The 72,089-nt window shown below is 40.6% G+C and overlaps 3 protein-coding genes across 4 annotated transcripts in view; 1 reads left to right on the forward strand and 2 right to left on the reverse strand.

The window, feature by feature from the left end:
* Positions 1 to 2,502: 2,502 nt before the first annotated feature.
* LOC308096937 (glucose-6-phosphate 1-dehydrogenase) lies at positions 2,503 to 32,394 on the forward strand. The gene is made up of 13 exons (XM_080444462.1): positions 2,503 to 2,702; positions 6,068 to 6,189; positions 14,128 to 14,165; positions 15,372 to 15,480; positions 17,438 to 17,655; positions 18,986 to 19,144; positions 19,925 to 20,050; positions 21,538 to 21,631; positions 23,253 to 23,439; positions 24,586 to 24,821; positions 26,622 to 26,698; positions 28,401 to 28,493; positions 29,174 to 32,394. Exons 2-13 carry the CDS (start codon positions 6,073 to 6,075, stop codon positions 29,268 to 29,270), a joined length of 1,551 nt encoding a protein of 516 aa, XP_080300588.1. The 5' UTR covers positions 2,503 to 2,702; positions 6,068 to 6,072; the 3' UTR covers positions 29,271 to 32,394.
* Positions 32,395 to 35,233: 2,839 nt separating this feature from the next.
* On the reverse strand, positions 35,234 to 56,344 carry LOC308097114 (glycerol-3-phosphate dehydrogenase [NAD(+)], cytoplasmic). 2 transcript variants are annotated; one of them, XM_080444711.1, is made up of 9 exons: positions 56,240 to 56,344; positions 52,138 to 52,315; positions 49,118 to 49,258; positions 48,316 to 48,454; positions 43,514 to 43,626; positions 42,565 to 42,801; positions 38,577 to 38,683; positions 35,873 to 35,994; positions 35,234 to 35,812 (listed from the first exon to the last, which is right to left on the reverse strand). In XM_080444711.1, exons 1-8 carry the CDS (start codon positions 56,281 to 56,283, stop codon positions 35,898 to 35,900), a joined length of 1,056 nt encoding a protein of 351 aa, XP_080300837.1. In that variant the 5' UTR covers positions 56,284 to 56,344; the 3' UTR covers positions 35,234 to 35,812; positions 35,873 to 35,897. The 2 variants fall into 2 exon arrangements, with proteins under 2 accessions (XP_080300837.1, XP_080300836.1); XM_080444710.1 differs by having other exon boundaries at positions 35,234 to 35,994.
* Positions 56,345 to 71,135: 14,791 nt separating this feature from the next.
* Positions 71,136 to 72,089, reverse strand: part of LOC308097423 (acid-sensing ion channel 1-like) — a gene marked incomplete at its 5' end in the record, with an annotated part of 152,127 nt that continues 151,173 nt past the window's right edge. Inside the window, one exon of the mRNA XM_080445183.1 lies at positions 71,136 to 71,263. Within this exon, the coding sequence (XP_080301309.1) occupies positions 71,147 to 71,263 (117 nt within the window). The 3' untranslated portion in view covers positions 71,136 to 71,146. The remainder of the gene's footprint in view (positions 71,264 to 72,089) is intronic.

The following is a 72,089-nucleotide window of genomic DNA, read 5'->3' on the forward strand; positions in this document are numbered from 1 at the left end:
AGACACATATACAATAATATGCAAAACATCATATAAACAGTTTGAAAACAGAAAGAACTAGAAAAAGTGCTCCTCGGAGCACAGGTCTCCGCCAGGTCAGGTTGGTTAGTGTGGTCCAGCAATGTTCGGAATTCGCCAATCACTTGACTAAAGAGATCATTTGTACTGATTTGCGTGATGTTTGGACAACATTTGAGTAATATTAAAAAAATTATAATAATCGGCCTCTGGCGCTATAATAGGGCAATGTTGAAAGGGTGGCATTTGTTCCTCAACGTAGTGCGAATGTGCGTGCAAAGTTTCACCGCAATCGGACGCTGCGTTCATGATTTGCAACATTTTGTTCAAAACGGGCCACTCCTGCAAACTTTAGATGTCAATCTTAGCCAATGAGGATGGAATATGAAAAATCTAACAGATCCGTCTTGAACACATGACTATAGAGATCATGTGTACCAATGTGCGTGAAATTTGGATAAAATCTGAAGGAGTAATATCCAAAAATGTGTTTTATATAAGTCGGCCTCCTGGTGGCGCTATAAAAGGCAGATGTGAAAAATGCAGGGCAAAGGTTTTTCCTTGGCCTCTAGGGAGTGAGCATACAAAGTTGTGCACAGATCGGTGCAGTTATAGGTAAAAACACGAATCGGCCTGTTATAGCGCCACCATGAGGCTGATTTGAACATTTTCAAGTGGCATGTCTTCCTTCCTCTGCCTAGTGAGAATGTGCATCGTGCAAAATTTCACGGAAATTGCAAGCTGTGTTCATAATTTGAGGCATTTTGTTCAAAACGGAGCACTCCTGCAAACTTTGGAAGCCATTTTTAGCCAATCAGGATGGAATATGAAAAATCTGAAAAACCTGTTTCGTTTAATGACTTTAGAGATACTGTGTACCGATTCAAGTGACGTTTGGACAAAATCTATAGGAGTACTGTCAAAAAATGTGTTTAGCAAAAAGCGGCCTCCTGGTGGCGCTATAACAGGCCCATGTGAAGAATCTGGGGCAGAGGTTCTGAATTGGCATCCAGGGAGTGTGTGTGCACAGTTTCGCTGCGATCAAGCCAACAGAGCCAGAGATTAGCTGGTCACAGACGGAAGGACAGACAGACGGACGGACAGACAGACGGACGGACAGACGGACGGACAGGGTGCAAAACATACTCTCTCGCCATGCCTTACGGCCTGGCGGAGACAAAAATACGTATAGTTAACAGTTCAAGGTGGGTGGCTTTTTCCACAATGTATATCTGATGGACACATCAGTCTGTCAACTGTTGCTGACAAAATACACTATAGTCCAGGGGTCTTCAACGTTTTCAGGCCAGGGACCCGGCTCCTACCTCGTAGGGTGGGGGGGGGCTACAACATTATATTGTATAATTATGCATAACATTTATGCACAACAACATACCATGTTGTTGTGCATTCAATACAGCTATTAAAATAAATAATAGACAGATTATATATTCATGCTTTTATTTTAAACATACATGTACAAGGTGCAGGGTGTAGGGTGGCCATGCCACTGCCATTTATTAACATACCTTGTCAATACTAATATCAACAATCTGTCAATTGCACAATAATCGTATATACAAGCTATTCAAAATGGACAGAATCAAGATTTATTTGAAACATAAATGTGGACAATGTTTACAAAATATTAAAAAATAAATCTTATTAAAAAATATTAATAATTGTCTAATCAAGCAACAATTTTGCGGATCCCCTAGGGGTCGCGGACCCTCCGTTGAAGACCTCTGCGCTAGTATGTTATATAGGCCCTGACCCCGCCCACACACGTTGTGAAGTAACCATGGTTCTCACATGACGCTCGTCTGTCACAAGCGTCATGGCGCTACTTGTTCCTGATTTTTGACATTTCTACATTTACAACCCGTACATCTACATTAACGTTCACATTTCAAATATAAAGTGCTGACCCCACGACCACAAATGTAATAAGTTAAAGCGCTTTGGTCTAAATACCCTTATTTTCCATTATTGTTCAATAAAAAGCATTTTCATTTGATTGGTGGCCATTTTCTCAGAATTTTCTCCATAAGCTTTCAACTACGTGACCCTATCGGTTGGAATATGTACTGCACTTTGATAGATTATAACTATGAAAAAATGGCCGCCGATAGAAGTAAAATGATTTTTATTGAACAATACGGAAGATACGGGTACTTAGACCCAGGCGTTTTAACTTGGTACATCCATGGTCGTGGGGTAAGCACTTTATATTTGAAATTTGAACGTTTATGTAGATGTACGGGTTGTAAAATGTAGAAATTTTGAAAACCAGGAACAAGTAGCGACTGTCATGATATGACAGTCATGTTTCAGGGCAGAGGAGCCCGCCCCGCCACTCCTGCTACTCTCTCCAGTGACGTCATGTTCCGGGGCTGACACAGAGAGATGGGGAGTGGAGCTAGCAGCACTGATGGTGAGTTGTTCTGTCTCTAAACCAATAAAAACGGGTTACATTCCGCCTTGTCACATTTCAACACCAGACCCGAAGGGAAAGGAGGAAGCGACCAGGCTTTATATGTTTCGTCGCAACTCAGACACAAACGACAGTCGTTTTGGGTTGTCGTTTGTGTTGTGAAGTCTTTGTGTGGCTCGGTCAGCTTAAAGATAAAGACGCATACTATCGACAGGCTAAAAGCGCTCGAGCGGTCGCACACGAAGACAATGTAAGTATACTGTATACACAGCTCCACGTTCCGGCTCTATTTGTTCCCCCGGCTCCATCTGCGTCAAGGCTGCTGGCGCGAGCTAAAGAAACATGACTGATCTACAATCTATCAACGCGTCGCTTCGCCACGGCTTGTAGATTATGTGCTACCTACTGTACCTGCTGTGCTGTGGGTGGCTCATTGACCGGTGGATTATTATGTGCTCGTCAGGTTCAGTGGTGGTGTAAAGTAACTAAGTACATGTACTCAAGTAGCTGTACTCAAGTACTGTATTTAAGTACAAATTTGAGGTATTTTTACTTTTACAATTTTCAGTACTATTACTTCTACTCCACTACATCTCAGAGGCAAATGTTGTACTTTTTACTCCACTACGATTATTTAAAAACTTCAGTTACTTTGTAGATTTTGATTATTATTACAAAACATACATTAACCACTTCAGCCCTACATTTCGGCCATTTACAAATAGCAGATCTACAAGCTCTAGATCTGCTATTTTAAAAAGATTTTTTTTAAACTTAAAATGGCACATCTTTTACTTAAGTACTCATTGGTGTCATAACAGCATTTAAAGAGGATTGTTGAACAGTATTAACCTGGTTAATGACGTATTAAGAGTTCTGTATCATAACAGTGCAATAATATAATATAGTGCAGAACTGACAAGAATATTTGTGTAAATATATATAAAACTATCGACATAACTAGCCTGGCATAGCATAGTAATGTATGTACTCAATATTTATTGTCAGTCTTTATTGATGTACAGTAAGTATACAAACAGTGATGATGTCTATTATTGCCTTGAACTGCGTAAAAATAAATGCAAATAAACGTAGGAACAAAAAAAATGACTACAAATGGTATAATAATAATAATAATTATTATAAAAACTTTAAATAGCACTTCTCAAAACAAAAGTTTACAAAGTGCTGCATGTACATAAAAAATGACAATATATATTTACATTTTACAGCACTTTTGTGTTTGCTATCCTTAGGTGAAATATTTCACTTAGTGGGTATTCTCAACACATTTGCAGGGTATTTGTGCATGATGTCACCCTATGTTTACAATGTTAATTCGTTGTGCTTGTCAAACATTATAACTTGCAGCCGTGGTTCTTAAAGTGGGTCCAGGGGTCCTTGGGGGGGGGGGGGGTTCCAGGGGGTCCATAGCAAAGTTAGTTTATAGCAATCATTTTAACCATAATTTATATTTTGGCTATTCAAAAATAGCAAATATACAAGATCATAGCGCGTTACTTTGTGCCGCACTTCGGCGCACTATGATCTTGTAGATCTGCTATTTTTGAAACATTTTGAAAATTCGTGCAAATCTTTCAATACATTGAATACACAAACATTTTTAACTAAAATCTTTGCTTCTGGAGGTTCCCTGACACAACATATTTTTGAGATGGGGGGGCGTCCGCAGCCAAATGCATATCAATTAGAGAACCACTGACTTCCAAGCAGCTCTGGCAAGCTTCAGCAGAGGATTGTGCTAATAACATTATGGTTTGTTTGTCCGGTATTATATGTGCTGCTGCTGCTCAGCTATTCCTGGTCCTGCAGTAGTAGCATAGTAAATACAGTACTAAGTACAGTACTGTGGCCTTCTGACAGACAGGTGCACATACACGTGTGTAATCTGGAGCCAGATTATTGAACCATTTTTGGATTGCTGCCTGTCACTACTTGGTGCTGTCTGCACTTTTGACCCGAGGTTTTGACCCGGGTCAAGTGACTTAACCCTGTTATAACCCTGTCTCGCGCTAGTGAGCAGTGTATTTGTTAAACAAAACCTTTAATATCGTTGCTGCTGTCGGGAAGAAAGCTGTGTCTCCGTATTTAAGCTTTCTATGTTTTAAAAAAATAAAATTAATGACTGTCCTACATCATACAAGAGTATCACAAAACAGTATTGAAAATGCTATTTAAAAAAGAAAAATTGCTATTTAAAATATTTCGCTGTTTTTAGAATAAAAATAATAAAGGAACAGATTTGGACATACAACCTTTCCACCCGACCGCAACGATTTGTAAAACAAAACCTTGATATCAGATGCAACAATGGCCCTTATTTATTGAATTATGATATAACTCTTTAGAAGGTCAAGGTACGCCCGTACAGAGTCTAAGATCAGAAAGCTTTTGTCACATAATTATCCAAACACAAAAAGAGTAATGATTAAATAAATAATGGGATATTTCACAAAGCACAAGTATGCAGTTAGTTTCCTGGTTTTCACATTAACAACTGAGTTATAAGGAAGTACTAGAGCTGTTGCAATGCAAACCTGAGTTGGTCAACTAACTCTCTCAAACAGGCTGCATGGCATTGGCACTGGTTATTACCATGTCCTGTCTGTGTTTCCCTTAATATGAAAAGTGTGTTTCCCTTAATATGAAAAGTTATGTTAACTTAACAGTGGTGGATAAAGTACTCCCATGTTTTACTTAAGTAAAAGTATCACTACTGCAATCTAGAAATACTCTGTTACAAGTAAACGTCTGGAATTAAAATTTTACTTGAGTAGAAGTACAAAAGTATTGGTATCAAAATGTACTTAAAGTACCAAAAGTAGAAAGTACTCATTATTATGCAGAATGTCCCATTTCACAACTTTTCAAATGTATAAAAATCTTTTGAAAATAGCAGATCTACAAGCTCACAATGCATCACATCGTGATTTATTGTGAGTTTGTAGATCTCCAGTAGAGTAAAAAATACCCCCAAAAAGTACAGTACTTGAGTAAATGTATGTGTGTGTGTGTGTGTGTGATGCTGACTGGTATGCAGAAATGGTACCAGTTGCATACCAGCGTTGCATTTCACAAATTGCTTCTACAGTGCACATCCACACGTATTGTAATGTCAGACTACAGCCATTGTAATGTCAGACTACAGCCATTGTACTACTAACTTACAGTATGTTTTGATTGATTGAATACTTTATTAGCAGTTTGCAAAAAAAAGTACAGTTCAATACAAGGTCAGCTAAGAGGATTTTAAACCCAAGAAAGCCTATGGCTGGTTTCTATTGGGGTCCTTTGTACTCAATTCATAGAGACATTTAATGACAGAATAATATACACTACTATGCAAAACATCATATAAACAACAACGTTAACCACTTAGGGGAGTAGTGCACTCAAGAAAATACTTATTTTCTATCAATTAGATACACATCCCATGAATTCATGGAGATTTTTTTAGTTTTTGTCACATTCCTAAACCAATAATTTGATGACTGTCTCCATGCAGAGAAGATGAACAACATGCCCCCCCCTCTCTCTCTCTCTAATATCTACAACCAGTGTACTGACCTACTGTCCATTTTGCTCTCCATGCAGAGAAGATGAACAACGTGCCCCTCTCTCGATCGGAGGTGTTTGGGGAGCTGAGGAAGGATCTCCTTGAGGACACGGCCTTCCATGGATCCGATGCTCACGTCTTCATCATCATGGGGGCGTCGGTAAGACAACACGGTACTATACTGCCCAAAGCCAAAGTGCAGTAACTACTTTTTTGGACACACCAACTTATTTGTGTATCCCAAAGGTCAAATTAGCCTTTGTGATTTTGGGGGATAAACAATTACCACAAGAACAGATAAACAATTGGTGTAATATCACTTATAAATGGTGCATTTATATAGCGCTTTTATCCAAAGTGCTTTACATAGATTGTGCATTACATTCACCCATTCACACACACATTCATACACCGATGGCGGAGGAAACCATGCAAGGCACCAACCTGCTCATCGGGAGCAATTAGGGGTTCAGCGTCTTGCCCAAGGACACTTCGACACTAACTCTGGGGGAGCCCGGGATCGAACTGAGAACCTCACGGTTCCCATCCGGCCGCTCTACCGGCCACTCTACCCCTGAGCCACTGCTGCCCCCTTATACTATGATATGTCATTTGGCTGACCAGTTGAAACACTTTTAAACCCATTTATCAGTTAATATTTTTTCCGGAGTCACTGCACTTTGGCTTTGTAGGGCAGCTGCACCATTATGACCAAAATGATTATTACGATAGTATTTTATCAATACTTTATCAATGCTACGATTATTTATCATGATTATTCATTGAGTTTAGTGACAAAAGCATTTTTATTGTCGCATAAATGTAACGCTGCTTTTCATTTTCTTTTAAAAGGAAATAAATTGGTCCTCCTTATTCACCTAGTGTGAATTCTGTGCATCTCAGAATGAATACCAAAACTTTTAACACTAAATTACAGTAAATCAACAGAGCACATTCCAGCTAATCAAAATGTTTAATAATTAGAGTAATTGTGCTGCACTTTAGAGGAAGTGTTTATTTTTGTGTGAAAGCGTAACCCTAGTCAGTAGGCCAACTTGTGAAAGAAGAAATGCATACCAAAAAAAAGTGAAGTGCTGTTGCTGCATAAGCTTATGAAACGCCTTGCTAAATGATCAGGGTCAATTGAAGAGGCTCTGGATCACACTCAAACATTGTTTTATTAACTCTGTGATTAGTCACTTGGCAACCATTAGTTGCCAACTAATTAATTAGGATAAAACGAATAGAGCAGTGCCCCCCCACCCCCCCATTATTCTTCAATTGACACAGAGTATAGTCAAAGGCCAGTGTTTATGTTCACCCATTAAAACCGGGAACGCATCTGTGTATCACTTTAACCATTATTTTATACTTTGGCTATTCAAAAATAGCGCCATGAGCTTGTACATCTGCTATGTTTGAAAGATCTTGAAGATTTGTGCAAATCTTTATACTGTATATATTTTTTAAAGCCAAAATGTTTAACTCAAATCTTTGCTTCTGGGGGGTCCCTGGAACAACATATTTTGAGATGGGGGGGGTCTGCGGCCAAATACATACCATTTTGGGGGTCCTTGACATGAAAAAGTTACCACTGATATTATAGCAACATAAGTTTTTTCCCCCAAAAACTGTTTGGGATTTAGAAGACATTTGTAGATTTAGAAGCAAAGATTTGAGTTTAAAATGTTCGCTTTCAAAATATATATATTCAAAGAGAAAATCTCGATTTTTTTTCAAAAAATAATAATGGCAGATCTACAAGCTCATTGCCGCGCTATGAGCTTGTAGATCTGCTATTTTGGAATAGCCAAAGTATGAAATAATGGTTACAGTGGTTAAAATCTAAAATGACTTCTTGCTTTCCTCGGTCTCAATGGGTTAATTTGATTTCTAAAGAGGCTTCTGTTGAAATATCAAACGACAAAAGAATGCAGTAGTTGCACATTAAGTGGTCGGAAGAAAAAAGAAAATGTGGTAACATTGATTTCACAGAGATTGTGTAAATAATAACACAATACACACTGAACGCAACCACACAATCAGCTGTGTTTCCTTGAACATGGTGATATCAGGGTTCCCCTTTGCTTGGCCACAGTTGCTGATGAGCACAGAGTGTCTATTGGCCAATCTTAAAGGTTCGATGACATTCATTTTCACTTTTTTAATTTGTTATGTTTTTTTGGGGGTTTTATGACCTCAATTACACCCAAAAAATCAGAACTTTGAACATTCAGTGGATTTTCTGTGGTCTGGGGTTTTCTGAATAATTAGGCTGAAAAGTAATCTGAGCTTGGCCCTTCGACAGTGAGGTCACAGTCGATTAATCCCGCCCACTCTCCTCCTCGCCCCTCCCCTCCCCTATCCTTTCCTTTGGGGGGGGCGGAGCAGAGGCGATGATTGACAGGCAAAATCCCTCACCAGCGACACCCGCAGGCAAAGATTTCTTTTTTCATTGCAGTTGAAAAGGCTTTAGAAATGTGAGACAAAAACACCTACAGTGAATCACTGGAGTGGAATTTTCTGTTAGAACTTTTTGTACACGTTTGAAGGACCAGGACAAAGACTCTGAATGTGGTGTAAACATGAATGTCATGATACCTTTAACCACTCCAACCCTTAGTGTCCCTATTCTTGGTCATGTCATTATAGACAGGACAATTCAGCAGAAATTGCAGATCTGTACAAGCTCTGTTGTGAGCTTATACCCCTGGGGTACATCGGTCAACAAAGTGCTTTATATAGGGTTTAACCCATTCAATCCGGGAACGCATCTCTGTCATTTGCAGGTTCAACTCCCAATATTTGAGGAGGATGCCTGAGGCATGATGTAAGACCAACATGTCATGAATTAGATCAGGTGTTGGAAACCTTTTTGACATGGTGCCATGTTTTTATTTTCTTGATAGTCAGTGTGCCACAGCAACGATACATTTAATGATGACGCCACATTATTTCCAACAGATATTGATTTCAATATACATAATAACATTATTTGTTTTTTCTTCCTTTGACATATTTTCTTTCACGTCAGGACATTGGAATGATCATTAGACTCAGAGCAATAACCCCACCTACTGTGTCACCCTGACCCAGACTCCCTCCCAAGTCAGAGTTCAGAGTTTGAATGAATGTAGAATTATGTGCAGAATGTAATTTGCATACAGATGGGAGGGGGGACTTTATATGTATCTCTATCTCTCTATCTCTCTCTATCTCTGTTTATCTCTATCTCTGGCCAGTGATCACCCTCCCCTGTGCCAATGTTGGCACCCGTGCCTAAGGTGGGCCCTGGATTGGATAATTAAATATTGAGAGCTTCTTTTTCAGTGTGCAGATATATATTGCTTCCCTTTGCACTCGTACTGTACATGGCATATTGTTTTTGGGAACGGCTAACAAGCTAATGCAGGGGGTTTTGTGGTCCAGGGTTTCTCCCAGAGACTCAGTATTGCTTGAACAAGAATGCTGTGAGAAAGCTGCCCGTCTCCCTTCTCTCAGCGTACGGTTTCCTCATGCTGTAGACAAAACTTAAACAAGAATGCTGTAGTGAGAAAGATGCCCTTCACCCTCCTCTCAGCGTACGGTTTCCTCATGCTGTAGACAAAACTTAAACAAGAATGCTGTAGTGAGAAAGATGCCCTTCACCCTCCTCTCAGCTTACTGTTTCCTCATGCTGTAGACAAACTGGTTACTTCATCTACAGTGTAGATTAAGTAACAGCTAACCAGTCCTGTAAGTCATTCCAGTTTTGTTCCTTGTGAAGAATTCTTCCTCCCTCGCTACCTGGAAGTATATTTTTTGTTACTACTTCCTCTTGGCTACCAGGGCCTGTGAATATACTGTATGTAGAGCACAGTCTGTGTGGAACATGGCCCACTAACACATTTTCTAACTAATACAAAGAGCAAGTTCTTTAATCTGCTAAATTGACTAATTAATTGGTTCTGTCCAGTTGTTTTATCTTGTTAAGTAGTGGCATGGTGACTGGCAATTCTGCAGTGTCACTGACTGTCAGCATGTTCCAGTCAGTGTAAGTTACAGAGCGGAGGGGAAGGGCTCTGTCTGCACAGGCCTGCTCTGTAAGTTACACAGGCAGAGAGCAGAGAGCGGAGGGGAAGGGCTCTGCACCTCTGTTGCCAGGTTTTGGAGAGAAATGAGCAACCAGGTCTATGAAAACAAGCCCAAAAGAAGCAACTATAGGCCACATGAGCACTTTAAACATTATACATTGGCTAGTTGAAATTATCAGATCTGCAACGCGTTGTGAGCTTGTAGATCTGCTATTTTCAAAAGAAAATCTTGAAAAAAAAAGTGAAACTTTTTGAATATTTTTAAGACATTTTAACAATACAAATCTGGTATGGGGGTCCTTGACATAAAATATTTTCAGAGGGGGGGGGGGGGTCGTGTCTGTGGACAAATGCATATTATTTTGACAACCACTGGTTTAAACAACATTACGCAGCAAGCGCAAAATAAGCAACTACACTGTAGAAACAAGCCCAAAAAAACGCAACTCGCAACTACCAATATTTACAAGCAATTTAACAGAAAAACTACTTAACCAGAAAAACTGCTTATTATAAGCAGACATGGAAACACTGGTCTGCACAGGCCAGCTCTGTCCTTGCTCGCTCCTAGATGCATGAGCACTGCTGTTCACCAGTGTTGCCAAATCTGCCTATTATAAGCGACTTTGGGCTTGTATTGGTGGTTGCAGGTTTGTGTGGGGCTTGTTTCAAAAGTATAGTTGCTTATTTGGGCTTATTTCCTAATGTTGTTTAAATTGGTGGTTCTCAAACATTTTCATGTCAAGGACCCCCAAATGAATATGTCGTCCGTGGACCCCCGTCTGAAAATAGCTTGTGACAGGTACCCCCCATACAAGATTTGTGTAGTTAAAATGTTTCTCAAATATTCCAAATGTTTCTAGATGTTTTGAAAATAGCCCATCTACAAGCTCACGAAGCGTTGTGACCTTGTAGATCTGCTGTTTTCAAATAGTGGATCTATATAGGGTTCAAGTGGTAAAACAGATTTTGATTAAGTCATTTTGCTGGGATCCCCCTACATGTATGTATGTATGTATGTATGTGTGTGATCATGTGAGCTAGTCGCTTCTTTTGGGCTTGTTATCGTAGACCAGACCGCTTGTTTTACACTGGCGGTTGTTCCCAGCACAAATATTGGCTGTGTTATCAGTCTGAACGGCCTGCCTGTGTTCTCTTGCTGCACTTACAGGCTGTCACCATCAAATGGAAATCACATTTCTGTTTGACTTTTAGGCTTTGTAAACAGAAACTGCACTGGGCAGATATGGCATAAATGACTTAAATATACAAAGACATGACTGGCAATGGCCGGTGCCAGTAATGAAAGTGATAATGTGGGTCATATCCTCAAATATGTATGAACTTTTTCCAAGATCTTTAAAAATGTTCGCAGCTAAATGTCCAAATAGAGACACCAGGTTAAAAGAGCCTGGACAACAACACGGAAATAATGATGGAAATTTGACATTTCTTTCTGTTGATTTCATCCAGCTGTTTTTATGCAGATGAATGGAAACCATTCAAATGATTATGCAAAGTAATTGCAATTAGCTCAAATAAACTGCCTAGCTGCACTGTGGTCTGGCTACAACTTCTTTGGCTACTAGCAAATAGTCCTTTCACTTCCAATGATCACACAAATGAGCACACAAGCGGTGATCATCCCACCTTTTATCATCATGTTCTTATCGCTGGTGTCTGGCCACTGTACGTTTAGTAAATATTGCACACTAACCATGCCATAGTGGCACAGTGCCTTTTGCTGTAATAATTGAGTGTACACATGCCTCCAAAGTTAAACACACTTGGCATTGAGCCAGCCACAGATTACATTTCATGATAACTTGAGAAGTAGTGCTTTGTTACAACAGGCCATCATGGACATTATGTGGCAACTCAGCCACACTGGTCTGAATCATTGACTGAGTTTTAACATTAAGCACTTAAACCCTATATACTTATTTGACTGGGGTCCCCCAGGGGATCTACACTTGGTCCTTCCATAACAAATATCTTTGCAGAAACTAGCTCGGTGTAAAAAAAAAAAAACCTCAGCTTGTAGATCTGCTATTTTCGCTTAATGTTCGCCCATTATGACATGTCCAGAATAGGGACTCTAGGGGTTGCTGTGGTTAACGACTCAGTAAAGGCTACTGTTGAGTTCTTAAATATTGGATACTTTTTGCATACGAGTTTTACATCTTTTATTTAAGATGGCTTCTTCAACAAAGAGCATTTATCACTGCCAGTTTGTATAATTTTCTAAATGTAAAACATTGTATCTGTTGCTGACAGAGACATCACACTACACTACAATGTAATCGGATGTAGCTTTTCTTTTCCAGCTTCGACGATAGAATTTTGTTATTGGTCTACATGTTTGTGTCTTGCCGAATATTGGCCTGTAGAGGCTTGTTTCTTTCTTTCTTTCTTTCTTTTTTTCTTTCCTTCTTTCTTGTATTATGTGGTTAGTCCCATTTCGTCTTTGTACTGCTGCTGGCACACAGGCCATTCCTGATCTTATCTCTCCCTCCACTGGGATTACATCATGTTGGTTCACTGTACTGCTGTACCAGTCAGTGGTGTGGTGCTAATACTGTATGCCTTTTATCTAATATAAGCAAGAACGAACAGTAAAGTGTGTTTCTTGCTGCTATCTATCTGTATGTGGTTAGTGGTTGCAGGCAGCACTGCTGCCATTACTGACTGTGGTTGTGCAATGAGCCTGAGCAGCCTACTCACCTGCTGCCATTAACACCATGAAGGGGGATGTATGTATTATACGTTTACCAGTTCATGTTCAAAACTACAGCAGGGGCTCCCCTGTAGCTCACCTAATGGAGCGCTTACCATTAAGGCTCAGTCCTTGCACAACCGACCTGGGTTCGATTCCGACCGGCCGAGGCTCTTTGCTGCATGTCCTTCCCCATTTCTGACCGGCCATTTCCTGTCTCTCTCCACTGTTGCTTTCCAACTAAAGGCTTGAGAATATCACCCAAAATGACTTTTATTTGGCTATAAAAAAATAACAGATATACAAGCTCATAGCGCAGCATCGAGTGCTGCGCTATGAGCTTGTAGATCTGCTATTTTAGAAAAATCATGGCATTTTTAGCAAATCTTTTTATATATATATATATATATATATATATATATATATATATATATATATATATATATATATATATATTTCTTTTTCTAAGCTACAAATGTCTTCTAAATCCTAACAGTTTTTTGAAAAAACTTGACATAATATCAGTGGTCCTCAAACTCTTTTCATGTCAAGGACCACCCAAAATATGTATTTGGCTGCGGACCCCTGTCTCAAAATATGTTGTTCCAGGGACCCCCCAGAAGCGAAGATTTGAGTTCGCTTTTAAAAAATGTGTCCAAAAAAAGATTTGGACAAAATGTTCACGATTTTGGACAAATGTTCACGAAGCTCATATGAGCTTGTATATCTGCTATTTTTGAATAGTCCAAATAAATCTTAAAATGACACACAGATGCGTTCCCGGTCTTAATGGGTTAAAAAAACAAACAAACAATAAACGTACTACAGCCGATTAAACACATGGCAGGCTGCACCTTACACCGCGTAAAAACACAGCTGCAGCTAATCATATTGACACACTTAAATCCAACACATCCAGTATTAGTGAGCATTGACAATGCTGTCAACTACCAACTGGCTATGCTCGAACATTGGCACACCCATCGCTCTGGCTGGCACAGCTAAATCTAACACTCATTCATTTTATTAGCTGTGCTGTTGCTTACTGCCTATGTTTAGGGAAGAGATTGGTGTAGAGGGAAAACAAGGAAGGGAGGGCACCATGTAAAGACCCCTGGGGGACCATGTTTAACAAGGTATAGAGTTGGTTAAGTGGTTACTAATCACTACTCTTGGCAGGCTGCACTGACTAAGCAGTAGGACTGTAAACAACACAGTAACATGTTTGACATAATCATGTGTCTGTCTGACCTGTTTCCTGTTTTCTCTCTGGTAAATATTAACTGTGAACATATGTTTATACCTGCAGGGGGATTTAGCGAAGAAGAAAATCTACCCAACCCTGTGGTGAGTAATACCTCCGGCCCTGAGAAATATGCTTATAAGACTGACTGACCTATATGTCGGGCAGAAACCTTGTAAATCAAAAACTTTGGATCTGCATTTCCTGAAATGTAATGGGTTTGGACATGGTTTCCACCTGAGAGCAACGAGAAGCATTGAGAAGCATTTCTGCCTTTCATAGTGCCATCTATCAACTGACGTTTTATTTTTGGGGGTCCTTGACATGGAAAAGGTTTGAGAACCACTGATATTATAGCGACTACCTTTTTGGAAACACTTTACTTAAAGGTCTTGTCTATAATGCATTATAATCACATTTATAATGCATTATAATGCACTTATAAGGCATTATAACACTTGTTTATAAATGTTTATAATTATGTATGATGACTTATTACAAGTGTTGGTCATAATGCATTATAAGCTCAGTGGAACAGCACATTATAGCTACCTTAACTTAGTTAGTTATAAAGTGTCTTTGTTAGAAGTTATGTATAATCATAAACATTTATAACGAGTGTTATGAAGTGCATAGTGATAAGTGCATTGTAATGCATTATGATGCATTATAAATGTGATTATAATGCATTATAGACCATACCTTTAAGTAAAGTTGTACCTGGTTGTTATAATGTGCTGTTCCACTGAGTTTATAATGCATTATGACCAGCATGTATAAATGATATTATTATAAGTTATAATACTTCATAACTCTTGTTAATTATAAACATCTATAACAAGTGTTATAATACCTTATAAGTGCATTATAATGCATTATAAATGTGATTATAATGCATTATAGACGCAACCTTAAGTAAAGTGTTACCAATTGTTTTTCAAAAAACTGTTAGGATTTAGAAGACATTTGTAGAATCCCCAGAAGTAAAGATTTAAGTTAAAATGTTCGCTTTAAAAATATATATATTCAAAGATTTGCACACATTTTCACGATTTTTGAATAACCAAAGAAATCTAAAATGATAGGGATGCTTTTCCCGGTCTGAATGGATTAATTGACCTGCTCTGTGTTCCTTTCCTCTCCTCTCTTCCTTATTCTAACTTTTCCTGTAACTGTATTGTAAGAGAGCTCGCACTCTCTCTCAAAAAAAAATTAAAAATTCACCCACTCTGTTGTACGTGTAATTGGTACCAGTGCTTGGGACTGGGAGGATGTGTATAATTGACTCCCTGCTGTGTTTGTGTTGCCAGGTGGTTGTTCAGAGACGGTCTCCTCCCTGAGCAGACGCACTTTGTGGGCTTCGCCCGCTCTGAACTCACAGTGGATGCCATCCGCACCGCCTGCATGCCCTATCTAAAGGTAAAAAGCTGTAACTTATTCACCTTCTTTCTCCTCCTGAACAGGTAAATCCATCCAAAGTGCTGCACAGCATACAAAAAAAAATAATAAAAATAATCTGTAAACAAAAACATCCACTGATGCACAAACTTGAACACATCATCAGTGTACTTGGAGTCACTGGGTGTTTCGGGTCTTGCAACAGACACCCTCCTCCAGGCGACCCGACCGAGGCTGATCAGACCCCGGCCTGTGTCCAAGTGGCATGCTACTGCCCCCACTGTCTCTTGAGGGGGTTAGAGTGGCTGGTGAGATGTTAGCAGCAGGTGTTGGTGACACTAGGAGGCTCTCTAGGCACTGTGGGTTGCCTCCGGGCCTGGCTCCTCTTTCGTCTGACCATAAGTGGGCATTCTTCTGCGCATTGCGTCGTCATCATTGCCGCTGGGAATGAACATCTCATTCTGCCTTCATGGATTTTAAAACCCTCCTTGCAGATTTTACCGTGGTCTGTAGTTTTTTTTCTTCCTCTCAGAAGAAGTGGTTTGGGTTGCCAACTCTCTCCACCCCGGGTCGCCGTCTCTCCGGCCGTCCTCTGCCTCTGCAGATGTCGCCACGCTCTTCGTGGTCGTCACCCAGTCTGTTCCTGCTGGTTGTCACTGGTACTCCCACTCCCAGATTTTTACAGTAAACAAAAACATCTACTGATGCACAGAGTTGGACACATCGTCAGTGTTGTTACTTGGAGTCACTGGGTGTTTCGGGTCTTGCAACAGACACCCTCCTCCAGGCAACCCGACCGAGGCTGATCAGACCCCGACCTGTGTCCAAGACAATAACAGTAGAATAAAAACACGAGTTAAAACCGCATAAAATCTAACCCCCCAAAAAAGCTAGTAGAAAGTATAATGGGCAGGCAGGCATGGAGAATGGCCAGGGAGAAGGGGTGTGTTTTAAGTCTGGATTTAAAAGTGTCCAGAAAAGATGCAGACCTAACGTTGAAAGACAGGCTGTACCACAGTTTTGGGTCAGCTGCCGAAAAGGCACCATCGCATTCTTAGCTTCAGCGTGGGACCTTAACACTCGTGTGTCTAAGCAGTCAACTAATGCAGCTGCCAGTCAGGACTCCTGGCAGCTGCATTTTATACACGCTGTAATGGTGAGTTACACACAACCGGGATGAGACGATTTACAATTTAGGCATTTTGCAGATGCTGTTTATCCGAGTGACTTGCAAGGTAAACGCATACCTCAAATGCAGAGAGACAGTGTAGTGCTCAGTAATCTAGGATCATAGATAAACCAAGAACCTAGCATCAGTCAAAAAAAACAACAATATGATATCAACATAATAATCTGTACATTGAAACTATAGAAATGATAGGATGCCAGGTAAACATAGCCTCTGTTTAAATAACATGCTATGTATATATTTGTTTTTTTCCAAGTCAGATTACAGCAGAAGATACGGCTGTCACGATTACAAATTTAAGTTAATTGTGTGTTTGGCTTTGTTGAACATTGGAACATATGAATACAATTGAAAAAATATGTTTGCCTTTTAGGCTTTGTAATCAAAAAGTGCACACGGCAGATATATGACAAATAACTTAAATATACAAAGAAAATATTAACATATTTAATATGTATTTAAATTGTATACATGTAAAGCAGAAATGGCTGATCTACAAGCTTACAACGCGTCATGAAGTGATGCGTTGTAAGCTTGTGGAAACTGGAAATTCTTGTTGTGAAAATAAGTACTGTATTATAAAGTAGTCTGGCATGTCTACCAAATTCATGCAGTTTTAACATAATTCAGCACTATGTGTTTCAAGTTTCAATTCAATTGTGCAATTGGCCAGTATCGCCCTCTGGAAATACATCTTGCCCACCCCTGCTCTTGAGTATCGTAAATACCAATCCCAATCCCATTGATCCATGTAGTTTAAACACTTCTTACTCCTTCTTTTGATGTCAGGTGGCAGAGTCGGAGGCGGAGCGCCTGTCGGCCTTCTTCAGCAGGAACACCTACGTCAGCGGGAAGTACACGGAGGAGGCCTCCTTCACCAAGCTCCACACGCACCTGCTGTCTCTGCCCGGCGGCGCCGAGGCCAACCGGCTCTTCTACCTGGCGCTGCCCCCCACCGTCTACCACGACGTCACCAAGAACATCAAACACCACTCCATGAGCGTCAAGTCAGTGTTCAACTCCTCTCAACTAGTGTTGATTATGACAGCAAATCTTTATTTAGTCTTTTGAACAAAATTCAGTCAGACTTTAGTCGACTAAATCTACAGTTGAATTAGTCGACTAAAATGTATTTTTGGCGGGCTGTCAGGCCATCGAAATGGCAGATTTTCACTTAGCTGCATGCCGAAAATAGCTGATCTACAAGCTCACAATGCGTTGTGAGCTTGTAGATCAGCTATTTTTGGTCTGACACCTGCGCGCACCAATGATGACTTGTTTTAGTTCTACTGGATCTCTTCTCCACTAGTCCCTCCCTAACGTTTTAGTCTAGTTTTTATTTGTTGACAAAATTGTCAGTATATTTAGTCATAGTTTTAGCTTAGTTTCTATTTTGTTTTCGTCAATAAAAAAAGGTAGTCGACGAACATTTTTCGTCATAGTTTTGGTCGGCGAAATCAACACTGCTCTCAACTGCTGCTTTTTATCTGCACTGACTCCTAGGGATTGGTATCGTTATGATTCTGTCGATTCCAATTCTGTTTATTGATTCCTGTTGTTCTTGATTCCCCGTTTTGGTTCCATATTGGTTAAATAAAAAAGTTAATAAAGGGTTGGGGCTAAGAGCGTCTGATCTCAATTTACACTTTAGGCATTTAGCAGATCTTTTATTTATTAGGACAAATACCAGACCCTATATCGATTCTGATTCCTTAATTTTTATGGGTATCTGGTGGATTCGGTTCTTACTGTACTTGAAACCAAATTGACACCCAACCAAAGGTTTACAAAGACCTGTTTATTCTAGTTCTTTGTCCTTAATGTCAGCAAAAACAAATGTTGGCAGTAATAGAATACATGTTCTCCTTCATAGCCGGAAAGGAAGAGTCAATTTTTAACCCAATTATGGTTGTCTAAAGTGCAGCTGTGTTCTCCAGTGGTGTAGTCTCTCAAGACAGATTATCTCTTCCTCAATCTTCCAATGCTAGTACAGAGGGTCTGTTACTCCACTCTAATAGTTGAGAACCGGAAGCTGTCATCTTGTGTTTGGTCGTGAGTCAACCGATCTCCACAGTTGCAAAGATTTCACATTTTAAAATATCTTTAAAACACGTCTTTGAATTTCCATTTCTGAAGTTGAAGTTGGAGTTATGCCTGATTTTTACTCTACAAGCTCATCAAACTGATCTACAAGCTCACAACGCGTCACTGAGCGACGTGTTGTGAGCGTGTAAATCTGCCATTTTTGGCTTTAGGGTTAAAAATGGACACTATTTTTTTTTTTATGGTATTCATAAAATCTGTGTGTGTGTGTGTGTGTGTGTGTGTGTGTTTCAGAGGCTGGAACAGGGTGATCGTAGAGAAGCCATTTGGACGGGATCTGCAGAGCTCTGAGGAGCTGACCAGACACCTGTCCTCTCTGTTCACTGAGGAGCAGATCTACCGTATCGACCACTATCTGGGCAAGGAGATGGTCCAGAACCTCATGGTGCTCAGGTACTGAACACTCTGAGAACACAGAACGTTAGAACACCTCACTTATACTTTATAAGACCCCTTCTTATAAACGGCTAATCTCCTGTAGATCCATGCCGTGAAAGTCACTCATTTATGAATTGGTGGTGTAGAACAGTGGTTCTCAACCTTTTCAGGCCGCGACCCCGAAAAAAGAATCATATTTGAACTGGGGACCCCCCAAAATAATCATATTAGAACTGGGGACCCCCCAACTGAAACATAATATTTGAACTGGGGACCCCCCTAAATAATCATATTAGAACTGGGGACCCCCAAACTGAAACATAATAATATTTGAACTGGGGACCCCCCAAAATAATCATATTAGAAATGGGGACCCCCCACCCAGACAAGCACTTGGACTTGTAGGAGTTGAGGCATTACATTTAGTCTGACATGGTTCCACAGATATTGTGAAAATAGCAGATCTACAAGCTCACAACGCGAGGTGTTGTGAGCTTGTAGATCTCTTATTTTTTGCCTTTTTCTTGTCTTTTTTCATTTATTTTCTTTCCTTTAAATTTTTTTAAAGTACACTTTTGTCTTACGGGGACCCCCCCCCAAAATCATGTGGCGACCCCCCTGGGGGTCCTGACCCACAGGTTGAGAACCACTGGTGTAGAATATAGAGCTATTTAACACTTATTTTAACCAAAGAAAATCACTTGCCCTACCTTTTTTTGTTTTTAAATAATAATGATGATCAAACAGCCGTCTTCCATGAGCAGAAGGTCACGGTGTGACCTTTTGTGTTTCCAGGTTTGGGAACCGTATCTTCGGTCCCATCTGGAACAGGGACAGCATCGCCTGCGTCGTCCTCACCTTCAAAGAACCCTTCGGCACTCAGGGACGGGGAGGATACTTTGACGACTTCGGCATCATCCGGTAAGAAGAGGAAATGTCAATTATGGGATGTTTGACATGGCAACGTTCACATACTGTTGCACACAGTGATGTTTGACATGGCAACGTTAACATACTGTTCTACACAGTGATGTTTGACATGGCAACGTTCACATGCTGTTCTACACAGTGATGTTTGACATGGCAACGTTCACATGCTGTTCTACACAGTGATGTTTGACATGGCAACGTTCACATGCTGTTCTACACAGTGATGTTTGACATGGCAACGTTCACATACTGTTCTACACAGTGATGTTTGACATGGCAACGTTAACATACTGTTGCACACAGTGATGTTTGACATGGCAACGTTAACATACTGTTCTACACAGTGATATTTGACATGGCAACGTTCACATGCTGTTCTACACAGTGATGTTTGACATGGCAACGTTCACATACTGTTCTACACAGTGATGTTTGACATGGCAACGTTCACACGCTGTTCTACACAGTGATGTTTGACATGGCAACGTTCACATACTGTTCTACACAGTGATGTTTGACATGGCAACGTTCACATACTGTTCTACACAGTGATGTTTGACATGGCAACATCATCGTTCCCACGGTCATGAAATTCCTGGAAATATTTTGAAGTTAGAAAAAACTTTTTCCAGTCCTGGAAAAGGTTTGGAATTTATCAAGGGTCCTGGAAAAGTATTTGGCTATGCATTGTTTTTGGCTATTGATTTTGTTAATAAAAAACATTTTCCAGAACATGTATAACATTACAAAAATAGTTTTCCGCTGAACGGCCTGTGTGATTGCAGCCTAATGTATACCGGATGTGACAAAAATAACAGATCTACAAGCTCACAACGTGCTGCTGCGTGATGCGTAGTTAGTTGGGTAAATTTGGCATGACATTTTGAATGGAATCATGCCATTCTATGCTTTATTTTTGCTACACTGACTGTCTTTGGGCATTGCACATAAGAGTAAGAGTATTGCGCTGAATGATTGTTCTATAGGCTTAAATGGGGTTATATAGGGTTAAATAATCTAGAAAAGTTTTGGAAATTCATTGGTATAAAAATGTGTGGGAACCCTGCAACATTCACATGCTGTTAGTTACACACAGTGATGTTTGACATGGCAACATTCACAAATACCGTTAAACACTGTAATTCAAAGTGATGTGGTGAAGCATTCAACTGTGAAACAAACTCCCATTGTAGTTAGAACTGCAGACTCACCTCTTAAGACTCAATCTAGATCAGGGGGTCATTTGTTCTCATGTTTTTGTTGTAATTTAGTTATTTTCATTCATTCATTCATCCTTTACTTACCTGTGATCCTAGTTTACTGAGGCACTACACTGTCTCTCTGCATTTGATGTATGTGTTTACCTTTGCTTATTGTAAGTCACTCTGGATACAATTTAGGCATTTAGCTCTTATCCAGAGATAAATAAAATAACATCAGAGGTGGTGTAAGTAATTGTCTGTCTGTCTCCCTCTCAGTGATGTCATGCAGAACCACTTGCTGCAGATGCTGTGTCTGGTTGCCATGGAGAAGCCAGCTTCCACCAGCTCTGATGATGTCAGAGATGAGAAGGTACCATCAACCAATCGGCATTAAGAAAGACCCTACACTTCCTTTGACTGTAGCAACACACAGATGTGTTGCGCAAGTTAGGAAGAGTAATGCGTTACTAGTTACTTATTACTTGGTATCAAGCAGTGGTGGAAAAATAATTCAAAAGTTTTACTGAGGTAAAAGTATCAATACTGCAATGTACTCTGCAAAAGTACATGTAAAAGTCTGGAATTCAAGTACTAAAATGCGATGCCACGCGTTGTGAGCTTGTAGATCTACTATTTTCAAATAGCCTTGGTATAAAATAGGACTAAAGTGTTTAATGTATGTTTTATAATGTAATAATTTATATCTGCAAAGTAACTAGCAACTAAAGTTTTCAAATAATTGTAGTGGAGTACAAGTAAAAGTATAGACAATTGGAAATACTCCAGTAAAGTAAAAGTACCTCAACATTGTACTTAAGTACAGTACTTAGTTACTTTACACCACTGGTATCAAGTTACATGACAAGTTATATTACCATTTAACTTTTACATGTATAGGAGTGGTCTGATCAAATGAATATCATAATATCTAAATATTGAATCTAGCAACTTAAACTGTCTGGGGTGCTCACAAGTCTGAGTGAAAATGAAAATGACCCCAGAAGTGAGTTTACTGTAAAAAAAACCTTTTTAAGTAGCCGTGTAATAAGCAGGAATAATGACCAGTAAGCTGGTCATTATTGAGACATAATCCTCTTCAGGGCGTTTAAGACCCCCTCCGCTTCACGTCGGGGGTCTAATCACTCTGTCAGGGCTTTATTTCTCAATATTGAGCCGGCTCAGTGTTCAGTATGGTTTGTTTAACATACATACATACAGATTGGTTATAATAAAGATTTATAAATTAAGATAAGTTCCTCATAGCAGCTTTAAGTTACCATCATCAGTACTTGAATTACTGTCATCATCCAGTTCTCCTTTTAGCCCAAGTGTTCTACTGTACTGCCGTGCTTTTAAAATGTTTGACTCATAAAGTATTCAATCAATCAATCAGTTGCATGCAATGTGGTACTAGCTAAGCTAACCCTGTCTGTAACCAGTGGTAGGAGATTTTTTACTTACGGTAACTAAAAGTAGCAATACCACAATGATATGTTATGTATGTTACAGCAAAGATGCTTAAATTAGTAAGATGGCCCAAGCCACAGTTCGCCACTAGAGGCGAAATGGTACACATATACTATACTCCTATAGTGGGCGCCGTCTGACGCCGACGTCCTATGTTTACTGGTGGTAGATCTCGAGCTGCTGGGAAAAGAAAGGTCGATGACAAAGTTGATTTTCTCCTGATTCGTCTCTGAAAAAAAGTCATTTTAGTGTCAGAATGCTTCAGAAGCTGTGAGCTCACGCTCTTCCATTGAAATATTAGGCTCCAACCTGCTTCTGGTCTCCTAAAGAGGTGACCACTACGTCACACAGTAGTTCACTGGAAGTAAAAGCCACTTTGGTCAGTCTTCTTTTTTATGTTGTCTGGGCATAGGTTAGAGTCTAGGCATAAAGCCATATAACCGCGCCCACCTGGGCGAAACACCAAAGACAGAGGGAGTCCCAGCATGTTACAGTATTTAATGCAGCGCCGTTGCCCTCTACAGGTGAAGGTGCTGAAGTGCATCGCTCCAGTGGCCATGTCAGACGTGGTGCTGGGTCAGTACGTTGGAGACCCCGAGGGGGAGGGGGACGCCAAGCTGGGCTACCTGGACGACCCCACCGTCCCTAAGGGGTCCACACAGGCCACCTTCGCCACCACGGTGCTCTACGTCAACAACGAGCGCTGGGATGGTAATGAGTTTCTACCACTACTGAGCAGTTACTACTCACATTTTTTTTTACTCAAGTAAAAGTATCAGTATTATCACAAAACTTTCACACACCGATTAAAAGTCAAAAAGCAGGTGAAATGGGGAAAAACATCAACAATAAAAGATTACCCGCAAACTGCCACTTGCACGGTACATTCAGCGTAGCGATAGTTCATGTAGCCACGGAAGGCAGGATGTTTTCATGCTATCTCACTCTCCCCGGACCCCCCCCCCCATTCATTCGTTAACTCTTTCGCATTAACGCGTCCATGGCAGTAAAAGAGTTAATTAACAAGCTAATTCATACATACTCCCACAAGTCAGTACGTTCATCCTCACGTCACTCTCATTCGCTACAAGCCAACTCACTCATGCCCTCATTCCCACAGTGCAACTCTGGCACTTCATTTAAGCAGCCCTCTGTTCTCTGTTCATTCTACGTGCCTAGCTGTCAGCTGTCGGTGTCAAAATTCCTCCACCTCCCCGGCCTCCTCCCTGTGGCATTTAGTTCTTATTGTTAATAGGATGATTTGTGTATTGTACTGTGGTTCTGTGGATTGTGCTATGATGTGGAGTTTAATTATGCATTGAAGGTTCAATGTTATGTTTATGTAAAACTGTATTCCATGCTCTGCTCATGGGGTGTTTGTGATTTCAGATCTGTTGTCATGCTTGCGCAGGTACTCTGTAATATCACATGAGCAGAGTCACACCGCCAAACTGAATGCAATATCATTGCAATAAATGGTTAAATAAACGGTAGATGGTTAAATAAATGGTAAATGGTTAATCCTGAGCTGAAGTGTCTAAATGAAATGAAGGATATTTATTAAGCAACATTTCGGTTACACACACCCTTCCTCCGGCATGCTTGATGCCTGAGGTGAAAATGATCTACAAGTAGATGCCTGAGGTGAAAATGATCTACAAGTAGATCAGAGGTTTTCAAATATAAAGTATAAACTAGGGCTTTATTTGATTAATGAATCATAGTAATAAGCTAAGTCTAAAGTAACTTGTACATAACAGTATGTATTTTCTTAGTTTTTGTGTTAACAGTAGTGTGGTTTAGCAGTAGTTTTGTGTATAATGTGACAGTGTTTTGACGTTGTGTTGTGACCGCCAGGCGTCCCGTTCATCCTGCGCTGTGGGAAGGCCCTGAACGAGAGGAAAGCGGAGGTGCGGCTGCAGTTCACAGACGTCCCGGGGGACATCTTTGGGAAGCAGTGTCGCAGGAACGAGCTGGTGGTGCGCGTCCAGCCCAACGAGGCCGTCTACGCCAAGATGATGAGCAAGAAGCCGGGCGTGTACTTCAGCCCTGAGGAGACGGAGCTGGACCTCACATACAAGAGCAGATACAGGGCAAGTCTCTCAGCTGGGTCTGCTGCTCATGTCTGTTCTTCTAGGACCATATGACTTTTTTTTTCTTGTCTTCAGTGTGGGGTGTTTGTACATCAGTGCCCACTTCCAGTGTGTTTTAGGCTAGTGGTTTGGCTTTAACTCATTCCCTGCCTAGGACGTAAAAAACGTATTTTTTTCCAATTACCAAACCTGCCAAGGACGTAAAAAACGTATTTTTAATGTTTACATTTTTTTTAATTTTTTTTTTACCCAAAGACCAAGGAGATATGATTTTTCGAAGACCTAGACTCCCATCCACTTCCTTGTTAACTTAAATTCTGTATCTCGGCTCCTGAGTACTTTTTTTTTTTTTCAATGAAAAATCTCTGGCAGTGGGCAAACACGGCCATAAATAATTCAGGCAGTGAATGAGTTAATATCCCTTCCCGCACGGGAGACCCGGGTTCAAATCTCAGGCGTTTTCAAGTTTTGCACAGGAGGGCCGCCTGTTTCCTGTCCTTTTTAATCGATTTCCTGTAATCGATTTCCTGTCATGTACAACATAAGTTTGAGTGGCTCCTTGCAAACATTCAACCTTTCAGTGTGAGGTTTGCTGATTGGCTCGGCCCAATCGGGGGTGATGGGCAGGTTTTATACGTTTTCAAGGCCTTGTGATTTAGATTGATGTAGCATTTGTATTTTTGCATAGAGCTAGGTAGCATTCACACCGTTCACTGAAGTCTGTTTTACTCAACTGTGCGTTTTTTCTTCATAAAAGGCGGCTAGTTTAGAAAGGATAATTGGCGGCGGGCTGGTCATTGTTGAGAAATAAACTCCGACAGGATGATTAGATCGCGACACGAAGCGGAGAGATCTAATCACCCTGAAGTGGTGATTAGACCCCTCAATGTCATCGTGACCTCCCGTTCTCTTGTTATACCCAGTTGAAAATAGCATGTTTTGCCAAAAATACATACTGTAGTAAAAAAAAAAATACACAGGAGCCGAGATACAGGATTTTAAAATAATAAGTTAACCAGGAAGTGAATGGAGCAGTAAATCTAAGGATCACGTTATCTTGGGTTCTGGACGTTTTTGTTTTTTTTAAGTCACAGACATATCCGTGATTGGCAGATAACGGTTGGATTTGAATTCACGGATATAACCGTGAATGTCAGGTAATGTGTTAATAAAGAAATGAATAAATTGATCCAAAAGTTACAAAGCGAAGGATTGAATTGCTTACGGTAAAGAAAGTGTTCCATTAATTTATGCCGGGTCACGGTGTGTCCAGTGCAACGTGTCGCCTCGGAAAACAACAGGAAGTGTTGATCAAATGGAATACATTTTCGGTTACTGCATTGTCTATTTCTCGCTTAAAATGTTTTCAAAAACATTCTTGAAAGCCTGTTTAGCTGTAAATGACATGGTGTGTTTGTTTACATGGCTGCCATGTTGGATTCTGCACAAAATCAAGCAGCACAGCAGGTGCTCTGAGCCTTTGATTAGACAGCGGTCTGTTCTTGAGCTCAGGGGTCATTATTCACACCGCTGAATTCAGTGATTGACCAATCAGACTCGAGCATTCAACCAAGCCGTGTAATAAACAGCCTTAATGTCTTACTATGCAAAGCTGCAGTACCATAGACCTTTTTCTTTTTTTTTTAACAAACAGTTACAACCATTGTCCGCGCTGACTCACCTGCTTTGAATCAACCCGCTAGTCTGCAATGGTAGTCATAGCGTTCCTAAAACGGGAAGTAAAGTTAGCTGGAGGGAATGCCATCTGATACTAAATAAAATGTTGTGTTCTTTTCTCAGGATGTGAATCTGCCAGATGCTTATGAACGCCTCATCCTGGACGTGTTTTGTGGCAGCCAGATGCACTTTGTGCGCAGGTAAACCTACATTCTGTTGTCTGTCAGCTTGGAAATCGAGTGGAAAGTAACTAAAAATCACTTACGTGCAGATAGATTTGACCACTAGGTGGTGCCATTTCTTTTCCTCTTGCCATTTGAGATGGAAAGAGTTGTGTCATCTCCGTTCACGCCATCAGGCCAATTATTTGACAGCAATGGTGGCAGACTATCTTACTACTATATAATTGACAAAAGCTCTGAAGTTCGGCAGCGATTCGCAAGCACAGGATCACTCCACATGCCTCCAAGACCCGTCACAGACTGTTGATCAGAGCTATGGCTATGTTTTAGGCATCTTACCCCACCTCGATCTGACCCGAAACGCCAAGCGCAAGTGTTTCCTTCGTGCAGTAGAACATCTAAATGCAACACGCTGTAAAAGCAAGATCGTAAAGCGTAAAAGGACCACAAAAAAGGACAGAAACTTCAGAAGAGCATGGACACCTCCACACCAACCCACAGAAATGGTTGACTTTCACACACCAACTATGGATAGCGTCTGCAATTCATGCCATTCTGTCATGTTCCCCTGGGAAACATCAAAAGGTCCTGTTGGCAGACTCTCCCTGTTATCAAGAGAGGAGGTAGGGCCTAAATAGTTAGAGCTTGCATCGAGATGTCACCACTATATCTTGCCATGCAGAAGCATAAATTTAACATCAACATGAGGATAGATACAGCTGAGAAGGACTGCTCTAATTATCTCCTTGAATTAGGGGAAGACAGACTCGCACATGGACACACTGAAGTTCAAATCCACATTCCGCCACACCACTTGGTTAAAGACTTGAATACATTAATTTCATATACCTTGCCTGACCTGCAGAATGAATGTATTGACAGACACAATCTTCTCAAAGGCACTGTATACACTCCGCTAAACAACGATATCCGGGAAATCAGCAACAGGTGCATGGTTGAGTTCCCTGGGGAAGACAGAGTGTACTTCTCAGCTGACTCAATTAAGGAGGAGAACCACAAGAACTCTATGCCTGTGGAATTCCTAAATTCACTGACACCCTCTGGACTCCCTGACCATAATCTGAAACTGAAACTAGGAGCCCCAGTCATGCTGCTTAGAAACCTGCAAGCAGGTGCCGAGCGCACATCTACTTACCTCAGCCTGTGTTCGCTCATGGCCAACTCTACACAGCCTTCTCAAGGGGAAAGAGAGCCAGCACTGTCAAAGTTTACATTGAGGGTAATGATGAGGGACAACTGACAAGGCGGACCACTCGGCCCGTTTGGTTAAAACAGACTAACAGCCCCTAATATTAAGTTGGGAAGTAGTTGGCCAAAAAACTGTTACAACATCGGAGGCGCGCCGTCTCTGGCGGACTTGAGCAACGAGAGGCACCGGTGAGCGAGGCGACACACCGGACGTTGCGAATTCTGCCAGAGACGACTCTGCGCCGTTCGAGTTTTGTACCAATAGGGGCAGAATGGTCAGCCGAGCATTATTTTCCACCACGGAGGAAGAGCAGTGCTGTCCTCATGGAATGTAAAGCTTGCCATCGGGTGTCCAATAGTTTGAAACACAACATTTGTATCCATATAAAGGGTGTTGATGAAGCCATGCACAAAACTCTTTCTGTCTCACAGGTGTGCGTATGGTGTCTTCTTCCAGATGCAAATGTCATATTTTTAAATAAACGTTTCTGTGTTTTTGTTTCCTACCCAGTGATGAACTGAGGGAAGCTTGGAGGATCTTCACCCCTCTCCTTCACAAGATAGAGAAAGAGAAAACTCAACCCACTCCGTACAAATATGGAAGGTAAGAGTGATGTTGTTCACTTCTTTTTTTTTTATTGTTTTAAAAATCACGATAAGAAACATATGGTCTCTGTCGGGTGGAAACCTCATATGTCCAAAACTGTTGCTTTTCAGGATTCAAAAGCATCAAAAGTAGCAGATCTACAAGCTCGAAACGCGACGCTTCGCGCCACGTTTCGAGCTTGTAGCAAGTAGGGCAGTGGTTTTCAACCTTTTTTCATATCAAGGTCCATTATTTATTCGACATTTGAACCACGAAACAACGTTTGATGAGCTTTAGCCTCTCAGACCCAAAACTTGAAATATTTTGTTATCACTGGATGAGATTTTGTCAAAATAACAATTCTTCTGCATTCTCTAATTGTGTTGGCTTCTTGTGTAATGCAGATGTTTAACAATATGTTAACTCTTGAGAGCGTAAAATGAAACCATTTTACGCTCTCAAGAGTTAAAGATCTAAAAGGGTCCATTTGGTTACCAACTCTCCATCATTTAGCTGGGCACCACCTGAATCCCCCTCAAGGACCACTGGTGGTCCCGGACCACTGGTTGAGAACCACTGAAGTATGGCGTTAATTTACAACAAAAAAAACACACAACAAGTTAGAATATGGAGATAAGAGGTATTCTCCCCAAATCTTAGATAGTAGGACTTAATGTTATTTTCTTCCCTTTCTCCAGCCGGGGTCCAGTTGAAGCCGACGAGCTCTCCAAGAGAGTGGGTTTCGTCTACGAGGGCACTTACAAATGGCTCAACCCCCACAGACCCATGCTGTGAGGAAGAGGAGACGACGATGATGAAGAGTGGAATTGGGGGGGGGGGGGGGGGTTAAGTGAGGCGTGTGTCACAGTTCCCAGAACGCCAGTGGAGTTTTTCCCACTGTCTATGTGGACCGCCATCACAGGTAAAACCGTAGGAGAAGAGAGAAGACTTTAACTCATTGACTGCCAGAGTTAAAACCTCGTTCATAGCAGCCCTTGCCAGCGATTTTCGTGTTTTTTTGTTTCGTTATTTTGTTATTTAATTCACATCTAGAAAGTCTACCTTGACACTTGAATCGTTTTGATCGTTCCACCACCAGAGAGCAGCACATACCAAGCTTGATCGCCTCTCGATCACACTCGCCCCCTCCCAGACCCACTCACACAGTGAAACACATGAACCGGAAGTGAAATGTCTCAGAGTCTGTTATCGGCGAAAATTACTTTGTGATGCACAACGGGGATGACTGTTCGTCACCCAGACCATAGATTATAGGAGGGGAGGTCTCCGATCGCTTTTCATAGCGTGTGAAAAACCGTTTGTTTCCCTATTATGGTCGAAAATGACTGGGGGGAAAAATGTAAAACCGAAAACGGAACCCAAGTCATGGAACCGGATGCAGTGGTGGTTGAAGTAAGTGGAACCCGAAACTTAGCCTGATTCATAACAGAATAGCGTGATCAGAGCATAAAGATCAATAAAGACGTTAGATCGCATTAATGCGATCCTGGCGGCCAAGCGCGCTATTTATTAGATCGCGTTAATGCGATAATGGCGGCCAATGAGTTAAAAAAGCAATGTGGAAAAAAGCTTTAGAAAAGCAATGTGGAAAAAAAGCTTTGGAAAATCTAAAAGGCTATAAGGGGTCCGTGTCCACAGAAAACTGTGGACACGGACCCCTAAAATGTTGTAGTTCTCAGGAACTGTTCTCCCTCCAGTTCCCTGGAGCCAGTTCATCAGAGCATTAAAAACCAGGTCTTTTATTAATAGATTTTTAAACACAATGCAGTTATTTAATAATTATAACAACCGTAGACCGTGCTAATGAGAACATGGCTTTGTTTTTAAAGGTCATCATGGCTTTGTCAAAGCATAGTATTTAAATATCGTTAACATTCTAACATGTAACTCCTTAAGCCCCCACTTCTTGACTACGGCTTTTCATAAATGGTTATTTTTTAAAAGAAGTTCAATAGAAAATGGGGGCGCTAGGGTTATTGTTACGGTGCATGTTTTCAGGACCAAATGAGGGACAAACGGGTTCTCTGATGAAATGGCTCCTTGTTAATGTCCATCAGGTCTTAATCAGTGAGAATGGACAGATTGAATGTGATTCTTATTGAACAACCAGGGAACAAATGAACTCGGAGCAGAAGCAGCACAATCCATTCTGTCTCACCAGAGCCACATTTACTAAAAGGAGCACTTCATCCATTTTGTTTACCTTATCGACATATACTGTGCAGTTGTTCTCAAACATTTTCATGTCAAGGACCCCCAAATATGATATGTAATTGGCTGCGAACCTCCATCTGAAAATATTTTGTGCCAGGGACCCCCCATAAGAGAAGATTCTCAGAATGATTCCAAGGTTTCCTTTTTTTCTTTCTAGATGTTTCAAATTTGATCAAAAATAGCCGATCTACAAGCTTGTTGATCGGCTATTTTTGAGTAGCCAAAGTATATAAAACGGAGTTGAAGTGGTTAAAACGTTTTTTTTAAGCTGGGGACCCCATGGAACCCCTTCACCCACCCTGGGGATCCCCCGGACCCGACTTTGAGAACCACTGGTCATATAAATAATGTTCATTATTAGTTTCCCACCATTTCTGTCTCACTCTGTGTCTCAGAGGAGGGCTGTGGACAGTTCAGAAACCAGCCTACCAGTGACATCATCGATGGGGATTCCAAGCTAATGGAAACTACAGCGTTTCTCTTCATGGAAAGTGACATATAAGGTTTTTCTAGCATTAATTACAAAAAATATACATAAATCTTGTTTGCCTACCTACCTACCTACATGACATCAACGGTAGGCAGGTTTTAGTCATTTCAGTTTTCGGGAACTGTCCAAAGCCCTCTGATACACAAGGTGCCATCTCATAATGAGCATTGTATTGTAATTATATTATGAAGATTAGGTCGAAAAAGGGTGAAGTGCTCCTTTAATCTATTTAGACTGGGAACGCATCGGTGTCATTTTTTGATTTCTTTGGCTATTCAAAAATAGCAGATCTACAAGCGTGCTTGTAGATCTACGCGCTTGTAGATCTACGAACTTGTAGATCATGAAAAGGAGAAAAAAAATTAACTAAAATCTTCCTATCTGGGGAAAAAACTTATGTTGCTATAATAAAGTTGTTCTCAAACCTTTTCATGTCAAGGGCCCCCAAAATTATGTATTTGGGCGTGGACCCCCATCTCAAAATGTTGTTCCAGGGACCCCCCCCCCCAGAAGCAAAGATTTGAGTTAAAGATTTTCGCTTCAAAAGATACAAATATATCCAGATTCAAGATTTGCACAAATTTTCACAATTTCAAAAACAAAATGGCAGATCTACAAGCTCATAGCACTATGAGCTTGTAGATCTGCTATTTTTGAATAGCCAAATAAATCGTAAATTGATTTAAACCTGTTCATTCCTGTATTCATACTTTGGTCATTCTCCTGTAAACACCGAACAAAGACACAGGCCCTGCTCATGTTGTCCACCTGGGGTCGCTATTGCACCATAAACATAAGCAATGTGATTGTTGATACATGCTATGCTTTGACTGCAGTTATTGGAATTTCTTTATTATAGGCTGTGTTGTTTACAAAGAGAAACACAATGTTACGTTTGTCTTCGTCACATTCGTACGATAGCAGCCTTTAAACGTGCTTGATGCACAAGAAAGGTTGAGCTCTCGTTCTGCTCTGTTTCTTAGCTCTTTGAGTTTCATTACTTTTGTTTACATATTTTCTTTTTTCCAGGTTTATTTAAGTTACTGAAGTTCATTCCAAATTTCAAATAGTCTAGAAGGAAGCAGATAGTTCATCTTTATATAGACCTACAGGATTTAGTTGTTGACTGCAATTGTAAAGCTAGCTACTGTATATTATTTCTGAAACTTGCAATAAACAAGTCTTATATTACAAGTGTACATGCTGGTTATTGATATACGGAATTTGTCAGAGTGATGTCATTTATAAACCTTTAATGTCTTACCAATAATGAAATTAATTCCGGCATTAACTACAGGCTAAAACAGCAGTAACTGTCTATGTAAGGCCATTTATTTGTATAGAGCACCGAAGTCTAGAGGGCGCTGTCCCCCTGGTTCGTGGCTTTATTTTTTGTGTTGATATCCCCATAGGGGAATCTTAGATCACGTCATATAAGAACTGTGTTCCAAACATGAACACACCACCCCAGCATTTTTGTCAGGGGGGTGGCCCTGCATCGTTTATGATATTCATTCATATTTGATTCAGCCTGTTTCTGGCAAAAATGGAATTAATTCTGCCTTAAAAGTCTTAAGAACTACACTTCCGGGTCTGAAATCACTGTCCCTACATCAGCCGCGTTCATGGGAAATGTAGTCTTTGGGTCGTTAGACTCGTTTCTAGCGTTTATTGGGTTACTCTTTGTGTGTGTACATTTCCACCTTCAGTCGATGCTTCATATCCATATGAGTAAAATCGCCGGGGTGGTGTGTTTATTTTTCCAACACAGTTCTTATATGACGTGATCTAAGATTCCCCTATGAGGATTTCAACACTAAAAATAAAGCCACGACCCAGGGGGACCCCGCCCTCTAGTGGCAGTGACGTCAGGACTTTGGTATGATGTAGTGTTTTTTTTGTCACGCAGAAGTAGCGATAATAGCCGATCTACAAGCTTACAATGTGTCAAAATGCCTCCAATTTTAAGCTTGTAGATCAGCCATTTGTTTATTTTTGTAACGCTATATGCCAAAAAATAGGGACGGCAGGTTGTTTTAGTTAATATCCTGATTAACTGTGTCTGTGCCCTAAAGCACAGCTAGTCTTCCTGGGATTGAAAGCAGTCAAGTCTGTCTGTGGTTTTTATAAACATTGAACCAATGAAAAGTATTAACAAGAGCTTGTGACTAAATAACTGTATTGGATCCAATGGAACTCGGGTTCTTTCCATTTCCTGAGAAGTGACAGTTACAAGAAAGCTTAACCCTGAATTCCACCGCATAATTAACCATCTGCCATATTGTTTATACCCATTAACTGTGAATTGTATGTTTTATTATTCTCCCTGGCTGTGGTGTTGATGATAGCGCTATATTCTGACAACTTCCCCTGACAAAATTCCAAATCGTCGCTGTCGGGTAGAAACCTCATATCTCCATATTTAAACTTTTTATATTTTTTCGTAAATTAATGTTCTACAGTACATCATCATACAAGAGTGTCGCACAAAAGTAGTGAAAATAGCAGATCTACAAGCTCACAACGCATCGTGTTGTGAGCTTGTAGATCGGCTGTTTTCACCATTAATTTCTTTTTTTTTAATAATAAAAACCGAGCGGTTTTGGACATACAAGGTTTCCACCGAAGGCGACAAAGTGATAGCGGTCTCAGTTCAAAGCCCAGAAATTAGATTATTTACGACAGGATGAAGACGCGCGGTGCAGGTTCAAAAGCAAAAGTAATGAGATGTTTATGATGCTTGCGAGAGACCGCACGGCAAAATGAAAGCGATATGATGACATTAGAATCCATTTATTTCAAAGGCAAAATGTTAATTTGACATTTTATTCCATTGCACATTAGCCACTGAGTGATCTATTCAAAAGGCAGGGTCGTGGTAACAAATGGCATTTCGGGAGGACGTTTGACCCATTAAAACTGGGAACGCAACTGCATAAAGACTTTAACCATTATTTTATACTTTGGCTATTCAAAAATAGCGGATCTACAAGCTCATAGCACGGCAACCGTGAACATTTTTGCAAATCTTTGACTATATATTGTTTTTAAATCGAACATTTATAACTCAAATCTTTGCTTCTGGGGGGTCCCTGGAACAACATATTTTGAGATGGGGGTCCACGGCCAAATACATATAATTTTGGGGATCCTTGACATTGAAAAAGATAGAGCAACAACGTTTTTTCAGATTTTCAGAACAAATAACATTTGTTTGACAGTTACAGAGTTTTCGCTTTAAAGAATTGATATTCAAAGATTTGCAAAAAAAATCACGATTTCAAAAAAATTGCCAAACGTATAAAATAATGGTTACAGCTCAAATCTACAATGACACAGATGCATTCCCGGTCGTAAAGGGTTAAGAGAATCATCAAGTCTTTGGTTTCTCAAAGCAGCAGCAGCAGACCAGGCCAAGACTTTTAGCAACCACACATTGTATAATAAGGCACTTTTTCCAAGAACAGGTTGCTATGCACATTCACAGTAGGCTAACATACAGTACATGATTTCAACTTAGAAACGCAACACACAGGTAAAGGAACTGATCACAATAAATATTAAAACAAGCAGATTAAGTGAGGTATCACATTCAACAACAACAAAAGAGTGCCATTGGCATTACATTGGACGGCAAGGTTAATGATTATTTTAAGGTATGGTAGGACTGGGCCACATGGACATAAAATCTAATATCACAATATTTTTTTACCTCTATCGATATCGTGACGATCGAGTTTCTTTTGCATTTTCACAAATGTTCAAAAAAAGAGAAAATGGGTCATTGGGAGCTTGTAGGTCGGCAATTTTTGGGAACATTTCAGACACAAGTCCAACGAAGCCTCCGTGAAGCGTGAACAAGAGTTCCACACGTCAGTGGAGGATGGGGGACTTGTTGCGTCTCAGCTGTGGAGCGACAAGGTGGTCTCTCATCTATTTAACCACTTAAACCCCAACATCCGTATTGTGGGGAAAAGCTTTCGCTGAAAATAGCAGATCGACAAGCTCATTGCAACACACGTTGTGAGCTTGTCGATCTGCTATTTTCAGCGAAAGCTTTCCCCACAATAACAGAAAACGGAAAAGACCCCAGCGTAGAGCCCTGAGGGACTCCGCTCCACCATATGGGGGTTTAAGTGGTTAATAACGGGTTAACAAACTGGGAGTGGTGACAATGAATTCCTGTTTCAAGGTCAATACATGCTCCTTCTGACGACGGAAAAAAAGAAACGTTAGGTTTCGGACGGGCTTTCCCCGACTAGTTGGGCCAGTCAGGGGTCATGGGGGTGCAGGAGGAGTGGTGTCGTGGAGTAGAATAGTTATCTGAATGACGTCAAACTGTAGTCCTCATCACCTCCCTTTACCAAACAAAGTTCGGACGTGGGAAGGAGCCTGTGTTGCGCTTCAGTCTGTGGTTCTGGATGGTTCTGTCTGCGAGCATCCGAGTCAGTCAGTGTTTCTGGATGGTTCTATGTGTTTACGTGTTCTGGATGGTTCTATGTGTTTACATGTGTTTTGGATGGTTCTATGTGTTTACATGTGTTCTGGATAGTTCTATGTGTTCTGGATGGTTCTATGTTTACATGTGTTCTGGATGGTTCTATGGATGGTTCTATGTTTACATGTGTTCTGGATGGTTCTATGTGTTCTAGATGGATGGTTCTATGTTTACATGTGTTCTAGATGGTTCTGTGTGTTTACATGTGTTCTGGATGGTTCTGTAAACAGCTGATGAACTCTGTAACAGGACGGCTCTGGTAGCAGATCTGATAGACAGCGGTGAACAAGGGGAACCTGGGAAAACAGCAGAGTCAGTGTAAAACGTTGTGCATATCAAATGATCTACAGACAGGGTTATTGATATTATAGCTGACTGAAACTAAGTGGGAAGAATATAAGATCCGAGCACTCAAAAAATACTTGCCCTGACGAAGACCAGTTAGGAAATATGTAGGCTTTTATATTGACATGATTAAAGTACATTGATTTTACGCCTTCTCCTTCGTTCCTTTTATGAGTTCTCTGATCTTTTCTTTTTTTTTTGTTCAAGTCATTCCCGTTGATCCTAGAAGTAAAGCAACAATCTACGTTTTTAACTCTATTTGTATCTCATTTGCAGAGAGAAAGAGAGATCAACTACTGTAGGTGCTCAAATACATTTCGGTATCTGAAACTAAAACAAAAAGAGAGAAGAAAATGAACATAGGCAAGAGTAAGACTAACAAACAAAAGAATTGCATGTAAAGTCAATTTCGTCATTTTAGGGGCAAGGCCACTTGGCCTTTGGCATTGTCCATTTTTTGAGGGCACAAAGGCCAAATGCCAGGGCAGGAAGGCCATCAAATAAAAATAAAAAAAAGATTTGTGTCCATTGAAAGAATTAATTGCATTTTAAGGGTTAAGGATGATTTTAAATTTAATATGTAAACTATCTGCAGTGAAACAAAATAAAAAACTAGAAAAAGTGCTCCTCGGAGCACAGGTCTCCGCCAGGTCAGGTAGGTTATTGTGGCCTCCTGGTGGCCAATGTGAAAAGGGTGCCAGTTCTTCTTAGGCCTTGCACGACAATCGGACACTGACTGCATTCATGATTTGAGGCATTTTGTTAAAAAGATTTATTTTGCTAAATTAGACCTGCTGGTGGCGCTATAACAGGCCAATGTTAAAAGGGTGGCATTTGTTCCTCAACATAGTGTGAATGTGTGTGCAAAGTTTGACCGCAATCGGACGGTGCGTTCATGATTTGTGGAATTTTGTTCAAAACAAGCCAATTATGCAAACTTTAGATGTCAATCTTAGGTGCGTTCATGATTTGTGGAATTTTGTTCAAAACAAGCTTTAGATGTCAATCTTAGCCAATCAGAATGGAATATGAAAAATCAAACACATCCGTCTTGATCACATGACTATAGAGATCATGTGTACCGATTTGCGTGAAATTTGGATAAAATTGGAAGGAGTAGTATAAAATAATGTGTTTTACATAAGTCGGCCTCCTGGTGGCGCTATAAAAGGCAGATGTGAAAAATGCAGGGCAAAGGTTTTTCCTTGACCTCTAGGGAGTGTGCAAACAAAGTTTTACACAGATCGGTGCAGTTATAGGTAAAAACACGAATCGGCCGGTTACAGCGCCACCATGAGGCTGATTTAAAAAATGGTATTTCTTCCTCGGCCTAATGGGAATGTGCGTGCAAAATTTCACGGAAATTGCATGCTGTGTTCATGATTTGAGGCATTTTGTTCAAAACGGAGCACTCCTGCAAACTTTGGAAGACATTTTTAGCCAATCAGGATGGAAAATGACAAATCTGAAAGTCCCGTTTCGTTTAATGACTATAGAGATACTGTGTACCGATTTGCGTGTTTTTGGACAACATCTGTAGGAGTACTGTCAAAAAATATGTTTTGCACAAATCGGCCTCCTGATGGCGCTATAAAAGGCCCATGAGAAAAAATTGGGGCAGAGGTTCTGAATTGGCATCCAGGGAGTGTGTGTGCACAGTTTCGCTGCATTCAAGCCAACGGTGCCGGAGATTAGCTGGTCACAGACGGAAGGACAGACACACGGACGGACGGACGGACGGACGGACAGACAGGGGGAAAAACATACTCTCTCGCCATGCCTTTCGGCCTGGCGGAGACAATAATGGTATTTACAATCTGATCCATGCTCAGTCATGGTTTAAAGATGGGGACTCAGGGGAGTTAAGAATTCAGAATCTCAACAAAAGACACTGGTGTCTACTGTACATGACAAGAAAAAGACACTTGTGTCTACATAAGACAGGAGAAAGTGGTGCTGTCAGCTGGGGCATTAAGGCCACAGTGGCCTCAGGGCATGCCATTTTTTGAGGGGCACAAGGCCAAACTGAGGGGTAACAATGGCCATGGCCTTCGTGGCCTCCCTGAAATTCCTGCCCTGCATGTAACAATCGTCTTCGTTTCAGTTTTTTCCCACCATCATATGTGATGTCATGCGTTCTTTCATCTTAACCCGTTTCCACCTTCTATAAATCAAGGCTTTCCTCATAATACCAGAAAAACTGACACAAAATCAAATCAAGGCTTTCCTCATAATACCAGAAAAACTGAAACAAAATCAAATCAAGGCTTTCCTCATAATACCAGAAAAACTGAAACAAAATCAAAAGAAAACTATGGTAAAACTAGTCAATTCCATGTATGTACCAATTATGCACTTGTAAAACTAACTGAACGTGAAATCAAACACCAAACTGAAAAAAACAAACTAATTAATACTTCAAAATGACATATAGCACTCAACACTCAGTTGTTATAGTAGTATATAAAGACTGCTTTGCCTTTCCTAATTCAGAGCATTGAGCCCTCATGAGGTTCCATGCATCTTAACTTACTTGTCGGTGAGTTTCTTGTTGTCTAGGATGGTGTGCACTTCAGCAGCGGTTGCAGGTCCCTGCAGCTTCTGACCGTTTAACATCTCCTTCTCCAGCTCCTCTATGGACTGATACAGAGAGGAGAGAAACAATACTGTATGACCTACTGTAGGTGTACCATCTTTTTCTCCAGCTCAGAGAGAAACAAGTACCGGTTATCATCATAATCAGTACCAGGGTATTGAGAGAGTTTTGATTTGGCAACTGTCAGGCTGCTGAACAAAACGCCTGTGTTTAACTGATTTGCACTAAACTGATGCACGTACAGTATATTATGTTTTATTAGGTCTTCCTTTAGAACTTCACTATACTGATGCACATACAGTATGTTTTAGGTCTAACTTTAGGACTTCGAGCTAATTCTTTTTTTTTAATTTTTTAGTTTTTAACCCATTTAGACTGGGAAATAGTCTCTATCATTTTTAGATTTCTTTGGCTATTCAAAAATAGCAGATCTACAAGCTTGTAGATCTGCTATTTTAGAAAAATCGTGAAAATGTCTGCAAATCTTTGAATGTATATTTTTTACTCAAATCTTTGCTTCTGGGGGATTCTAAAAGTGTCTTCTAAATCCTAACATAACTTTTTTGGGAAACGTATGTTGCTATACATATCAGTGGTTCTCAAGCTTTTTCATGTCAAGGACCCCCAAAATTATATTTATTTGGCCGCGGACCCCCATCTGAAAATATTTTGTTCAAGGGACCCCCAGAAGCAAAGATTTGAGTAAAAAAAATACATTCAAAGATTTGCAGACATTTTCACGATTTTTCTAAAATAGCAGATCTACAAGCTTGTAGATCTGCTATTTTTGAATAGCCAAAGAAATCTAAAAATGATGCACTACATGTGATTTAGGACCTCTTTAAATGACATGATACTGGTTTTTAACATGCTATTTTCAGGCGCCCCCCCCCCCCCCCATTCTTTACTTCTAATTCTCTTTTACTCCTTGAACTGCAAACGTGAAAGCTTTGCATAACAGAGAGTTTCACCTCACTTTTGAACTTTATATAGTAGATATACTCTTGTAAAAAAAGAAGTATAAGTCAGGAAGATATGAACAAATAAATACCGCCTAAGCCTAGTTAGTATGGCCTCATTTAAGGGGACACATCTTTATCTTTGACTATACAGAATCCCTAATTATTATTTTTTAAATGTGTTTGGTCAATCATATCTATGTTCTGTACTAGTTGCATTGTGTCTTAAATCTGTCCATGTCTCTTAACACAAAGATGTTCTATTGGTATTATGGATTATCCATTTGTGGGATGATGAGCTCATCAGCTGATTATATGGGCAGACGTCCCAAGTCCCGTTATCTGTGCTCACTAGAACAACCAGCTGTTCAGTATGAAGGAATAATCAGGACATATTTATTCAGTAGCGGGTGGAAGAACAATAATATGCAGCCACAACAGCCTTCTACCCCCACCTCATACCTCAGTCCATACCTCAACCAGCTTTTATTCTTACTAATAACCAGATTATACCAGCTCAGTGACCTTATGGCTAGAGTGTCCGCCCTGAGATTGGGAGGTCAGGGTTCAATCCCCCGGCCGGGTCAAACCAAAGAGTGGTAATGGGACCCAATGCCTCGGATCCCTGCTTGGCACTCAGCATCAAAGGTTGGATTGGGGTGTAAAGTCCCTGTGACATACTAGTGTCATGTCCAGGGGGCGTACTTCTGCATCATGGCTGGGGGATGTATTTGGACATCAAGCCGCCTCACGCTACAGATTAGTGAGTTCAAGCAACTACAGGCTACTGCATCACTAAGAACCTCTAGCTGTATAGTCAAGACACTACACTTCATACTGAATAAGAAACTTTACCCCTGAATTCAAGCCCGTCATTTGCCATCCGTCATTTTGTTTACAACTAATGCCCCGACTGTCATGTTTTCTTCTCCCTGGCTGTGGTGGTGGTGATGATAGCAGTATATTCTGGCAACTTTTCCTGCCAACATTCCAAATGACTGGTCCCAGGTTCAACGTCCAGAAATAAGCCCAAGTTATGGCATTCCATTCCTCAGCCCGGGGTTTGTCGCAGGTCAGACAACATGGTTGTGTTTGTTACTCTAGCCGTCTAGCACACACACCACGACCGAGCTGATGCAACAACTGTTGAATAGGCTCTATGCACAGCAGCCATTATTGGAAAGAAATTGGGCCTCTTCCTTTACTTCACAGGTGTTACCAATGGTACTAATGAAGGCTCTGTTCCATTTAGTGTAGCACAGTGGTTCTCAAACGTTTTCATTTCAAGGACCCCCCATAACTCATAGAGTGTACACATGGAACCAAATGGACCCATAAGGGGCCATTTGGAAACCCCTCAAGGAACCATGAGGGTCCCTGGACCACACCTTGGAGCACTGGTGTAGCAGAGTGTTTCCAGTAACCCAACATGCACAACATCAGCACCCTGACTCTGTTTGACCATGAATGGAACAGAGCCTTCATTAGTATCACTGGTAACACCTGAAGGAAGAGGCCCAATTTCTTTACAATAATGGTTGAGTGCCTATCGAGTCTAGAGGTACAACACTGCTGTTAATCCAGCTAATTGGTTTAATTCATTATTATATATTTTAGATAATTATATTAAAAAACATTGCATTTTTTTCCATAAATCAGTGCTATTGAACACCCTTAACGCCTGCGTGTTGATTAAAACAATATTAAACCAATGAAAAGTATTAAAAAGTGCTTCTGACAAAACCAGCTAACTCCATTGGATCCTCAAACTTTCTGTTAAACCAGCTAACCCTACCAAAGGGGGGAGGAGTTAGCTGGTTTTGCTGACTCCAGGCTCCACCCCTTTTGACCTCCAACCTCATTGTGAGCTTGGAGGTCCATTCAGCTGTTCTTATCAATGATGAACAAAACCTCCTAACTCCACTTTTGTTTAGTTTTAGTCATTTCCTGAAAAATGAACATTTTGGAGTTAGCTGCTTTCTGCCGGACAGCAGAGATATACCGTATGCGATCAATTACATTTTCTGGCTTCAATTCTGTGATACAAAAAAAAAAATGCTTCTCGATTATTTGATTAATCTAAAAGGTAATCAATAGGATAATCGCTAAGAAAATAATTGAATCATGCAGCCCTAGATAGGTCCCAGATTGTGAAGATTATGGCATCAATGGTTGCATAATCTCAACCAGATTGCTGTACAGTGACCCTAGTTAACCCTGCCATGACACCAGAAGCTGTTACTCCATCAGTGCAACAATCAGCACAGTGTTCTCCAAGACGTCTTGGTACTTTGACCCGGCCATCCAGCCACTGCAGACAGTGCCAGTCCCAGAGAGAGATGTTGGCACACATTCCATGCCCAGCAGGCACTCGCTCTCGGGGGGGCACCTCACCAGCCTCATACAAAGGACAAGTGAACCAAAACGAGCGCTCCTCAAAAACAACAGGCTTGGGAATCTGTTGGGAATCGCTGCCATAACCCATTGAATTGTCATTTTAAGTTTTCTTTGGGCTATTCAAAAATAGCAGACATACAAGCTCAAAGTGCGGGACTGAGTGCCGTGCTATGAGCTTGTATATCTGAATTATTTTGAAAAATCAAAAACATTTTTGCAAATCTTTGAATATATATATATTTTTTTAAAGTGAAAGTTTTTAACTAAAATTTGGGGGTTTTACTTATGTTGCAATAATATCAGTGGTTCTCAAACTTTTTCATGTCAAGGACTCCCAAAATGATATGTATTTGGCCGTGGACCCCCATCTCAAAATATGTTGTTCCAGGGACCCCCAAGAAGCAAAGATTTGAGTTACAATCTTTTGACTTTTACTCAAGTACATTTTGAAATCCCGGACTTTTCCTTGTAACAGACTACATTACAGTATTGATACTTTTACTTAAGTAAAACATTTGAGTACTTTTTCCACCACTGTTTTTGTTTTCACACCAATCCATCGCTCTCACCTTCCCCGTCTTGGCGAAGGCCTCGGCCACCTTGCGGTTGCGTCCGCCGTAGCACGTGGTGATGAGGTCGGCCACGCCGCAGCTCTCCAGGAAGGTGGCGGAGGACACGGGTCCCGCCGTGCAGAAGATGCGGGCGAAGGCGATCATCTCCATCAGGCCCAGCCGGATCACCGCCGCCTTGGTGTTGTCCCCGAAACCCAGGCCGTCGCAGAACCCCGCCCCCACCGCCACGATGTTCTGGAGAACAAAAACACACACTGTTAACCCATTAAGACCTGAGGCCGCTTCTAAGCATTTTCTAAATCCTAACAGTTTGAGCTTGTAGAGCTGCTTGTAGAGCTGCTATTTTTGAATAGCCAAAGAAAGCTAAAGTGACACAGATGTGTTCCAGGTCTTACTACAAAACACCAACACAACACTACAGTACTACAGCAACAACTACACAACACCAGTGGTGTAATGTAACTAAGTACATTTACTCAAGTACTGTACTGGAGTATTTCCAATTTTCAGTGCTTTTACTACTCCACTACATCTCAGAGGCAAATATTGTACTTTTACTCCACAACAATTATTTGAAAACTTTACTTACTAGTTACTTTGTAGATTTAAATTATTATTACTAAACATACATTAACCACTTAAACTCCATATATATATTCCGGCTATTTGAAAATAGCCGAAAATAGCTCACAACGCGTCGCGATGCGGCGCGTTGCGGCGCGTTGCGGCGCGTTGCGAGCTTGTAGATCTGCTATTTTGAAAAGATTACTTGAAATGGGACATTCTGCATAATGAGTACTTCAACTTTCGGTACTTTAAGAATACTTTTGTACTTTTACTCAAGTACATTTTGAATTCCGGACTTTTACTTATGGAGTATTTCTACATTGCAGTATTGATACTTTTACTTAAGTACAAAATGTGAGTACTTTTTTCCACCACTCACCTTCAGAGCTCCACAGATTTCCACAACATCATATTCTTCCACCACCGTGACTCGGAAGTTCTTGGTCTGCATCAGTTCCTTCAGCAGAGCACCATGGTCCTTATTCTTACACCCTGTACACAGACAGTAATGGTCCTTATTCTTACACCCTGTACACAGACAGTAATGGTCCTTATTCTTACACCCTGTACACAGACAGTAATGGTTCTTATTCTTACACCCTGTACACAGACAGTAATGGTTCTTATTCTTACACCCTGCACACAGACAGTAATGGTCCTTATTCTTACAACCTGCACACCAATCTGGGAACCCATCGCCAACTGAAAATGAAAAACAGCGCCCTCTGCTGTTTGTTCTATGTCTGTTGGCTCTGGGCGGAAGAAAACGTAACGCCAGAGCGCAAGGAAACCGGTGTTTGTTGTATGCCTTCAGCGCATCACTTCCGGTTGGTGCGACTATGTTTTCATTCCCACTAACAATATTTCTACACGGAACACTAACACCACTTCTCCCAGAGAACATGGATCGTATTGGTTATAAGCCCACTTGTTTCTATGATGAAAGAGTAAGTTAAAATGTGAATATCTTTCCGTGGTTTTGTCTGCTCCGCGGACGCTATTGTTAAATTAGTTTCGGTTTGTTTCGAGGGGGGAAGGATCGACGGACACGTGAATCCCGCCCACTACATTTGATTGGGTAAAGCGCGGCCTGCTTCCTGATCTGAAGGCACGCCCATGCGCACACGTTATGACGAACCTCCCCGACAGATTCCAACGCAGTGCAGAAGCTGTTCTTGAGAGATTACCTGCACAGACAGTAATGGTTCTTATTCTTACACCCTGCACACAGACAGTAATGGTTCTTATTCTTACACCCTGCACACAGAAAGTTTGATTGATTGAATACTTTATTAGCAGTAAAGCACAGGAAAGTACAGTTCAATACGAGGTCTGCCAAGAGGACTTTTAAACCAAAGAAAGCCTATGGCTTGTTTCCATTGGGGTCCTTTGTACTCAATTCATCAAAACATTTAATGACAGACAAATATACACTACTATGTAATGGTTAAAGGTAGGGTAAGTGATCTTTTTTGTATTTTTTTTTTGTTTTGTTAAAAAGGTACTATATTCTGATAGTAATCATTGCTACAGAGCGTTTGTTCGGTCACAGGGGTCTCTCCAGCTCTTTAGTAAACAGAATAAAGTACATTTTCAGGTAGGTGACAACATTTAACTCATTCAGTGCCATTAACGTGTTTCACGTGTTTTAGCGCTATGGTGCAACGTGCCATTAACGTGTTTCACGTGTTTTTGAAAAAAATAGAAAAAAACAAAAAAAACAAAAAAAAAACTAAAAAAATCTTCTTGAACCCAAGATATCATTATCTGAAGATTTGCAGCTCCATCCACTCCTTGTTTAACTTATAACTGAAAAAGACTGTATCTCGCTTCCTAAGCACTTTTGTTTTACTAAATTTAAAATTGTAATAAAAATTGTAATAGCCAGAAATAGATATTAATAGTTATGGCACTCAATGAGTTAAGCCAATCGGGAGAGAGCACTGAAAATGCCTTTTCTGTTTAATAAAGAGCTGGAGAGACATGGAGACTCCTTTTACTGAACAAACACTCTATAGCAATGAGTACTATCAGAATATAGAGCTATTTAACACTTATTTTAACCAAAGTAAATCACTTACCCTACCTTTAAGTAAAGTAATGGTTCTTATTCTTACACCCTGCACACATACAGTAATGGTTCTTATTCTTACACCCTGCACACATTAAGTCATGTTTTTTATTTGTACTCCCTGCACACAGAAAGAGGAAGGCTTCAGGTCACATGTCTCCTATAGGAGCTACTATACTATAGGGGCAACCGTAGCTGACTGGGTGTAAAGGCTGTCTGGGAACTGGAAGGTTGCCAGTTCAACCCCCGGCTTCCCCTTCATATGAGCTGAAGTGTCCCTTAACAGAGCGCCTTTATTCAACCCTTGAGTGGTAAATGGTGCTTTTATATAGTACCCTTTATCCAAAGTGTAGTTACATTCACGCACACACGCACGCACACACACACACACACACGGTGGAGGAAACCATGCAGGGCACCAACCTTGCAAAAGAAAACTATGAAACTTTTGGCTCATCGTAACCATCTGAGCAGCCATCAGCTGGGTAAAGCCTTAAAAGCAATTGCCCCCTCCCCAGTGACCAGAAAATAAATACTCCCTTTCCTTTATAAGATTAAATAAAGCCACTTGTTTTTACAGAGCAAAAGACTGTATTAATATCCTGTGCAGTGTTAGTCTGTCCTGAGTGAACAGGTGTTATTTTGTCTCTGTCGGAAAATGTCCAAAACGACTTTCCAGGATTCAAATTAAAAAATAGCAAAAGCAGATCTGCTACCTTTGATGCTTTAGTGTGAAGCTGTAGTATGATCAAGTAGGGCGTTAATTTACGAAAAAAAACACAACAATTTAGAATATGGAGATATGTTTCTGCCCGACGACAACGATTTGAGTGTTTTTAGGGTGACTTTCATGCATGGGTGAAAGCAGCCCAGCATCCTTCCTCTTCCCCCCTCAGGCTGACATTACAACAGACACTTGGCAAGGAGGAGAAGTGACAAAATTAACTCCTCGAAAAAAAACACCCTGACCTTAAAAACGTGACTGTTGTGCAAGCAGGGAACTACAGCTGGTGACCCTGTAGTGGCTGAACTACCAGCCACTACGAGTGGATTAAAAAAGAAAATGAACGAAAGAAAGACAAAAATAAACCCACTACCAGTCAGGCAGACTTTTACCAGCCATACATGATAAATAGTATTTTGGGTATATTGCCACGTATTAAAACTTTTTTTTAATGAATAAAAACGTAATTTTGTATGGTAGAGCATGTTAATAATACAATAAAACACATTTTGACCCGATTGACCAAGATTACATTTATCCCCTGAGCAAGCAGGCACACTCTATTAGCCCAATGGTAGAAATGTTAGCACTTGCGCAGGAAACCGGGTTCAAATCTGGGGGTAGAAGAGGAAAGTTACATAGTGCAGCTTTAATATTACTATAGAATACTCTGTTTTCAATGACTATCAACAACCTCTTAAAGTATCTCCATATTTGTACTTTGTGTTTTTTTCGTAAATTAATGCCCTACTTGATCATACTACAGTGTCACACAAAAGCATCCAAAATAGCAGATCTACAAGCTCGAAAAGCAGCGCTAAGCGACGCGTTTTGAGCTTGTCGATCTGCTATTCTTCATTTGAATCCTGAAAAGTAACATATGAGGTTTCTACCCGACAGAAATGATAAGTAACATTAGCATGATTTTGTGTTGACTACTGGCAGGACTGCAAATGTATGAGGGCTAAAAAAAGGTGTTCTCAGATCAAACCCCTGTTGGGAGGTCTGGGGCACGATGATAGGGCTTGATGATCTAACCCGGGCAAATGTAGAGCAGCCGCCTATCAGTGTGAAACACTTATCATTTAATGACAGAGCAAACTGACACACCTCAACTAACTGTTTGTTCAAACACCGTCAGCCTCTCTCTGAAGTAAATAAATATGAAAATGATTAGATTGATGATTACAGTGTGTGTGTGTGTGTGTGTGTGTGTGTGTGTGTGTGTGTGTGTGTGTGTGTGTGTGTGTGTGTGTGTGTGTGTGTGTGTGTGTGTGTGTGTGTGTGTGTGTGTGTGTGAAATCTAAAGCCCCTCTGTCAACAGTGTTGTCAGTGAGAGTGCTCTCTTCCTCTCTCCGTAGTGATTGTCTTCCAAAAATAACTGATCTACACGCTGGCCACGCTTCAAATTGCGAGGCATCGTTCACTTGTAGATCTGCTCTTTTTTAGCACATGGCTCCCTCTAAGCTGACAACGGTAGCACAACTCTCAACATGCACTCATTTAAGGACACTCTCCCAGTGAGGTCGCTTGAATTGACCCGTTTCATTGGTCCTGTAAACGCAGCATCAAATGCTGCACACGCGCACACGCACACGCACGCACACACATTTTTTTATAGCAGCGCTTTAGGCAGAACCACAAACAGACAGCAGAAGCTATTTCTTGAATGAAAATTCTAATATTGAGGAAGTTGGCTCCTAATATGTTTCCACAGCCAGAGTGGGTGGATAGTCTCCATCATTTACCAGCCAAAGCAATAGATGTGGTGGGTGTTCATTTTGTTCCCTGCATGCAAGTTTGCCCTGTTTAACCCTTTAAGACCGGGAACGTGTCTGTGTATTATTATTTTTTTCTTTGGCTATTCAAAAATAGCAGATCTACAGCTGAGCTTGTAGATCTGCTATTTTTGAAAAATCGTTAAAAATGTGTGTAAATCTTTGAATATATATATTTTTAAAGCGAACATTTGTAACTCAAATCTTTGCTTCTGGGGGGTCCCTGGAACAACATAATTTGAGATGGGGGGTCCTCGGCTAAATACATACCATTTTGGGGGTCCTTGACATGAAAACGTTTGAGAACCACTGATATTATAGCAACATACATTTTTTCAAAAAAAAAATAGGATTTAGAATACATTTGTAGAATCCCCCTAGAAGCAAAGATTTGAGTTAAAAATGTTCGCTTTGAGCTTGTAGATCTGCTATTTTTTAATAGCCAAAGTATAAAATAATGGTTAAAGCGGTTACAAACATGCGTTCCCGGTTTTAATGTGTTAAACAATCCTCTTAGCCAACATCAAGCAGAAGGTGTTGATACATCAAGCAGAGGGTGTTGATATAAACAAGTAAATATAATAATAATGCATGTATGACCAGCTCACCGATGGTGGTCTCACAGAACTTCTCGTCTGCCACCTCGTTGGCGATATTGGCTCCCATCAGCACACTCATGGTGATGCCCAGCTTGTCCTGGATGACGTCACTGATGAGCTTCAGACCGTCTGGGCCCTCGTCCACACCCTGGAAGATAAACAGAGACTGATGAGCTACAGACAGAACATCTACACCAGTGGTTCCCAAACGTTATGGCTCAAGAGAAATCAAACGTTTGCCTGGGACCCAAACAAGTGAAAATAGCAGATCTACAAGCTCACAACGTGTCACCCTTGCACTAAGATGTTTTAAATTTTAGCGCACAAGAAAATCTTGTGTTTAAATCACCTTTTCTAGTCAGCCTGTGGCCATGTTTTCCCAATGCAATCTTACGGGAGCAGTACTGCGCATGCGGACGGGGGTTGACTGGCCACAGGCTTGTTTCAACCCATCGCTTAGATTTTCTTGACCGCTAAAAGTTGTGAGAGCAGGGGGGCCGACCTTTATCTTTTGAATACGATGTGCGGAAAAGGGTAAGAATCATGCAGAGTGTAAAATATTCGCCGATGTCACCCCCAACAGGCACCCGAGAACCTCATCTCGGAGTTATACAGCGGAGGGAGAGGGAGAGGTTCCGATTGGAGCTAACACACAGTAGGCATATTACGGGTCTTCTCGGATCCACTCGGGTATTGCACATAATGATGGACAGACCCGAGTTCCGAGGTAATATCGCCGATTCCGACCCGGTACTGAGTGATTACGATAATACACGGATCCGACCCGTGCAGGACTCAGGTTCACACTAACCTTGATGAGACTCAGTCCCAGTGCATCTGTCTTTATCTTCCCCTTCATGGTGTCACACACTTTACCGATGAACTGGTGAGGAATGACGAACAGCAGGATGTCTGCATCACAGGACGACTCCAGCAGGTCTGGGACAGCAACCTAGGACAATTTAATTAAAGGACATTTACTCAATTACGGTACATAAACACTTATACCCTATATGGTCAACTCGCAACGCGTTGTGAGATTGTCGATATATCAGAAATACCAGTGGTTTGTCTAACCTTTTGGCCTCAAGGCACCACTATACTTTTTTTTTCATCCACGGTGTCACAGTGCAGCCGAGTCTCCATGGGGTGACTAATCCATAGAAAAAAAGTCATTTTGAGGGTGAACTATCCCTTTAAGACATTGCAAGCACACAGTCTACACAGTTGCTTCCATAAGCTTCCATAAGTGTAAGGTCAGTGTGGTATGTTTCTTTTTTTTAATAAGAGTCATCTTATTTTAAGGGTTTATGTGAATGAGTGGGCACCTGAAATTTTTAATGTATTTGAATTGGATTTGTAAAACATGATGTATGTAATTTGGTAGATGACTCATGGTCATGGTTAGCTTCAGGTGAGTTCATTGATTATTGATTACTGCCCGTTAGCTCTTGGTAGGGTCCACCTTCTATAAAAGACTAATATATTGACAATTTCATAAATAAAATAAAAAAAACTAGACTAAAATGTTAGTGAGGGACTAGAGAAGAGATCCAGTAGAACTAAAAGACAAGACATTTTATGCTTGGTTGCGCTCAGGTGTTGTGCTCTGAAAATAGCAGATCTACAAGCTCACAACGCGTCGCAGTGCGACACGTTGTGAGCTTGTAGATCGGCTATTTTCAGCATGCAACCAAGTGTAAAATCAGCCATTACGACTCCATCAAGGCACCGCCAACATACATTTTAGTCGACTAAATCAACTGTAGATTTAGTCAACTATAATCTTATATTTAGTCGACTAAAACTAGACAAACTAAAACATTTCAGACGACTAAAATATGACTAAAACTAAACGGAATTTTATTCAAAAGACTATGACTAAAACTAAATCAAAATTTGCTGTCAAAATCAACACTGCTGCAGGGCCTTCGTGGAAGGTGTAGCCTGTAATAGTGACGCCTGAGTTGGTTGTTAACTTTTTGTCTGCAAGTATTTATTCTTCAGCCATATTCTGCCCCACCGGTATGGGGCAGAAAGCAGAAACCACACTGGAACAATGGTTATAATAAAGCCTCATTCTGGGCCGTCTGCTGCTCCTGACTCAGCAGACATCTCCAGCGTCAGTTGCTGAATGGGTGTAAGCGTTATTTGCTCTATTTTATGAAACTTCTATTTTTGCCTTTTTATCTAGCCTCCAACATCTGCTGACAGGTCATGTTAGGACGTGTGTGTGTGTGTGTGTGTGTGTGTGTGTGTGTGTGTGTGTGTGTGTGTGTGTGTGTGTGTGTGTGTGTGTGTGTGTGTGTGTGTGTGTGTGTGTGTGTGTGTGTGTGTGTGTGTGTGTGTGTGTGTAATTTTGGTGAGCCTGTGTGAATGGTAGCCTCAGTTTCTTGTCCTTAGCTGACAGGAGTAGCATACTTCTGCTGCTGTAACCTATATCTGCCTCAAGGCTCGACCTGTTGTGTATTCATAGATGCTCCTCTGCATACCTGGTTGTAAGCAGTGGTTACTTGAGTTACTGTTGGCCAGTCTGGTGGCCATTCATTCTCCTCTGACCTCTGGCTTCGACAAGCCATTTTTCGGTGAATAGGTTATATAGGCTTAGATATGGTGGCCTCAAGGTCAATCCCCGACCTTCATTGACCCCTGAGATGCCGTGTAATGGATAAATTAGAATGCCAACCAGTTCTTCTATTATTTCTGTACTATCTAACTGTATTTGAACTAAGGTTTAAACTCACAGCAGGGGTCTTTAGTCAACCACTCTACACATGAATGTGCTAAATCTGACTCACCTACAGCTGTAAATGGAACAGCTGATCTGAATCTTTCATGCTATTCTCACTGTGTCAGCTATGTGTATTTGTGTAACTGTGTATGTGTCGCTCTGATCTTTAGTCCATACCTTATAAGACCATTTAGAATAGCCTGTTTGGTACAATGTGGAGTATAAAGAACTGTGGTAGAGGAGGTTTGGGAGGCTTGTGCCCCGAGGGGAGGTTGGTCAGGCCAGGAAGCCTGGCTCTACGGATCTGTGTATGCTGTTTGCTCTGATGAAATCTTCCGAATAAATGATATAAAACTTCACCTGAATGGAATATAATATTTCTATTACAGCGGAGGAGGAACAAGCGCGGCGGACGACAACACAGACGTTGGAAAGGAAGTCAACAGCCTGCTACCACAACTTCCTCTTGCTCACTGACATGCCATAGCTGGAACGTAAATGCAGCATAGGACATGACCTTTGTAACCCCACAGTCTTAGCAATTTTTGCCTAAGACTGTGGCCTTTTAGCCTTTTTGTCACATGGCCCATTGCCATGGGCACCTGCTTGACATGAAAATGTTTGAGAACCACTGGTCTTGACCATGTCTACAGGCCTAAATGCATTGAATTGCTTGCTGCCATATGACTGGCCGATTAGTGTGGGGTGTGTCTCATAAAGTGGCCGTTGGTGAGTTATTTTTTTTAATATCGTTGCTGTCGGGCAGAAACCTCTTATTTCCATGTTTTAACTTTTTGTAACTTTTTCGTAAATGAATGCCCTACTTGATCATACTACAGTGTCGCACAAAAGTAGCAGATCCACAAGCTCCAAACGGGGCTTTCAGATCTCCTACTTTTGAAACTTTTGAATTTGAATCCTGTTTTGGACATGAGGTTTCCACCCGACACAGACGATTATTATACAGCGCAAAATGCCCCTGAATCAAACTCCAGCAATGAACATTAAGGCGAAGCAGCACGAAGCTGACATTCATTCCAGTCAGTTTCATGGTGTTGAAAAGGGTGAGAGATCTTTATAAAAACCAAAGTGTTTCTCACCACATTGGGAGGCAGCTTGCGTCCAGGGAGGTACTTCACGTTCTCATGGTCCGTGTTGATGATCTCTGTCAGTTTGCGCCCGTCGACCGTCTCTTCAAACACCCACATCTTTACAGTGTCGTCAAACTTTGAGTTCTGAGCAGCGTTGGTGCCGACTATCTTGGCGATGGCAGAACCCCTGCATGTGTTTGGAGAGACACAGAAGGATTAAGACAGGGTTTGGGGGGTCATCTTGCTAACTTAATTAATGTTCAATTCACACTACAGTGTAGTCAGAGAAGTTTAAAAGCAACAAGAACTTGTCAGTCATGGTCTACGCTGTAGCTTCGTGGTCTATTCTGTAGCTTCCAGCAGCAGGACTTAGCAACAACAAAGATATTTCACTGGAGGGAAGCCACATAGCTTTGCTTTTAATATCAGGGGTCAACAATATCACACCGTGGCTTACTGTATATCATATTATATTACATATCGTCACTGTCTGGCCGAAACCAGCAAACTAAATTTTTCAGCTTTTTATTATATTTTTCATAAATCAGTGCTATTAAACACCCTTTACATCTGTGTGTTGGTTAAAAAAATATTGAACCAATGAAAAGTATTAAAAAGCGCTTCTGACAAAACCAGCCAACTCCATTGGATCCTCAAACTGTCTGCTAAACCAGCTAACTCCACCAAAGGGGGGTGGAGTTAGGGGGTTTTGCTAACTCCAGGCTCCACCCCCTTGTGTGAGCTTGGAGGTCCATTCAGCTGTTCTTATCAATGATGGACAAAACCTCCTAACTCCACTTTTTGTTTTGTTTTTTCATTTCCTGAAAAATGAACATTTTGGAGTCATCTGGTTTCTGCCCGACAGCAGAGATATAATAGTATTACTGTATATTATCATATCAGTTCATACTTATTAAAACATTTAATTTATAATGCACTTTACATTTTAAACAAATCTCAAAGTGCTAAGTCCTCTTAGTTCACTGAATTGTTTGTATTAATTCATGACACTGTGAGGATTTCCAAGCAATAAAGTGTGCTGATGTAAAAAATAAAAACGGCACAATAATTTAAAAGGAGACTAATGTTATAACAATGCTGTCCTGAGTGTCCTCCTGGTATATTGTAATCCACTTATGTGAACAACAGCCTTACTGCACAAGAAATAAGATCATTCTAGATGGCATTTTCACTCCTTAATCCACATTAATCAATTAAAGTCAATGTAGTCCATAGTCCCATAGGGGATGTGGTTGTCATGGCTACATTCCACAGATTAAAATCACATTGTGTATAAATGTTGTGACTCACAAGGTTTTTATCAACCATTCAACACCCAACACATCACATGACTACAAAACATACTGGATCACCATTATGTTCTATATCTGTGTGTCTGTCTCTACTGCTGCACCTTGTGTACACAGATACAGATGTTTACTACACATCTGCATCTGCTGCTACTTGTAACCTCTGGTACATACCTGTTGCTTCTAGTGTTGATTTTGACAGCAAATTTTGATTTAGTTTTAGTCATAAGTCTTTTGAATCAAATTCCATTTAGTCATCCCTATTTACTGTTAGTCTAGTTTTAGTCGACTAAATATCATAAGATTTTAGTCGACTAAATCTACAGTTGATTTAGTCGACTAAAATGTATTTTGGCGGGGCCTTGATGGCGTCGTAATGGCTGATTTTACACTTGGTTGCATGCTGATAATAGCCGATCTACAAGCTCACAACGCGCGTTGTGAGCTTGTAAATCTGCTATTTTCAGAGTGCAACAGCCGAGCGCAATCAAGCATAAAATGACTGGTCTTTTAGTTCTACTGGAGGGCTCCGTATCGTACTTCTCCACTAGTCCCTCACTAACATTTTAGTCTAGTTTTTATTTGTTGACGAAATTGTCAATATATTTAGTCATAGTTTTAGTCATCATAGCTTAGTTTTTATTTACTTTTCGTCAGCGATAAAAGGTCGTCGACAAAATCAACACTGGTTGCTTGTATGCTGCTTTTTTATCATGTACATTATCCTGTACATACCTATCTTAATATACAGTTATGCTGCTTTTACTGCCTCAAATAGCATTGCCTTCCTCATGAATACTAGAAATGTTGATCATCAGACCTGTTTCTATCCTGTTTTCCTTGCTCTTCTATTCCCTCTCTCTATTCTTCCACTTTCCTTGAAAACGACAAACATTGGAGCTCCTCCGAACAGATCATTCCTCCCACGTGTCTACACCTGTAAACCTCTGATGTGAAAATAAAGCTAATTCTGATGTCAAATAAATAAATAAATGAACACTGCACAATCATTTGAAAGTAAACTAACGTTATGACAATGCTGTCCTGGAGTATGGTACTTAACGTATATGAAGGCATTTGTCCACTTAATCCACAGCGATCAATGAATCAATGATTCATTGAATGGAACTAAATTCCATTAGGAATGTGGTTTCCATGGTTACATTCCAGACTGAAGCACACTGCGTCCAATATGTGTAATAAAAGCTGTGACTCACACAGTGTTTTATCAACCATTCAACCGCTGTAAAGTAACTAAGTACATTTACTCAAGTGCTGCACTTAAGTACAATTTTGAGGTATTTTGTTTTACTTTCTTCAGTATTTCCAATACTTTAACTTCTCAGAGGCAAATATTGTACTTTTCACTCCACTACAATTATTTGGCAGCTTTAGTTACTAGTTACTTTGCAGATTTTGATTATTATCACAACACATACATTAACCACTTCAGCCTTATGATACTTTTACTTAAGTAAGAAATGTGAGTACTTTTTCCACCACTGCATTCAACAGTCAAGTCAATGCATCGCATGTAGGGCAGGCTACACAACTGACAGTACTATCCATCACCCTTATGCATATGCAGGACACATTGGGCTACTTTTAAACTACTTCACTACAATTATTTGAAAACTTTAGTTACTACTTTGTAGATTTTTATCATTATTACAAAACATACAGTAACCACTTCAGCCATATACGTTTGATTTCAGCCATTTGAAAATAGCAGATCTACAAGCTCACAACATTGTGAGCTTGTAGATCTGCTATTTTCAAAAGATTTTTTATACATTTGAATACTTGTGAAATGGGCCATTCTGCATAATGAGTACTTTCTACTTTTGGCACTTTAAGTACATTTTGATACCAATACTTTCACTCAAGTAAATTTTGAATATCAGACTTTTACTTGTAGCAGAGGATATCTATGCAGTAGTGATACTTTTACTTAAATAAAACATTTACATTTTGAGTACTTTTTCCACCACAGATGCTATTATGTTAATAGCCTAGTAGTCAGACCTGTCTGGTTACTTAGTAACAGTATGTTTACATACATTATTCTGCATGTTAGCAAAGCTCTACTGAAGCCGGTTCGTGCGTTTCTATCCTATGCAGGTTTCACGCACCATTACTGGCACGACACTAGCCTTATTGGATCAAGACTATGATAGATTTTGACATTCGCATGTCTACGATAGTCTTGGGCTGCACCCCCCAGAGCGTCCTGGACTTTCACCAGTAAACCCCGTATTTCTCCGAACATGTACAAATGCAAAATATAAGGTGCATTCCCAGTTGCCCCAAATGTTAACTCAGTATTTGGTGTCTTTGTGAAATGTATTAGTCCGTATTTTTCAATAGATATGTGTTTTAATGCCGTCTGTGGCCGAACACCATTTCCCTCCCTCGTTTACATGAAGTGTAATACCGGCTTTCACCGGATGCGCCCCGTCACTACCACCCATTGAGGAATAAAGGGAATTTCCGACATAATCCCGACACAGACGGGATTAAAACACACATCTATTGAGTAATACAGTGAACAAATCTCCCGAATGTCAAGTTAACATCCGGGGCTACCGAGTCAGCACTTTATACGTTTTTGTTTGTACATGTACGGAGAAGTACGGGCTTTCCGCGCGGATGTCCAGTGACTATTGTGGGGTGAAGCCCAAGACTATCATCATAGATACGAGAGTAAAAGTCAAGTATCGATACAATAGTAAACATGATAGTCTTGATCCAAGGCTAGACACGACACAATATAAAGATGATAATAACAACAAACAATTTACCAGTTGCCGGATCCAATGATGCATATTTTCTTGGGAGCTGCCATTGTAAAGATAGTAAAAATACTGATGCTGATCTCTCTGTCTGCAGTAGCTTTATGGCTTGGATGCGACACAGACCCCTAGAGAGAGAGAGTTACGACACGCTTTGATCTCGCCGCGAAGCGGGGCCGCTATATGGGCTGTAGTTCCAAATATTGGAACTTCCTCATTACGATAGACAGAGCATTTCCGCATTCGATTCTTACTGTGGGAGTGTCGTCACTCTCTTATTATATCACTCTGATGCGACATAACCAACGGAGAGAAGCTTTCATTCTCATTGGCTGCTCCGAGGGCAGACACGGACACGGACACGCCCACTGCATTATAGGGGGAAAAACTGAGCAGATCTACAGGCTCACAACGCGACGCTACCGTGACGCGTTGTGAGCTTGTAGGTCTGCTCTGTTTTTTATTTTATTGTTGTGCGAGCGACACCGTTGTACTGCACAACATAACGCTGTATGCAGAGGTTAGTAGGGCGAAAGTTTACCTCACGTCACGTCACCAAGCTTTAGGCGAAAGCAGTGGTGGAAAAAATAACTAAGTACATATACTCAAGTACTGTACTTATAAGTACAATTTTGAAGTACTTTTTACTTTACTGGAGTATTTCCCATTTTCAATACTTTTACTTCTACTCCACTGCATTGGCAAATATTGTGCTTTTACTCCACTACAATGAATTGAAAACTTTAGTCAGTTAATTACTTTGTAGATTTCGATTATTATTACAAAACATACATTACCCACTTCAGCCCTATACATTTCGGCCATTTAAGAATAGCAGATCTACAAGCTCACATGTATCGTGATGTGATGCATTGTGAGCTTGTAGATCTGCTATTTTCAAAATGTTTTTATACAATTTATACATTTGAAAACTGCATTTTGAGTACTTTCTACTTTTGGTACTTTAAGTAGATTTTGATACCAATACTTTTGTACTTTTACAGTTTACTCAAGTACATTTTGGCTTTTACTTGTAACAGAGTATTTCAACATTGCAGTATTACTTTTACCTAAGTAAAAAATGTGAGTACTTCTTCCACCACTTGCTGAAAGTAAGTGGGACACATGTTTCAGTGTGAACTCTATGCACTAAGGGCTGCTTGTCAACTTTGTTTCAGTGTGGAAATGGACTCTCACAGACAGCTGTGGCAATTCTGACAAATCCATGTGTGTAATATTAATTCATATTATTATTTTAATAAATATTATTTATTTTGTATATATATTTTTATGCTTAACCTTTGGAGGCAAACATCCAGAAAGGGCATTTTATAGTCTTCAAAACAAAACCAAAAAAAAGTTAAACAGTATTAAGAACACAGTTTTTTGACACTCCCCAGAAGGTAGACAGATGCCTGTCTCTGTGAATGCAGGCAGCAGGTGATTGGTACACAGCAGGATTCAGGCGGGCTCTTTAAAGGGATAGTTCCCCCCCAAAAAATTAGAAATTAGATTTCAAATTGTTTTTGTCGAATTCCTGATGACCGGTGGACATGACTTGATGACCGGTGGAAAGGTGCTAATGTATCCGGTAGGAGACTCAAAGTCGCATTGAGTCTCCTACCGGAGGCTCCGCCGGTCATCAAATTATTGGCTTAGGAATGCGACAAAAACAAAAAGATCTCCATGAATTCAATGCTCCATTGGGTGAGGAATCAATAGGAAAAAGTCTTTTTGGGGGTGAACTGTCCCTTTAAATCCTCATATTTGAACTGGGGACCCCCCACCCTTACAAACTTGGAATTGTTAGTTATAGGCACAGATAAATATTGTGAAAATAGCCGATTCCATGGGGTCCCCAGTAAAATGTGTTAATATGCAAATATACACACCAAGTGACGTGCTGTGAGATAGTCATTGTATCTACTATTTGTTAAAAAAAATGAATAATTAAACAATGTGGGGTCCGTGACATGAAAAGGTTTTAGGACCACTGAATTAAACCCTCACTGTTTTGCCAATAATGGTTTAATTGAAAGTGATATATTGAAGTGTTACAACCTGATTTGCAGCCTGAAGCCGATTCTACGAATGTCTTCTAAATCCCAACAGTATTCTGAAAAATGTATGTTTCTATATCAGTGGTGCTCAAACTTTTTCATGTCAAGGACCCCCAAAATGATATGTTTTTGGCTGCCGACCCCATCACAAAATATGTTGTTCCAGGGACCCCCAGAAGTAAAGATTTGAGTAGAAAAAAAAAGGCTTTAAAATAATATATTATATATTCAAAGATTTGCACACATTTTCACAATTTTTCTAAAGTAGCAGATCTACAAGCTCGTATGAGCTTGTAGATCTGCTATTTTTGAATAGCCAAAGTGTAAAATTATGCTTTTTAGCTCAAACCAAAAAATGACACAGATGCGTTCCAGGTCTTAAAGGAGGAGTTCACCCAAAAAATGACTTATTTTCTATCAATTGCACACCCTATGAAGCCTTGAATCCATGGATTCTTTTTTGTTTTTGTCGCATTCCTAAGCTAATAATTTGATTCCCGTCTCCTACCGGCCAATGTATCCGGTAGGAGACACAAAGTAGATTATTTGTGTCTCCTACCGGAAATACACACGGTCATCAAATTATTGTTTTAGGAATGCCACAAAAACTAAAATAAATCCATGAAATCAAGGCTTCATGGGGTGTGTAATTGATAGAAAATAAGTAATTTTTTGGGTGAACTCCTCCTTTAATGGGTTAAAAGACAAGTCTGGACTAAAATAACATATAGGCTTATATTGATAATAATAACTTTATTTTTGATCCCAAATGACTTTGCAGATTTTAATTTGTTGGCAGAATTGCCCCTGTCGTCCAGTTTCCCCAGCAGCCCCCATAGCATAGAGCAGAGCCTATAAAAAGAGATTTTTCTTTCATGAATCTGTTATTAGTTGTCATTACACACACATCCATGCCTTGGTTGTCCCACACAGGCCACCGTAGTCTGCTAAACAGATGTTATGCTGTCAGTACAGTCACTTTGATTGGCAGTTGTGCCAAACGCTGTCCCCAAAACATGATTTACGAGACTGTGGCGGCTCGTGTGGGACGACCAAGGCATGGATGTGTGTGTGATGACAGCTAGGGCTGTCACGATTACAAATTGAAGTTGACGATTAATTGTCACTCAAATAATTGCAATTAACGATATAATTGTGATTTTGGTATTGAACATTGGAACACGTGAATACAAAATATTTCTGTTTGCCTTTTATGCTTCGTAATCAAAAATTGCACAGGGTAGATATGACAAATAACTTAAATATTTAAAAATAAATTATTGACATTTAATCATTTTATACATGTAAAAATAGCAGAAATAGCTGATCTACAAGCTTACAACGCTTACAAGCTTTACAAAGTGACGCGTTGTAAGCTTGTAGATCTGCTATTTCTGCATTGTTTTATATTTAAAATGTGTCAACATTTTCAACATGGAAACGATTATGACCGATTATGCAAAAGTAATTGCGGTTATCTCAAATAATTGCGATTAGACAATTATGTAATATTTGTGACAGGCCTAATGACAGCAAACAGATTCGTGAAAAAAAAACTTTCTTTCTTTCTTTCTTTCTTTCTTTCTTTCTTTCTTTCTTTCTTTCTTTCAGACACTCAAGGTCTATGGTGTCCCTCCCTCCCATCCTACTCCGGATCATAGGAGCCATGTACACAGGTACCAGAGCCAAGTTGATGACCCCAGACAGAAACAGAGGAGTTTGACATCCTGACATAGGTGTTGCAGGGGGACACTAAATTTAAAATTCCTGGGCTCATGGGTCGACAACGTGACCTTAAAGTGAGGAAATCACTTGCATGGAGGGCTCTGAGAGGGGTGAGAGAGAAGATAGCAGCCAGGAGAATGATGCTGAATGCCGACACGGGGAGATTCCAGCCACCAAACTTGAGAGCCAACACAAAGGCATCGATCACAAGGGGCAAGGGCATTCCATCACACCTACAGTACAGTACACAACACACGTGGGGAGGAAAAGTACTGGCGAGCTAGCCAGATGTATGGAGGATGGAGACGACTGGAGACACAGCTGGAGGGCTCGTCCGATGACAAACTAGAGAGATGGGGGCTCTTATCTCTCTATCCATGGGTTCCAAAGTTTGACCGCATGGCCATCACTCACACAACTGATGAAGTCAAGTAGAAGACGGCTCAAGGTAACCTTTTTTCTTTTACTTTGCTGAGCACTGCTAGTGCTGCTGCTGTGTATGCTTTGTACTCATGTGATCATTCATCATGCTCTGTTTTGCTGTCATTTTGGGGTACATTGTGGCAACGAAACATGTTCAGTGTGTTCTGTTTCTGGCTCTGGAATTGAAGGCTGTCATTACTCTACACAGTGTCTGTTGTGTTGTGTCTGTTGTTGAAGGTAGTGAGTTTGTGTCAGTGTAATATCTCCCCCGAGCTATAGGGAATTCCCTTTGGCTTAGTGGTTAAGATGTTAGCAATCCACGCGGGAGACCCCCGTACAGTGTACGCATACAGGCTGTAAATGTTGTGTTTTTTCTGCTGTTGAAGACAGTGAGTTGTGCGTACAGTAGTGTATGTGGCTCTTGGTCACTTCAAGGTGAGGTTACTAATTTCCTAGTTCAATTCAAGTTCAAGTTCAGTGCAATTCAATTTTATTAAAGTGTCAAATCACTGTTAGTGAAAAGCTAGAGGTGTTTGGCTCTTACAATAACGAATGTACGAAGCTGTTGCTTTATTGTTGTCATATTGGGACCCAATGACTGGGTGGCAGCAATTCAGATTGCCATTCAGGTATATAAGCATGAGCTGTTTTGTCAGATCTGTAGTGTTTGGCAGCCCCAACCCTCCCTCCCACTGTGGAGGAAAGATAATGTCACAGGTTTTGTTGTTCGTCTCACACACTACCTTCTGTTGGATGTGTGTAAAACAGGTGTTGAATTTTTGAACTTTGGAGAGCGCCACCTGTCTGACAGCTTCCAGCTTCACACACACACACACACACACACACACACACACACACACACACACACACACACACACACACACACACACACACACACACACACACACACACACACACACACACACACACACACACACTTCCTTTTTTAGCAAAGATCGGGTTTCATTCCCTTTTTGAGCTCAGCTCATTACTTGTACATGGGGTGTGTGTGTGTGTGTGTGTGTGTGTGTGTGTGTGTGTGTTTGTGTGTTGTGTGTGTGTGTGTGTGTGTGTGTGTGTGTGTGTGTGTGTGTGTGTGTGTGTGTGTGTGTGTGTGTGTGTGTGTGTGTGACATACTTGATGGTGTGATATGCATCATAATGGATTTATTTTAACCCATTAAGACCTGAGGCTGATTCTACAAACGCCTTTTGCCTCACACATTTCCATGTCAACGACCCCCATATTGATATAAGACAGAAGAAAACTCATTGTATTCATTGTCGATTTTTTTCTAAAATGTTAAAAAATGGCAGCTGTGAGCTTGTACATCTGCTATTTTGGAGAACCACTGTTCTAAACCACTGTTCTAAATCCTAAGAGTGTTCTGAAAAACGTACAATGCTGTATAAATAATAGCTCAAATCTAAAATGACAGGTGCTTTTCCCGGCTTTAATGGGTTAATCAAACTGTAAAGTATGATAATCATGCTATCATGTTACATCATTAGGCCTAGATCATCATTGTACTATCAGGTTGCATCAGGTTACTGTATAAGTCCCATGATGCAACATAATGGACACAACGTATCCCATGATGCAACAGAGGACACAATGTATCCAATAGCATCCTGACCGTGACTCACTGTCAGCAGGTCCTGATGCTGACGGTCAGTCATTATGACCCTTCATTCATTGACCACTGGTCCTCTATTCATACCGTGTGTGTGTATGTGTGTGTGTGTGTGTGTGTGTGTGCGTGTGTGTGTGTGCGTGCGTGCGTGCGCGTATACAGAAAAGGTGACATTAGGACAGGATTAGGACAGTGGTTCTCAAACTTTTTCATGCCAAGGACCCCTAAAATGATATGTATTTGGCCGTGGACCCCCATCTCAAATATTTTGTTCCAGGGACCCCCAGAAGCAAAGATTTGAGTTACAAATGTTCGCTTAAAAATATATATATATTCAAAGGTTTACACACATTTTCACGATTTTTCAAAAATAGCAGATCTACAAGCTCATAGCGCTATGAGCTTGTATATCTGCTATTTTTGAATAGCCAAAGTATAAAAGGTTTAAATGATTGTGATGCTATATTAACACATTTTGCTGGGGACCCCCTGGATCCCCCCTAAGGACCCCTGGGGGTCCCCGGACCCCACTTTGAGAACCAATGGATTAGGACACAGATGTTTCTCAACATCTGGTCTGGGGCCCACCAGGGGAGAGTTACAGACCCTTTACGGGTCCTTATCCACCTATGATCTAGCAAACAATGCACAATAACTATATATTTACCTCAGAACCATCTTTATAGTCATATCACAGGTTTACAGGTGTAGACACAAGCGGTTGAAATTATATTTCGTTCTTAAGCTCCATTGCTTGTAGTTTTCCAGGGAACACAGGCGGCGTGTTGTGAGCTTGTAGATCGGCTATTTTAGTCTGCTTTTTGCACGACACTCTTGTATGTTGAAGTAGTCATTATGGTTGACCGGAGTCCCGCAGGGCTCATGTACTATGGTCTTTTCTGTTTTCTGTTAGTGTGGGGAAAGCTTTCGCTGAAAATAGCTAATTGACAAGCTCTGGCTATTTTATGCTAAAGCTTTCCCCACAGTATACGGATGCTGGGGTTTAAGTGATTAATTTACGGGGGGAAGAAGCGTAAAAAGTTGAAAAATCTAACCTTATTTATATGGCACACTTAAAAACGACTGTAGTCGACCAAAGTGCTGTACAGGTCAAGAAACAATACAACAAAAACAATAAAATCAAATACAATTTGAAATAGTAATTTTATCAATGAAGAACTTTTGAAAGTTTTCACAGAGTGAGGGGAATGGGACCAGATGAGAGGCATCACAGGGATTCATAAGAAAATATTCAAAAGCACCTGGGGTTTGTGGCTATTTTTTAAAACAAGATTGAAGATAAAAGCTGATTTAGCAGCTCTGACAGCACACTGATAATTAGTTTGACTGTCACGATCACAGTGGCCGATCGCTAAGATCTTATAGTGCATTAAAAGTAGACAGTTAAAACTACCATGACTAGAAAATAAAACGTAAAAATAACGCCTTGAAGTAGTTAAAAAGGATCTTCTTTTGGCGGCACTGTTGACGCTGTTTGGCGTTTGGGGTGCAGCATCGACCCATGCGCTCTGAGGACCACCAGTCAATGACATTTATCCACAGAAACCTTGTATGAAGGATATACAAGGTTTCTGCCCGACAGCAAAATGTTCTGCTTCATGATAATGGGAAAGGATTCACCATGTCAAAGGGGATGAAAGCAGGCGATCAGACAAGCTCTCTGCTGGAAGGAAATTATTCATCCTGGAAGACTAGAACAAAGCTGATATTATTCATTGTTGCATAAGAGAGTGTGTGTGTGTGTGTGTGTGTGGGGGGGGGGGGGGGGGGGGGGGGGATTCTTCTGTAGTGGTCATGAGGGGATGCAGAAATACCAGTGCAACACCACATGAATCAGCACTTTCTGTAAGTTTGTATAGTAAGCACAAATGAGTCTGACAGCAAAGTGCTTTTTAAGATACAAATTATGAACACACACACACACACACACACACACACACACACACACACACACACACACACACACACACACACACACACACACTTATATATATATATATATATATATATATAGCTATATATATATATATATACACGAGTTGGCTCGTATATATATATATATATATATATATATTATTATTTTTTTGTTGTTGAAAAAAGCAGATCTACGATCTACTTGTAGATCGGCTATTTTCAAGAGATCTTTTTTACATTTTGAACTTGTGAAATGGGACATTCTGTACAATGAGTACTTTTACTTTAGGTACTTTAAGTATATTTTGATGGCGATACTTTTGTTCTTTACTATATACTTTTACTCGAGTGAAATGTTTACACCGGACTTTTACTTTTAACAGAATATTTCGACATTGTGGTATTGATATTTTTACTTGACAAAAAAAATTGAGTACTACCATTGTTAACAATTTCACTGAAACTGAAAATTGTTTTTGGCCAATAAAGTATAGTTTTGGACCGCGACGGAGGCGTGCAGTCTCAAGCGAGGTGCCGTGCGGAACGTTGCGAAGTTTGCTTGAGCCTACTCTGCGCCGCCCGAGTTATGTACCGATACGATAGGCACAGAATCGTAAATCATGTTTTGGGTTGAGCGTTTGCCCCAACTACCACTCAAAGTGACTACTGGCCAATCACAGCGCGTCTTTTCCGGGACTTGTCAGAATCTAGTTGTATAAAACTATCCACAAGGCCACTGAGCTGCTCTGTGACCTTGTAGATCTGCTATATTTGGCGAATGTTTGCCCCCAGATCAGAGACGATAGGGTCCGTGTGGTTATAGGCAGGATTTAGTACAGTAAGGTTGAAAATGAAGCTTGCAAAAAAACTGAAACAGCGTCATACTTTATTGTTGCCATAGATGGATAAATTATATTGTTGCTTTACATAAATAAAACATTCTGAAAACATGTAAACTGGTATTTACAGAGAACCATAGCATACACAGCAAATCACCACCGTCAGGTAGAAACCTTGTATGTCCAAAAACGTTTTTTGTATTATTTTATTTAAAAAAAACTGTGAAAATAGCCGATCTGCAAGCTCACAACGCGTCGCATTGCGACGCGCTGTGAGCTTGCAGATCGGCTATTTTTGCTACTTTTGCGTGTCACTTTTTGTATGATGAAGAACGGCATTAATTTACGAAAAAACGCGACGACTTGAAACACGGAGATACAAGGTTTCTAGCCGACAGCGACAAAATCTATTTTTAAGTCATTACAACAGTGACAACAGGAGATATGCAAGGAGGGGGGCAAAACGGTTCCGGTAGGAAAAACAAAGGAGACTCTTCTTGTCTCTGCTGCCGGTCATCAAATTATTGGCTTAGGAATGCGAAAAAAATGAAAAACGGGGGCATGGGGTGACTAATCGATAGAATTTCTTTTGGGGGTGAACTATCCCTTTAACAGAAGAAATCACAACACAAGACATAAACCAACAAACATGACAGGCGTGTGCTTAAAAAAAAACGCACAACACAAAACAAATATCAATAAACATAACAATGGATGAAAACAAAAGATAAATTAAAACCTGGAGGGTTGGGGGGGTTAAACTCACCTTTTGTAAAGGTGAGTTTTCAGAAGCGATTTAAGGCGAGGCACAGACTCCTTGGGCAAGGCATTCCAGGTTGTCAGAGCTCGAATAGCAAAGGCCTGCTTTCATTTAGTTTTTCAGCAACACTTTGGAATGAATCTGCTTTGCCCGATGATCTCAGGCACACGAGTTGGCTCGTAGGGGGTTTAAGTAAATCAGAAATATGAGACGGGGCAAGGCCGGACCTGGCCTTGAATGTAAGTAATAGAGTTTTAAAACCAATTCTAAACAAAATGGGCAGCTAGAGCAGGGTATTGGTGTAATGTGGTCAAACTTTCTGGAACCGGTTACAAGCGGAGCTGCAGCGTTTTTGAACCAACTGTAGCTAGTGGATGGATTTTACGGAGAGACAGGAGTAAAGAGAGGTGCAGTAATCAACACGTGAATAGATGAATAGATCAGGGGTCTTCAACCTTTTCAGGCCAAGGACCCCCTAGCTGAGAGAGAGATAAAGCAGGGACCCCTCTATATTGTATAAAATTGTGTTTCAGATTAAAAAAAAATGTTTTACTTAGTCTGCCCTTTTTTCCCTCTACACCTATAGTGTCTTTGACTAAAATAGCAGATCTACAAGCTCTCAACGCCTCGCAGCGCGAGGCGTTGAGAGCTTGTAGATCTGCTATTTTTGGCTAAAGTTCTCCTCAGAAAAAGGGGATGCTAGGGTTCAAGTGGTTAAGGTAAAAGAAAGAAATGTCACACAAATATTTGGCGGACCCGCTGTAGTTGCTCTGAGGACCCTCTAGGGGTCCCGGACCCCCTGTTGAAGACCCCTGGAATAGATGAATGATGACACTTCTGTGTGCCTTTCAGGCTTTGTAAACAAACATAGCACAGGGCAGAATTGTGGAATGCAGGCCTTCTGGACCATTCAGATCATATTTTAGTTGAGTGTTATAACCTCTCTGTCATTTAATGACAGTGTATTGTTGTTCGACACAGGACAGGTGATGTCCCAGGCAGCAGGCCTCAGCCAGTGTTGCCAGATTCTGCGAGAGAAATAAGCAACCAGGTCTATGAAAACAAGCCCAAAAGAAGCGACTAGGCTACACGAGCACTTTAAACCTTTATGCATCGGCTATTTGAAAACGGCAGATCTACAAGCTCACAATGCGTCGCTGCTATTTTCCCAAATCATTTTGACATTTTAACAACACAAATCTGGTGCGGGGTCCCTGGCACAAAATGTTTTCAGATGGGGATACGCAGCACAATTATATATTCATTTGGGGGTCCTTGACACGTTATTATGGAGCCCACTTCAGTTCTAGGGAAAACCCACTGTGATTGGCCAGTAGTCGCTGTGATTGACAGTTCTCCTCTTTGCAACTATGCCTAACCTTAACCCTAACCCTAACCTCAGTAAAACTATGCCTAAGCCTAACCTTAACCCTAACCTCAGTAAAACTATGCCTAAACCTAACCTTAACCCTAACCTCAGTAAAACTATGCCTAAACCTAACCTTAACCCTAACCTCAGTAAAACTGTGCCTAAACCTAACCTTAACCATAACCTCAGTAAAACTATGCCTAAACCTAACCTTAACCCTAACCTCAGTAAAACTATGCCTAAACCTAACCTTAACCCTAACCTCAGTAAAACTATGCCTAAACCTAACCTTAACCCTAACCTTAACCCTAACCTCAGTAAAACTATACCTGAACCTATGACCCTAACCCTAACCTCAGTAAAACTATTCCTGAACCTAACCCTAACCCTAACCTCAATAAAACTATTCCTGAACCTAACCCTAACCCTAACCTCAGTAAAACTATTCCTGAACCTAACCTTAACCCTAACCTCAGTAAGACTATGCCTGCCAGGGAGCCAATCAGACAGGTAAGGCGGGGCTATATTCTATAACGTTGGTGGGATTCAAAATCACGCGTCCTTGACATAAAAAAACAAAACGCAACTCGCAATATTTCACAAGCGAAAAACAAGCCCAAAGTCGCTTATAATAAGCGGAGAGATGGTAACACTGGCCTCAGCTCACAAATAGCAAATAGAACAATGATGCAATACTTGACCCAGATGTGATCATGTCTCCTTCTAACACATACTCTGTTCTGAGCTATTTGGAATTTCTTGAGAATGTGGTATCAGTGTCGATTGTGTCATTGTGATACACACACGCACACACGTACACACACGTACACACACGCACGCACGCACGCACGCACGCACGCACGCACGCACGCACGCACGCACGCACGCACGCACGCACACACACACACACACACACACACACACACACACACACACACACACACACACACACACACACACACACTCAGCGTGCACACAGCGAAGGTGAAGGAGTTTAAATATAGCTGGGGTCAACTATCCAGTGGTGGAAAGTAACTAAGTACATGTACTCAAGTACTGTACTTAAATACAATTTTGAGGTATTTTTACTTTGCTGGAGTATTTCCAATTGTCAATACTTACTTCTACTACATCTCGGAGGCAAATGTTGTACTTTTATACCTAGGCTATTTGAAAATAGCCGATCTTGTGCTTGTGCATAATGTGTACTTTTACTTTACTTTTAAGTATATTTTGATATCAATACTTTAGTACTTTTACTCAAGTACATTTTGAAGTATTTGCGTATTTCTAAATTGCAGTATCAATACTTTTACCTAAGTACAATATTTGAGTACTTTTTCCACCACTGATTATGCTGTAGGCCAAAATAAAAGTAAAATATTTGAGCAATTTTGAAAATCTTTAGAAAACAGGCGATCTACAAACGTACAAATCATCGTGATATAGAAATAGTTTGTAGTTAAGTGGCTAAATCATTCAATTCTATTATGTGGTTTACACAGTTTTTGATTGATTGATTACTTTATTAACACGATTGTTAACAGTAGCAGGTGTACAGTCTAAGGTTATGCTAAAAGTATAACACAAAAAGACTCTGGGGGCTTGTTTCCATTGTGGTCCATTACTGTACTCAATTCATCAGCAAAGTGATCGTCATTGAAGGCTACTTTAGGTAAATCATTCTCCTCAGCACCTAGTGATAGGAGATATTTAAAGGACCACTTTCAACCTATCTTCATATAAATAGTCCTCACTAATACTCATTATAATATGGCACCATTTCTGTCTGCTCACCCTGTGTCTCAGTGGACAGTTCAGAAACCTGCCTACCAGTGACGTCATCGTTAGGCAGGTTTGGTAAGAACCTGCCTAACGATTAGATTAGATCTTATATTAATGCAAGAACAAGGGCATCTATATCAGCATTAGGGATGGGATGATAATCATTATTATCGTTTATGGTGATAAAAAATCATATTGCAGAGATCTTAAGCTATCGTGAAATTGTCCTCCATCACACACTAGGACACAGTCTTTTGTTGAGCTGCAAATTCAGTAAAACTTCCAAAAGTAGCAGATCTACGCGTTGCAACACGTTGTGAGCTTGTAGATCGGCTATTTTTGGCAAACGTGCCCCCCCCCCAGAATAGGGATGCTGGGGGGGTTCAAGTGGTTTAACAAAAGTGGCATTTTAAGTTTTAAGCATATTTTGATTATCGCGATAATATCGTTAATCACAATTATTTTTGCCGCAATAATCGTGACATAATTTTCATATCGTCCCATACTTAATCAGCATGCTAACATGCTAACAGGAAGAAAGGCTGTTGTTTCTATGAGCTCGTAATGATGATGTCACTGGCAGTGGTGTAAAGTACATTTACTCAAGTACTGTACTTAAGTACAATTTTGAGGTATTTTTTACTTTATTGGAGTATTTCAAATTTTCAGTACTTTTACTTCTACTCCACTACATCTCAGAGGAAAATATTGTACTTTTACTTTTGGTACTTTAAGTATATTTTGATGCCAATACTTTTGTACTTTTACTCAAGTACATTTTGAATTCTGGACTTTTACTTGTAGCAGAGTATTCTACATTGCAGTATTGATACTTTTACTTAAGTAAAACATTTGAGTACTTTTTCCACCACTGGTCACTGGTAGGCAGGTTTCAGAACTGTCCACAGCCCTCCTCTAAGACACAGGGTGACCCCCTGGAATCCCCTCAAGGACCCCTGGGGGTCCCCGGGCACCACGTTGAGAACCACTGCTTACAGGGCTGGTGCAGGGTTTTTTACCAGATGAAGTGTGGTAGTTGAATGGCACACATGGAAAGAGGATCATTGCTGGCATACAGTGAGAAAGTAGAATGACTACAACTTAAGGAGAAAAAAAAGATTAGTTTTAGTTTTATTAAAGCCGGACAGATCATGCAGTACAGTCATGCAAATCCACCAAGACACCTAATGACCTCAAATAAAAGGAAATAAGGATGTTCTCTAAGGAAAAATATATTGACCACACATCTGTTTCATAGATGACACCATAGATGACACCAATTACTGTTATTACATGGAGAGCCTGTCGATTTATCGGTTTGGCCGATATTGGCTATTATTTGACTTTTTTGAAGTCCTCAGTGACCAGATTTTTAACCGTTAAAAATGTAAAAAGAAAAAAAAAGCTTGAAGATTGACTGTTTTTTATTTTTTAATAGGGCTTAAGTGGTTAAATAAAATAAAAGTTCAGTTTATGTATGTACTTTTTTATGTGCTTGTTCATTGTATAATGAACAAGCTTCTATAATGTAGAAGTAAAATATTTGAAGTCTAATATCCTAATATCTTAATTAAAATATCAATCAAAAACGTATTCATGATTTATTTACTTGTTTGCTTATGAGTTGATGTTCTCAAAATTCAAATTGATTTCAAGATTTTGCACCTTTTTCCCCCTATTTTTTCTTCTTCTTTTATAAAATTGGATCGGCCCCAAAACTGCGTCATCTGTCAGGCTCTAGTTCTGTGTTCTTATGTTTACTGACCACTATGGAGATATTCTGACAGCTTGGAATGAACACTAACATGAATGAAATCCATAATGAATAACATGTGGATAAGGGCTGTCCTCTTCATCACAGCCAATGCCCTGTCACTCACAAACATGTAAACCATTCAAATCCGGAGTTCCCCCAGGCAAGAGTCTATACTAAGCCCCCTCCTTTTGTCCCCTTACACCAAATCTATGCTGAAAAATCACTGATTCACAAGCTTGTGTTGCGATGCGGCTATTTTTGCCGAATGTTCAACCCATTTGATTGTTGGCATTATACATAGAAGGCTAAACGACAATCTAGGATAAAAAAAGAAAAAACACAGTAAAGTCATTTCCACTGTGGTCTGTGGTACGCTGAATAAAAAAAAACATAGACATGGGTCCATTTTTGACGCTAATAGGGTTGATGTGATTAATCCAGGCACAAGTAGGACACATTCTCTTTTGTACCAGCCAACATTAGGGTTAATGCAACGCCACTTGCATGAAGAACAGAGATGAAGTTCCATGGCAGTCCCCAGTCCACTCCGCATAGCAGGAGGCTCAGTGGAAGATGAAGTTCCACGGCGGTCCGGTCCGCTCCGCTACACACGGCAGGCAGGGCAGGAGGCTCAGTGGAAGTTGGTGACGTGACATTTGACGTCGTCCAGGCTCAGCACGGTGCCCTGGTCATTGTTGCTGCTGTGCGGCTTCTTCTCTGAGCAGCGACACAGCTTGTACTTCAACACCTGATAGGACAAAACGTACATGAGACCAGTGATGTAAAGTAACTAAGTACATTTACTTAAGTACTGTACTTGAGTAGTTTTGAGGTATTTGTACTTTACTGGAGTATTTCCAATTTCCAGTACTTTTACTTCTACTCCACTACATCTCAGAGGCAAATATTGTACTTTTACTCCACTACTTTTATTGTAATTGTTACCAAATATACTAATTACGGTTCTGTTCCATTCATGGTCAAACAGAGTCAGGGTGCTGATATTGTGCATGTTGGCTCACTGTAAAAACTCTGCTACACCAGTGGGTCTCAAAGTGTGGTCCAGGTACCCTTATGGTTCCTTGTGGTGGTTCCAAATGGCCCCTTACGGTTGTGTAACTCTGAGAGTGTACACATGGAACCAAATGGGTCCATTTGCACACTCTGAGAGTTATATAGTGGTCCTTGAAATTAAGAAGTTTGAGAACCACTGTGCTACACTAAATGGAACAGAGCCTTCATTAGTGTCATTGGTAACACCAATGACACTATTGGTGACACTATATAACAGGCTGATGTGAAACATTTGGGGCAGAGCTTCTGCTCTGGTCTCCAGGCAGTGTGTTTGTATACAGTTTCACGTAAACCGGGCCAACGGTGCCGGAGATTAGCTGTCCACGGACGGACGGACGGATGGACAGGGTGCAACACATAGTTTCGGCCACGCCTTCAGCCTGGCGGAGACAAAAACAAAGGTATCACATGGGGGTCCGTGGCCTAATGCATATCAAACTGGGGGTTCTTGAAATAAATAAAAAAGGTTGAGAATCACTGAACTAAACTATACCGGAACC

This window comes from Gymnoscopelus braueri (genome assembly GCF_963280865.1).
Source record: "Gymnoscopelus braueri genome assembly, chromosome: 12".
Classification (NCBI taxonomy): Eukaryota; Metazoa; Chordata; class Actinopteri; order Myctophiformes; family Myctophidae; genus Gymnoscopelus; species Gymnoscopelus braueri.

Coding starts and splice junctions, on each gene's coding strand:
- LOC308096937 (XM_080444462.1), top strand. CDS start 6,073: ATGAACAACGTGCCCCTCTCTCGATCGGAGGTGTTTGGGGAGCTGAGG. Junction 19,145..19,924: donor CAGAACCTCATGGTGCTCAG/GTACTGAACACT, acceptor TTGTGTTTCCAG/GTTTGGGAACCGTATCTTCG. Junction 28,494..29,173: donor ACTCCGTACAAATATGGAAG/GTAAGAGTGATG, acceptor CCCTTTCTCCAG/CCGGGGTCCAGTTGAAGCCG.
- LOC308097114 (XM_080444711.1), bottom strand. CDS start 56,283: ATGGCAGCTCCCAAGAAAATATGCATCATTGGATCCGGCAACTG. Junction 52,316..56,239: donor ATCATTGGATCCGGCAACTG/GTAAATTGTTTG, acceptor AAACACATGCAG/GGGTTCTGCCATCGCCAAGA. Junction 43,627..48,315: donor GTTCTGTGAGACCACCATCG/GTGAGCTGGTCA, acceptor GTCTGTGTACAG/GGTGTAAGAATAAGGACCAT.